Source organism: Calliphora vicina, chromosome 3, assembly GCF_958450345.1.
Source record: "Calliphora vicina chromosome 3, idCalVici1.1, whole genome shotgun sequence".
Lineage (NCBI taxonomy): Eukaryota > Metazoa > Arthropoda > Insecta > Diptera > Calliphoridae > Calliphora > Calliphora vicina.
This window is the reverse complement of record NC_088782.1, coordinates 19,024,804-19,096,829: the sequence shown is the minus strand read 5'-3', so window position 1 is coordinate 19,096,829 and position 72,026 is coordinate 19,024,804. Positions and strand designations below refer to the sequence as shown.

The 72,026-nt window shown below is 28.9% G+C and overlaps 5 protein-coding genes across 5 annotated transcripts; 4 read left to right on the top strand and 1 right to left on the bottom strand.

Annotated features, from left to right (window-relative positions):
* Positions 1-3,987: 3,987 nt before the first annotated feature.
* Positions 3,988-5,085, top strand: LOC135954962 (vesicle-associated membrane protein 2-like). The gene is made up of 3 exons (XM_065505221.1): positions 3,988-4,144; positions 4,208-4,467; positions 4,536-5,085. The coding sequence occupies exons 1-3, from the start codon at positions 4,083-4,085 to the stop codon at positions 4,562-4,564; spliced, it is 351 nt and encodes a 116-aa protein (XP_065361293.1). The 5' UTR covers positions 3,988-4,082; the 3' UTR covers positions 4,565-5,085.
* Positions 5,086-7,418: 2,333 nt separating this feature from the next.
* Positions 7,419-8,500, top strand: LOC135956007 (vesicle-associated membrane protein 2-like). The gene is made up of 2 exons (XM_065506467.1): positions 7,419-7,868; positions 7,934-8,500. Exons 1-2 carry the CDS (start codon positions 7,810-7,812, stop codon positions 8,208-8,210), a joined length of 336 nt encoding a protein of 111 aa, XP_065362539.1. The 5' UTR covers positions 7,419-7,809; the 3' UTR covers positions 8,211-8,500.
* Positions 8,501-8,670: 170 nt separating this feature from the next.
* On the bottom strand, positions 8,671-10,827 carry LOC135954855 (coiled-coil domain-containing protein 13). The gene is made up of 4 exons (XM_065505097.1): positions 10,310-10,827; positions 9,421-10,245; positions 8,979-9,352; positions 8,671-8,912 (listed from the first exon to the last, which is right to left on the bottom strand). The coding sequence occupies exons 1-4, from the start codon at positions 10,775-10,777 to the stop codon at positions 8,741-8,743; spliced, it is 1,839 nt and encodes a 612-aa protein (XP_065361169.1). The 5' UTR covers positions 10,778-10,827; the 3' UTR covers positions 8,671-8,740.
* A 295-nt stretch (positions 10,828-11,122) lies between these two features.
* zetaCOP (COPI coat complex subunit zeta) lies at positions 11,123-14,177 on the top strand. The gene is made up of 4 exons (XM_065505211.1): positions 11,123-11,262; positions 11,340-11,707; positions 13,343-13,433; positions 13,859-14,177. The coding sequence occupies exons 1-4, from the start codon at positions 11,245-11,247 to the stop codon at positions 13,904-13,906; spliced, it is 525 nt and encodes a 174-aa protein (XP_065361283.1). The 5' UTR covers positions 11,123-11,244; the 3' UTR covers positions 13,907-14,177.
* Positions 14,178-54,318: 40,141 nt separating this feature from the next.
* On the top strand, positions 54,319-68,298 carry Galphaf (G protein alpha subunit f). The gene is made up of 5 exons (XM_065504748.1): positions 54,319-54,632; positions 62,354-62,554; positions 62,648-62,816; positions 66,845-66,942; positions 67,103-68,298. Exons 1-5 carry the CDS (start codon positions 54,622-54,624, stop codon positions 67,794-67,796), a joined length of 1,173 nt encoding a protein of 390 aa, XP_065360820.1. The 5' UTR covers positions 54,319-54,621; the 3' UTR covers positions 67,797-68,298.
* Positions 68,299-72,026: the final 3,728 nt, after the last annotated feature.

Genomic DNA, 72,026 nt, shown 5'->3' with positions numbered 1-72,026 from the left:
GATATGAAACTTATTTGTATTGAATCTTATTTGAATACCAAAATTTTTAAAATATTTATGCTCGATAAAGCGATTTTCGGAAGTGGGTTTTATGTATGTATAAATATGGATCGATCCTCATAAAATGAAGTGACATGACTTTCGTATATATAAAACTAATTTGGAGTGAAATTTGTGTAGATATTTATATAAATTAAACATTTATGACCTCTAAAATCCTATTTATGGGGGAAATTTGTGTGGGAGCTAGGTGAAATAATGAAAATATTTCTACCATATTCAATAGGCTTCGTCTTTAGACAGAATTTTGTACAAATATCATCAAAAATGCGTTCTGTACTATGTGTACAAGGTTTACATGGGTAACCAGCCAGCTAGGAGGACATCGTTAATAACGCAAAGTGATTCTGAATCGATCAATATACATTATGGTGGGTGTTAGAATAATGTGGCCGTTACAAACGCATAATACCTTCCCCACTATGACGGTGTAGAGTGCAATTATTACTAATCAAAAAAAATAACTAAAATAAACAAAGTTTTAGATAAGACAATCACCCCTATCGCAAATCCATATTTCTCATGAAATATGTTTCCTTTTCCCTTTCTCGTTCATCAACTTTGTTCACGTCAAAAAATTCCCCATGTTGTGATATTTTTAGACGGAATTTTATAAACAATAAGCAGCTGTTACGAACAAAATCAACTATTGTTAATGAAAATTTTATGGGAATATTATTATATCTTTGTCCATTTATGTTGTACCGATTTTTCCAAACATTTTTTAGCAACTAAAAGTATTAATACAAAATTTCATTCCCCAAGAAAGATCCTTCTGGTTTGGCACTATCGCACTTATAATTCAGTCGATACAAAAAATTCAAATATTTGTCCCTAAATCCACTACATAAAGAAATTACCACAACTTTTACATTTGACAATATTTTTAAGCGAAATATTCAGGTTGTAATAAAAAACGATTTAGATGCAAAAATGATTTCAAAACGACAAAAGGTGTGATGTGTTTTGTCATATTAGTTTCAAATTCCAATTTGCTTCAAAAGGAATTTATCGAAATTAAATTTTCACATTAATTAAGATAATCAAATGGAGAGTTGTATATTTTATTGTTTTTTGCTATAAAAATTATACGGAATGAACAAAAAATTGAATATGAAATCAATCGAAATTCATCACAACTAAATCGTTTTTTGAAATTGATTTCAGTTTTGAAAACGATCGTTTTTCATCACATACCTGATTGATTATTTTATTTAGAATATGTCAGGATTTCAAAACATGTATTTAAATGGTAGAATCATAGAGAAACAACAAGAGCAGAAATTAAAAAAAACTCAAACTAAAAATTTACTTTGTTTTCACATAGTTTTTTTAACAAATACATTCTCACCACATACGGTTTTAACAACTGAGTTAGGTCTTTGACAGGAGAGTTTCCGATCTTTGTGTATTTATCTTATGGTATGAATCATAGGGAAACATAGAGCGGAAACTAGAAAAAAACTCAAACGAAAAAATTACTCAAAATAATCCCACATAGTTTTTTTTACTAACACATTCTCACCAATTTGAAAAAAAAAAATTGATTTTGCAAAATGTCAAAAATGTTATGTTTTGAGTTACAAAAAACATTTATTTTGATAGATATCCAACTCGCATACCATTAAGCGACCAAATAGGTCTTCATGGAAAATATCTAGGCATACTTTTGAGAAAAAAAGGGACCATTTTGTAAAAAAGTCAAAAAAGTTTTTGATTTCGGAAAAAAAAAAATTTATTTTAATTTTTTTTAAAGATTGAAGAAATAGCTATCTAAAATATTTGGGACACATTTTGCTAAGAACAATAGGTAATAAGTTACATGGATAAGAAAAACACCTGCTTGGCAAAAATGTCAAATATTGACCCCTCTAACTCAGATAGTTAGTTCTCCACCGATCTTGTGCCAATAGAACTAACCATGGATGTCTTCCCGATCGGAAGACATCGATTTCAAAAGTTGGTTCACTTGACATGAAATCACCCTATACATACATACATATTTCATAAAATCGTTCCCAACAAAACAAATTTGTTAGCTTCCAAAGGCTTTTTTATTCATAATGGAATTACTTTATGACAAAATTAATTCAACAAAGGTTGTTAAGATTTAATTATTAATTAAATTTTCAACATAAAATAAAATGTATTATCTTAACAATTCCATTAAAGCTTTCCTCATGAATTAATTCCTTAGTACTGCAAACGCTTTGACTTCATTCCTTTAAGAATTCATTATTTATATTGTAGAACTAATTTCTTGTTGAATCACTGAAATTTTATATAATTCAAACCCATTATAAAATATGAGCTTTTAAAATGTATTGAGTGATTCAATGTTTCTTCAATTCAAATCTATTACAAAAAGGCTTTAGAACAATTCATTTTTTTTTTTAAATTATTAAAAGCAATACCAAACTGAATGCAGAAAAAATATTTTTATTCAATTTGCATTAACTTTGAATTAACAAAAACTTAATCATTCAAAGCTTGGATGAATTCTGTTACGAATTAATTCAACGATGAATGAATTCTATTTAAATAAAAACCTTTGAATGAAGCTAAACATCCCAATTATGAATAAAAAATCCTCGGAATTTTTTCCCAATTTTCCTATTCAAATTCAATGGGAAAAAACTCCCGGGGAATTTTTTATTCATAATTGGGCTGAAAGAATTGATTTTCGGAATGGATTTAGGGACTGAATGCCTGACATTTTTTTAATTCCGAATTAAGATTTTAGTGAATTAAACTCAAATTGAATTAATTAATCTAAAACTAATCAGAATTGAATTAAAATAGATTTAAAGATTTGAATGGAAGAAAAAACTGAATCATTCAATCCAATGTATTAAGTTTTTTGTAATGAATTTGAATTGAAGAATATTTTAATGATTCTATAAATAATGAATTAAGAATATTAAATAATTCCTAATAAGTTTTTTAATGGAATGGTTAAGAGATAAATTTAATTTGATTTTGTAAATTGAATTAAGAATTAATTCGTTTGACAATTTGTTTGTACGACAAACTAGTTTCTATAAACAAATTTAAAGATTTGAAAATTATGACTTTGACTAAAAACTGTTTACGAAAAATACCCACTCATAGAAATTAGTTCGACTCACTATTCTTACGATAGAAAGGAACAGTCGGTCTTGGAAACGGTTTTAGTTTAACTTTTTCCATTGAGTAAAATTAAGTAATATTTATTTCAATTGGAAATGGTGTCTATCAGTTTGACTGGTTTTATCGCGTGGATTTAGTAAGTATATTAAATTGCATTGTATTTTCGATGCTGTTCAATTCTACACGATTGTTTACTTGTATGTTTGAGTGGGTTTAAAAAAGTTGGTTTTCACATTAAATTTAGTGTTGACAAGATATTTATTAGTGTCAGACGGTTATTTATTTTATTTGGAAATATGATATTCAAACATTTTTGTTTTAAACACAAGTAACTACAGCTCTTTAAGATTATGAAACTAAAATTAATAGATATAAGTATGGTAGAAATATGTTCGAAATATACTATAGGCCGTATTCATAAACAATATTTAAATTTAAACGTTTTAAAATCAAATTTTGCTTTAAAACATTGTTTAAATTTAATTTTTTTTATGAATATGGGGGTGTATGTATTTAAACATAAATATTTCGATTATTTTCCAGTTATGAAATTCAATTTTTTTATTATTCAAATAAAAGTTTCCAACTGAAACTGTTAGAATTAACGAATAGCATTTTATTATATGTAATTGGTATCAATTTATCCCAGCACTAATTTCTTTCTCTCAAATTGAGTTTTTTGTGGTTTACACAAACATCATGAATCATGAGAGCTTTTAGATATATTTTTATTTAAATTCTTTTTTTATAAACAAAATATACTTAAAATGGAATTTAGTTGAACGGAACATTAAACAATTGAAACATACAAGTAACAAACGCAAACGCTCTGTAAACATTTTAAATAAATTTATTTAAATTCTATAGAATTTTTGTTTAATTCCAAATAAAACATGAGTGATACAGCTGGAATCTATGAAAATGTTTATTATAAAAAAGTTAAATCCAATGAAAAGTAAGTTTGATGTTAATTTATAAACAATAAATTTTAATTTGTAAACAATGTAATTGTCGGCAGAGAACCATCAAAGGATTTACTGAAACAGACCCAGGTGCAAGTGGATGAATTGGTTGAAATCCTGCACGATAATGTTGGCAAGGCGTTGGATCGTGAAAATAAGCTGTCAGATTTAAATGAAATTTCGGAGAATCTTGAAAAGAGTGCTAGTGAATTTAAAACTCAGGCGGTTGTGGTCAAACGTAAAGAGTGGAGGAAGCATATGAAAACAAAATTAGTTTTTGCCGGTCTTGGTGCGATTTTATTACTAATTATAATACGTGAGTATGACATATATCTAAAAAATTTCTTATACAATTAACATTTAATTGTAATTTCTTTCTTACAGTTTTATTAGTACAAACATTTATGAAATAAGTTGGATAATTAAATGCATTGCAATGGAATGGAATTTATAAGTTATTTTTTTAATTAATAGGATGAAAAAATATGTAAATTAAAGGTTAGGCTATATGAGTTCACAAACCACACCGAAAAACTATTTTAAAATTTTTGTATGAAAATGATTTCAAATGATTGTTTTCCGGTCTTGTTTATGAATCAAGGCCCTTAGTTAGACCTGGTGCCAAATTATCGCATTCGTGATTATATTATCATAATCATAATAAAATCGAATCGAATGCCATAAACTCAAATAAAAAATTACGATAAATTTTACTCGATATCAAATTTGGTAATTCGGCACTGAAGTCTTTGCTAAATAGTAATTGTGGATCTAAATTTTGATATATATTTGTATGTATCAACTTGTATTTGTTTGGTTCTTCATTCCTCTAGATTAAAAAATATTTTTAATAGTTAGTAACTAAATAACATATCTTTAATTAAACTAAACTAATAAATTAATATAATAAATAAAATAAACTTTACAACACCAATGTATTATTTTCTTAAACATAAATTAAATATTTATACCTATACAAAATTTTGTTCCACTTTTTTTAACTTTTGTAATTGAAAGAAATAATTTTGAAGAATAAACATAATTTAAGCTTCCTTTTAAACAACTTATGCCGATTGCAGTTACTAAGTTAAACTTCATTTAACAAAACCTGTGGTTAAGCTAAAAACTACATTTGAACTACGAAGGAATTAAGCCTATGAATTAATTCGTAATGAATTCATTAAAGGAATGGTTAAGAGATAAACTTTAATTTGATTTTGAAAATAGAATTAAGAATTAATTCTTTCGAAACTTTGTTTACAGTTCCGCCGAAAAAAATTCCAAAATTCTAGTTCCTGTTCCAAATTGGAATATTTTCCTATGGAAATCGAATTCGAAATATACAAGAGGAATATAAATTATTTGAAAAATTACGAATATTTAATAAATATCACTTTTTAGAAAATATAACTGATTTTTTTATTTTGATTTTTTAAGAATTTTTAAATAAATGGCTGCTAAAGTTAAACATTTAAAAAATCTTTAATTTTTCTAAATAAAAAATACTGTAAATAATAGATATTTTACAATAATTTCATTCTACATACAGGAACTGACAATTACAATTGGCAACGTTTTTAGTTTTAACTTGTTTCTTCTAATAAAATTTAATATAAAATTTTTTCTAATTGGAAATGGTGTCAATCAGTTTGAATCGTTTTATCGCGTGGATTTAATAAATATGTGAAGTTTATTGTTTTTGTTTAATTCATGCTGCTCAATTCTACACAATTATTTTACTTATGAGTTTGAGTGGTTTTAATAACATTCAATTTAGTGTTAACGAGTTATGGATTAGTTAGAGGCGGTTATTTGCTTTATTCGGATATGAGGTATTAAAAAATATAACATAAGTTCTGATTAAAATTAAAAAAATATATAAAACAATGAAACTATAATACACTAGGACCGTGTCCGGTGTTTGAAATTCGAAATGGAAAGAATTTTGAAACATTTGTTTATATTGTGCATATCTGGAGTAAATAACCTATTAAACCATTTATCTTACATCAATATATGTACGTGGAAGATAATATACTTAAATAATATACCACAAAAAACTATTTATATATTTGAATATTATAAAATAAATTATAGAACATTTTTATTCGCAATTCATGCCTGATGAAAAACTCGAGGTCATTATTATTTATGGACGGTAAATAAGCTTTCGACAGTTTTGAGTCTCGCTTAAATTTAGGTTAAATTTAATTTGACTTAGGTTGTTTTTTTACATGAAGATCAAATACCAAGTTTTAATTAGATATATTTTCAAGTCTCTTAAATCTTGCTTACTGCAATAATCCAAATAAAACAACATTCATAGATTAAACTTAATTTGATCTTCAATCTGGCACAGACCTATAAGTACTAGAATATAAATATACTGCCGGAGTACCATTAATAACTCGGACAATAAGGCCAAGTGCTCAGTGCTTCCAGCTTTCTATATGAAGATCTAGATTGACTGATGTCTTTACTTATTATCAACTTGGGTTACCTTTTACATACCTGCAAAGAAATATTAAAGCTTAAAAAAGAACATTTTAACAAAAAATAAGTGCGCGACCTTTTGAATTTCCCGGCTCTTAACTGTAAGGGCTGAATTGCTTCTGTCAACAGGCATCTGTCAGTTGACTTCTGTCAAAATTTGAACAAGTCCTTTAGTTTCTGTGTTGACATGAAAAATATGAATTTCGTGTGTTCATTAAGCATTATTTTTTGCGGGAAAAACCTCGCTCAAATAAAGGCTAAGCTTGATAAATAATATGGGCACCAGCACCATTAATTTCAATGGTAATAAAGTGGTTTACAGAATTTCATTGTGGCCGTACAAGAACAGAAGATGTCGATCGTTCTGGACGCCCAGTTGAGGTCTTTACACCCGAAACAATTGAAAAAAATCACGATATGGTGTTGGCATATCGGAGATTGCAAGTGCGAGAGATTTTCACATGGCTCAGTGGTTTTAAATTGTGAGTGATCAATTGGGCATGAGAAAGCTTTCCGCAAGATGGCTGCCGCGTTTGCTCACAATCGGGTGCAAAGGCACGGACTTTTTTGAGCCATCCTCGTAGTATGAAATTATTGAGTGGCATCATACCAGTTTTTTCCATTACTAAAATTGAGTTTATGTGGTTTACGCCAATATCATGAATCATGAGAGATTGAACATATATTTCTAATTATTCTTTTTTATAAATAATGCATAAAATATCATTTAGTTAAACGAATCATTAAACATTTCGTTTAATACCAGAATCGGATGCACTCTGTCGCAAAGTCTCGAAAGAATTAATTCGTATCAAAAAATCAAATCATTCAAAAAAAAAAAAGAATTTATTTCAAATTAATTCAAATGATTAATTCCGAAATACTTCCAACATTTTGAATTCCATTATTATAAAATTAATTTGTTATTGAATCATTAAATTTTCCATCAATAAAATCTGCAACAACTTAGCATTAGAAAGATTTAAAAAATTTAATGAAAAACAAATATTTGTATTCAATTTGGGTTAAATTGCATTAACGAAAAAATTAAATAGTGGAACTTGGTAATAAATTCAACAATTAATTATTTTGGAATTAATCTTAAATTGAATTAACTAACACTTGTAAAAGAAAATTATTTGTAATTTTACTCCAATAAAAAAACATGACTGATACAAGTGCTATAAACGATGTTTATAATAAAACTGTGCAACCCAATATGCAGTAAGTTTAATTTTTTAAACAAAACTTTTATATTTAACTATAAAAAACCAATTATTTTTCTTCAGAGACCATTCCAAGGATTTACTGAAACAGACCCAGCTGCAAGTTGATGAATTGGTGGAAATATTACAAGACACTACTCAACAGGCAATGAATCGTGAAACTAAACTCTCACATTTAACTGAAATTTCCCGGGATATGGAAAATAATGCGGATATATTTAAAAATCATACGATTGACATTAAACGCAAAGAGTGGTGGAAGCATATGAAAACGAAATTAGTTTTTGCTGGACTTGCAGCATTGGTTTTAATTATTATAATATGTAGCATATTTCTATAAATTACTAAGCTAAGTGTTAATTTAATTGTAATATTTTCATACCGTTTTATTGTATTTGCAATTAGTATGAAACATTTGCAAGAATAAAAGGTACTATTTTTAGTTGTTAGTTACTATAAGCTTCACTGAACTGAGTATACGATATTGGCTTGATTTGTTTTTGGCCTCGAAGGATGAGCAGTTCATTTGGCTCGGAATTCATATGTTGCCAGAAATATGAGAAAAGCTAAAAATTTTAAAAAATAATTTTCAAGTCATCCACCCAATGCAATAAATAAAAACCAGCCTCTGATGGAAGTATAATTGTATAAATAAAGGAAATAGAATAGTTTTTTAATTTCGTCTTCTATTTTCTTAATTAAAAGTTTATGAATGAAAATATAACATATCTTCATATAATTTAAGGCAATGATAAGAAATCATTAACCTAGATTACATGCAATCAATGAAATTTCTCAGTCATAAACTCTCAGGTATATAATTTTAAAAAATTACTGCAAATTTTAAATTTTACTGAATTAAACTATCTATTAAAGATTCACACTAGTATTACTATGGCGATGAGCTAAAATAGTTTCCACTAAAATATTTTTCGAATTCGTAATAATTTCCTGAAAAGTTTTAATATCATGCTCCTTTTCCGCAGTAATATAATCAAGTTTTTCCTTAAGCATGGACATCTTCTCTGTGGCTAGTTCAAGACTAACAAAAGAAATATTAAGGATTTTTATAAAAGAATTTAATTTAAACTAATTCTTTAATATCTACCGATTATTTAAATCCTTAAGATCTTCCTCAGGCAATAAATCGTTTATATGTTTACTGGATGTAACTGTTACACCAGTATTCTCGAACGTAAAGGAACTTATTGAGGAGTTGCTACCCATAGAGCTTAAATTTGCCGTGTATTCTGCTATACGCTGTGAACGTTTCTTTTTTTCGCTTTGCATTTCCAATTCACGTTCCATATCGCGAACTTTTGCTTCCAGGCGAGAAATACGTACTTTTTGTTTTGACACTTGTTCCATTAAATTATCATTTTTATTACGTTCCTGAGTTACCCGCTCATTAAGTGTTTTGTTGTGATCTAATAAGGAGTTCTTTTCGGCTTCCAAAGTATCCAAAATGGTAATAAATTCTTCCTATTTTAACAAATTTTTTAATAAAATACCTTAGTTTGAAACGTTTGTTTTTCAAATTGCTCTTTTACCTTTTTAAATTCCCTACAAGAGAATAAAAAGTCACCACAAATGGCCTTTAAATCTTGTTCTAACTTTTTAACCAGTAAATTCAATTCTTCTATGGACTCATCTTTTTTTATTACACAATTTTCTAATTCCATTATCCTTTCCTCTAAAAGGTCCTTGTTAATTGCCATTTCTTTCATCTCTTTAAGTAACTTATCTTTGTCCTTAGACATTTCGTCTAAACGTTTTTCATAGTATGATTTCTGCTGATTTATTCTCTCATTCATAGTGGCCACATTAATATTATTAAATTCCGTTTGTTCCTTTAGCGTACTAGAATGCATTTTGAAATGTAAGATTTCATCATTTAAAGTTTTGTTGCGCACTTTTAAAGCTAAAATTTTAGAGCGTTGCTCCTCCATTTCCGATTTTAAATTGGCAATTTCTTTTTCTAACGTATCAACTTTGGCTCGATGCTGTATTTCAGTTTTTCTAACACTAGGACGTTCAATGGAGCCAAAACTAGCACTACAACATAGAGGAGAAGTAACAAATTCCAAGTTTCTACCATTATCTATTTCATGTTGATCCTTATTTTCTAATCTATCTTGCAATTCCTTGACCTTTTGCTGCAAATGTAAAATCTGTTGGGCACGTCCTCGCCAATTAGAGGAACTACCTTGCCCCACTAATAAATTTAAATTGAAATTCTCTCCTATTTCTTGTTGCAAACACTTTTGAGCCAATTTCAATTGTGAATTTAATTCCACATTTTTGTTGCGAGTTTCGAACAATTTTTGCTTTACGGCACTGAGTTTTGATTGCATTTCCTCAATGGAAGCTGAGGTCTAGTTGAAAAAATACTATTCTTAAATATTTCTAAATTTGTTTAAAGTTTTTCTCCAACATTACCTGTTTTTCACAATATTCCTTATTATGTTGCGATTTTTCTTGCAGATCTTTTTCCAATTTTTGCACTTGTTGATCTTTCCGGGCCAAACGATTTTTTGTTACCTCCAATTCTGCTCTTAATTGACGATTTTTCTTACTCAGCTCCAATAGCTTGGCACTGGCAATCGATGAATTACTTCTTAGTTCATCAATGGGCACAGAATTTAGTACCTCATTTAGGGAGTTCACCGATTTTCTTAGTTCCAATATTTCGTTATTTTTATCATTAATTGATTTTGTTAAAGATTCATTTTGTTCCTCAATTTCATTTAATTTCTTTTTTAGTTTTTTGCTTTCAGATTTTTTCTTTTCAGTTTTGATCACTTCACTGGATGAAACAGATTTCTGGGCTAAATCCCTGAACTCCTTAGATTTATCACTAAGTGTTTCTGTAGAAACTGCACGATCATGAGTAGCTATAATATCCATTTCTGATTATATTATTATTTTGGGTAGAAAATATATTTATTAAAATATACGTTGCTTTTTTTCTGAAATCAAATTTCGAAATTAGCAGTCAGAATGAGCTTTGTTTCATAAGCAGGCGTGTTTATTTACCATAAGAGGTGTGATCACTGAACACAATCATTTTTCGAAAACGAAGAATATTTACAAATTAATAAATTTAAATAAAATAGAATTTTTAAAAAAATGCTAAATTATTTATTTATATTTAAAACGATAATTAATATATACAAATCTTTATCTTTTATTTATACTTAATTCAATCATCTTTATTGAACTTCTGCGGCTAATTGACGCCGTTAAATTTATGCTCTTCATAAACATTGTACTCCTAATCAAAACAAACAGCTGTCAAACTACTGCAGCAGTTGACGTGTTCAACTGTCAAACATTAAAGAATTTCCAATAAAAAAATTATCAGCCACAACACCATGGACGGTTTTATGATGGTAAATATTTGTGAAATTATTCCAAAAAAAACTATAAAATACTAAAAATATTTATTCAATTATGTGGCAAACTGTAGGACATCATCAAGGGTATGTGTATAATGGACAATGATGGTAATCGCATATTGGCGAAATACTATGACAAGAACATCTTGGCCACCGTCAAAGAGCAAAAAGCCTTCGAAAAGAATCTCTTCAATAAAACTCATCGTTCCAATACGGAAATAATCATGTTGGATGGCCTCACATGTGTCTACAAATCGAATGTGGATCTTTTTTTCTATGTGATGGGTAATGCCTACGAGAATGAGTTGATTCTGTTGTCAGTGCTGAATTGTCTGTACGATTCCATCAGCTTGATACTGAAGAAAAATGTTGAGAAACGTTTGGTTTTAGATAATTTAGAGATTATTATGTTGGCATTCGATGAGATCTGTGATGGAGGGTAAGTTTGTGTTATATTTTTAAAAGAAGATGATGAAATTTGGGTAGTTATATGTTTATTCATAATCTTTATAATCTAAAGGTATAAGAATAGTTAGAAATTCATAGGTCTATGCTTAAATCTGCTTAGAAGCTCTATTCTATAAAAATTCCGGCCAAAGTTGGTATGTTAAGCCGGTTTCTGAAATAACCCAAAATTCTACTGAAACGTTTAAAAAAATTGTCATTTCTTTTATAACTGTTTAATTGGTTAATTATTTTAGTACATATTTAGTAATTTAAAGATTTATGCAAGTCAATGTGTTCTAAAATATTGAAAAATGTAATTTCAAAAACTAATTGAACAAATATCAAGAATGGTGTTATAAATGGAAATTACTCTTTTATAAGATTAACGATTGATGCATATCCATTTCGGCTTCAAAAGTTGAGCATTTACATTTGCCATTTCCCCTACAGTGTTTTTAATTAAATTTGTTTACACTACACCAAATTTTTACGAGTTTGTACGTTTAAATCATTGGTCGGCATATGAAGAACATGGATTTTAATAAGATGTTAAGCACTTTCTTCCTCTGTCATAATCTGAATTTCATAAAAACTCATCAAACTATTTTCAATTCAAAATAATCAATACTTAATTTTGAACCAGGCCTACGAGACCAAATAAGCTTAAATTTGTCATTTATGCATGCATCCGATAACATTGCATTATGTTCAAATTACGAAATCAAATTCGAACTTAAGATCGAAAAATATTTAAAGCTGTTAAAAATATATTTAGATCATTCATAAATAAACCTAATGACAGTTCAATAATTTTTCGAAAATTTGAAATTAACTTTGAAAATTCGAAATAATGACCGATTTAAAAAAAAAAAAAATTGTTAAAATATGTAATTGTAAATCACTAGAATTCTTAAACAAAAAATTTTAGTTTCATTTGACGCAATTTCGACATAAAATTAAAAAATTGTTAAAATATGTAATTGTAAATCACTAGAATTCTTAAACAAAAAATTTTAGTTTCATTTGACGCAATTTCGACATAAAATTTTGAAAAAATAAAATCAAAATTTTCGAACTAATTACCGAAAATTATTGATAACTGTTCACGTTATCTCTAAATAACTAGGATTCCTAATAAAATAAGTTTAGTTTCATTAGATGCCATTTTCATTTACCAATTTCGAACATAAAATTTTGAAAAAAAACTAATTTTCAATTCAAATATTTAAAATTCTCTAAAGAAAAAAATAAATAAAATCATAATAAATTTTTAAATTTATAAAAGGTTTATTAAATAAAATTCCCATATAAAATTCATTTTAAAAACATAAAACTTTTAAAAAAAACCTTTACTAAAGGGCACTAAAAAGTAGAAAATAAATTTCAAATTAAATCAAACTATTCATTCATTACATTATACAATCTATATGATATATTTATTTAAATTTGAATTTGTTATTACATAAACTATTATACAGAATTCATATCAAAAATTAGATTTTTCGCCACTATATATATAATTGTTCAGAGTTTTTTGTTCGCTACAATTAGCAATCATGTAGAGAATAAATTAAATTCTTCAACTATATCTCAATTATTTAACTTTCTAAATTTCATTTTTTTTCAGCATAATTTTGGATGCCGATCCTTCGTCTGTTGTCAAAAGAGTCGACTTGCGTAATGACGACATTCCCATTGCCGAACAGACTGTGGCCCAGGTAACTAACACTTTAAATGGACTCTTTTGGTAGTCATAAATTATGAATTAAGAAATATTTCTTTAAAAAAAATACTGTATTTGTCTTCGATTTCAAATAATGAAATGTGTGTTACTTAATTTTATTTAATTAAACTGATTTTAGTTTATTTAATTTAAACAAAATGAAAATTAAAACTCAATTGTTTAATTTATATTTAAGAAACTAATAACATATCTTAAAAGGCTTGTTTTATATATATTATAGAAGATATTTTAATATATTTCTTATATAAAATAAATGTATTTTTATTTGCACTTATTTATAGTTTTATTCACAAAGTATTGCATATTTTTTATATAAACAATTTTATTTTCTTATTACAATTTAAGGCTTGTAGAACAAACAGTATTAAACGCTTTTTTCTAATTGTATTCTTTTTCCAGGTCCTACAATCGGCCCGTGAACAGTTAAAATGGTCTATACTTAAGTGAAAAATTGTTATATTTAAACAAACAAAAAAACAAACAAGTATTTCTTTTAAGTTTTAAATTCAATCAATCCATTTTTATAGAGAAAAGCAAACAGAGAGTTGTATTTTTGTGTTTCTAGCAAAAGACAACCAGCACATACATTCGATTTTTTTTTATATAAATATAGAGAAAGAAAATAAAAAAATATTCATGTAATGAAATTATATTAAATAAAGTAAATGTGTATGTATAAAAATTACTATTTTAATAAATTATAATGTACTAACAAAAATGTTTTTTTAGCTTAAAATATTTAATACATAGTTGCAAATCTATTGTAAACGATGGATTTTTGGATCTGTTATAAATAAATATCTTCTCTTCATAAGAATATATTTATTTATAACCTTAAACCTTTTCTGATATTGTGTACATATATTCATTTTACTTTAAATGTACAATTTTAAATATAAATAACTAAATATCAAATAGAAATATAAACCGTTCATTCTCCTAATATAAATTGTAGTGGATCTAGCAATGTTGTTTATCCTTTATGTTATTTTAAACATGAATACAAACTAAAATTATATTTGTTTTGGTAAAATGCTAATAATTTTGAATATTTTGAACAAAATCATGGACAAGAGTTGTCCACACGAGTGTGGACGGGACAAATTCAAGTAATTGTTCACTGAGTGAACAAATTGAGTATGGACATTAAATATAAAGTAGTCTGTGCTGAATCTTATATACCCTTCACCAAAGTATACTTTAAAATAAATATTGAAACAAATTTTTGGTGAAAACAAATGTGTGATGTAAGAAATATTGGTGGAAAAAAACGTTGCTGAAAAAATTGAGGGAGTTGTGGTTTGCTTATATCTCAGCCATTGATGTATCAGTCAAGTTTGTAAGTTATTTGAAGTTTCGGAAAGTTGAATTCAAAGATGCAGAATATATCGATGGCTTAATATAGAAAGGTAGTATCTCAACTTTTAGTTACTTTACAGGAGAAGGAAAAAACTCAATAATATCAGAAAGTGAAATTGAAAAAAAAACTAAACATTTTTAATATAAACCAAAAAATATGCATTAAACTTTAAATGAGTTAGGGGTTTTTTATAATTACTGTAAATCAGTAATTCGTCAACATAGGAAACTGAATTTGTTAAGGGAGGTCTATTTAAGTTTTGTCGACCAGAATATGTAAAAAACCCGATTTTGAAAAAAAAACGAGATACGACATTTCTATATTAAGCCATCGATATGCACTTTATGGGTTTGCAAATGAATAATGTAGAAATTACAAACGTAATGACAAACTTATACATATATACCCTTACCACTCATGTTAAAGGGTATAATAAAATAACTTAATTATTAAATCACCCCTAATGCTCTCACCAATACTTTAATAAATTCAAATTTATTTTTAAACTAATTGATAGACAATTGATAATATTTGGTCACATGCATATTTACAGTACTTTTAAATCATTATTTGGATTACTATATTAAAAATCCTCCTGTTGTTAAACTGTTAATATTTTTATATTAACATATTAATTAGTGCAACAAACATTAAATAAATTTTATTCACGTTTTCTTTGTTGGAAAAAAATTAACAATGTTAGCTACAGAGACCCCTAAAATACAGAAACAATTCTGTTCAATTTTTTCGATTAAACGCTTATTTACAAAGATATTAAGGATTTTAGATTTTTGAGTTTTTTCATATAAAAAAATCCATTTTTGCCTAGAAATATGAGTGATCACAGATCGAGCTCCTTTTTTCGATTAAACGCTTATTTACAAAGATATTAAGGATTTTAGATTTTTGAGATTTTTCATATGAAAAATTAATTTTTGCTTAGAAATATGAATGATCATAGATCGAGCTCGTTTTTTCGATTAAACGCTTATTTACAAAGATATTAAGGATTTTAGATTTTTGAGTTTTTCATATGAAAAATTCATTTTTGCTTAGAAATATGAGTGATCACAGATCGAGCTCCTTTTTTCGAATAAACGCTTATTTACAAAGATATTAAGGAATTTAGATTTTTGAGTTTTTTCATATGAAAAATCGAGTTTTGGTTAGAAATATGAGTGATCACAGATCGATCTTCTTTTTTCGATTAAACGCTTATTTACAAAGATATTAAGGATTTTAGATTTTTGAGGTTTTGAGGGTTTTCATATGAAAAATCGAGTTTTGGTTAGAAATATGAGTGATCACCAGGGAAACCGGAAATATGCTCTAAAAAAAGCGTTTTAGGCGCTTTAAATATGCAGTAAAAACTTTAAAATATGCTCTTAAAATTTAAAAAATATGCTCTTAAAAAAACAAACTTTTACATAATTTTCAACCAAAAAAAATTTACTTAAATTTTCAAATAAAAATCGTTGTCTATTGGATCTGAAAAGATTTTTAAACGTAGAAAATGTTCTTTCGACATCAGCTGATGTTACAGGAGCAAATTTAAAAGACAATATTTCTTTAACACTTAGAACGGTTAAGTTTGAATTAGAACTAAAATTTGATATTTAGATGGAGCTATTATTAAAATAGTACTTATTTTATATTAAAACAAGTAAGAGAGCTATATTCGGCTGTGCCGAATCTTATATACCCTTCACCTAATTATACTTCAAAATAAAAAATTTAAATATTTTTAGGTGAACAAAAATTTTTTTTCAGTTTTTTCATTTTTTGGATAAAAAAATTTTTGGAATTGTTATTTTAAATTTGAAAAAAAAAAATTTTGTTTTTAAAATTTTTTTTTTGATGAAGAGGTATCTAATTTTCAATTTTGAATTTTAAACAAAGGAAGTAAAAACCTGTAACACAACAGCGAAAAATAAGTAAGACAAAATTTTTTTTTGTTAAACTCAAAATATGCAATTAAACAGTAAAATATGCTCTAAAAACGCAAAATATGACATAAATATGCTCTTAAAACAAATATATGCAAAAATATGTATTTAAGGGTAAAATATGCAAAAATATGCACTAACAAATCGATGCCAAAATTCTTAAATAGTTCTGAAACGTGTAAATATCTTATCCATGTGCTCATTAGACTCACCAGAAAAAACATGCATTTGCATATTTTGGTTTCCCTGGTGATCACAGATCGAGCTCCTTTTTTCGATTAAACGCTTATTTACAAAGATATTAAGGATTTTAGATTTTTGAGATTTTTCATATGAAAAATTAATTTTTGCTTAGAAATATGAATGATCATAGATCGAGCTCGTTTTTTCGATTAAACGCTTATTTACAAAGATATTAAGGATTTTAGATTTTTGAGTTTTTCATATGAAAAATTCATTTTTGCTTAGAAATATGAGTGATCACAGATCGATCTTCTTTTTTCGATTAAACGCTTATTTACGAAGATATTAAGGAATTTAGATTTTTGAGATTTTTCATATGAAGAATCGAGTTTTGGTTAGAAATATGAGTGATCACAGATCGAGATCCTTTTTTCGATTAAACGCTTATTTACAAAGATATTAAGGAATTTAGATTTTTGTGTTTTTTCATAAAAAAAATTAATTTTTCTTTAGAAATATGAGTGATCACAGATCGAGCTTTTTTTCGATTAAACGCTTATTTACAAAGATATTAATGTGCTGTTTTTCTATAGCGAACGAGTACTTTGAGTGGAAATTTAACATGTGTTTTGTTATTGTAACAAAAACAAAATACATGTAAAACGTCCACTCAAAACGCTCATTCGCCATAGAAAAACAGCACATAAGGATTTTCGATTTTTGAGTTTTTTCATATAAAAATTAATTTTTCTTTAGAAATATGAGTGATCACAGATCGAGCTCCTTTTTTCGATTAAACGCTTATTTACAAAGATATTAAGGATTTTAGATTTTTGTGTTTTTTCATATGAAAAATCGAGTTTTGGTTAGAAATATAAGTGATCACAGATCGATCTTCTTTTTTCGATTAAACGCTTATTTACAAAGATATTAAGGATTTTAGATTTTTGAGTTTTTGAGTTTTTTCATATGAAAAATCGAGTTTTGGTTAGAAATATGAGTGATCACAGATCGAGCTCCTTTTTTCGATTAAACGCTTATTTACAAAGATATTAAGGATTTTAGATTTTTGTGTTTTTTCATATAAAAAAATAATTTTTCTTTAGAAATATGAGTGATCACAGATCGAGCTCCTTTTTTCGATTAAACGATTATTTACAAAGATATTAAGGATTTTAGATTTTTGTGTTTTTTCATATGAAAAATTAATTTTTGCTTAGAAATATGAGTGAACACAGATCGAGTTAATTTTTTCGATTAAACGCTTATTTATAAAGATATTAAGGATTTTAGATTTTAAATTAATTTTTTCGATTAAACGCTTATTTATAAAGATATTAAGGATTTTAGATTTTTGAGTTTTTTCATATGAAAAATCGAGTTTTGGTTAGTGATCACCAGGGAAACCGGAAATATGCTCTAAAAAAAGCGTTTTAGGCGCTTTAAATATGCAGTAAAAACTTTAAAATATGCTCTTAAAATTTAAAAAATATGCTCTTAAAAAAACAAACTTTTACATCATTTTTAACCAAAAAAAATTTACTTAAATTTTCAAATAAAAATCGTTGTCTATTGGATCTGAAAACATTCTTAAACATAGAAAATATTCTTTCGACATCAACTGATGTTACAGGAGCAAATTTAAAAGACAATATTTCTTTAACATTTAGAACGGTTAAGTTTGAATTAGAACTAAAATTTGATATTTAGATGGAGCTATTATTAAAATAGTGCTTATTTTATATTAAAATAAGAGAGCTATATTCGGCTGTGCCGAATCTTATATACCCTTCATCTAATTATACTTCAAAATAAAAAATTTAAATATTTTTAGGTGAACAAAATTTTTTTTTCAGTTTTTTTCATTTTTTGGATAAAAAATTTTTCGAATTGTTTTTTAAATTTTTTTTTTTTTTTGGTGAAAAGCCATCTATTTTTCAATTTTGAATTTTAAACAAAGGAAGTAAAAACCTGTAACACAACAGCGAAAAATAAGTAAGACAAAATTTTTTTTGATAAACTCAAAATATGCTATTAAACAGTAAAATATGCTCTAAAAACGCAAAATATGACATAAATATGCTCTTAAAACAAATATATGCAAAAATAGGTATTTAAGGGTAAAATATGCAAAAATATGCACTAACAAATCGATGCCAAAATTCTTAAATAGTTCTGAAACGTGTAAATATCTTATCCATGTGCTCATTAGACTCACCAGAAAAAACATGCATTTGCATATTTTGGTTTCCCTGGTGATCACAGATCGATCTTCTTTTTTCGATTAAACGCTTATTTACAAAGATAATAAGGATTTTAGATTTTTGTGTTTTTTCATATAAAAAATTAATTTTTCTTTAGAAATATGAGTGATCACAGATCGAGCTCCTTTTTTCGATTAAACGCTTATTTACAAAGATATTAAGGATTTTAGATTTTTGAGTTTTTTCATATGAAAAATCGAGTTTTGGTTAGTGATCACAGATCGATCTTCTTTTTTCGATTAAACGCTTATTTACAAAGATAATAAGGATTTTAGATTTTTGAGTTTTTGAGTTTTTTCATATGAAAAATCGAGTTTTGGTTAGAAATATGAGTGATCACAGATTGAGTTCCTTTTTTCGATTAAGCGCTTATTTACAAAGATATTAAGGATTTTAGATTTTTGTGTTTTTTCATATAAAAAATTAATTTTTCTTTAGAAATATGAGTGATCACAGATCGATCTCCTTTTTTCGATTAAACGCTTATTTACAAAGATATTAAGGATTTTAGATTTTTGAGTTTTTTCATATGAAAAATCGAGTTTTGGTTAGTGATCACAGATCGATCTTCTTTTTTCGATTAAACGCTTATTTACAAAGATAATAAGGATTTTAGATTTTTGAGTTTTTTCATATGAAAAATCGAGTTTTGGTTAGAAATATGAGTGATCACAGATTGAGTTCCTTTTTTCGATTAAGCGCTTATTTACAAAGATATTAAGGATTTTAGATTTTTGAGTTTTTTCATATGAAAAATCGAGTTTTGGTTAGTGATCACAGATCGATCTTCTTTTTTCGATTAAACGCTTATTTACAAAGATAATAAGGATTTTAGATTTTTGAGTTTTTTCATATGAAAAATCGAGTTTTGGTTAGAAATATGAGTGATCACAGATCGAGCTCCTTTTTTCGATTAAACGCTTATTTACAAAGATATTAAGGATTTTAGATTTTTGTGTTTTTTTCATATAAAAAATTAATTTTTCTTTAGAAATATGAGTGATCACAGATTGAGTTCCTTTTTTCGATTAAGCGCTTATTTACAAAGATATTAAGGATTTTAGATTTTTGAGTTTTTTCATATGAAAAATCCATTTTTGCTTAGAAATATGAGTGATCACAGATCGAGCTCCTTTTTTCGATTAAACGCTTATTTGCAAAGATATTAAGGATTTTAGATTTTTGAGTTTTTTCATATGAAAAGTCGAGTTTTGCTTAGAAATATGAGTGATCACAGATCGAGCTCCTTTTTTCGATTAAACGCTTATTTACAAAGATATTAAGGATTTTAGATTTTTGAGGTTTTTCATATGAAAAATCCATTTTTGCTTAGAACTTTGAGTGATCACAGATCGAGCTCCTTTTTTCGATTAAACGCTTATTTACAAAGATATTAAGGATTTTAGATTTTTGAGTTTTTCATATGAAAAAGCGATGGCAGATGCATTATTAAATAACATTATTTTCAATATTTTTATAAGGGTTAATTACAAGTATTTCAAGTATATTTTTTTAATTATACATAGGTACCTACTATAAAACAAATACAAATATTTTACTTATAAATTATAAAATTATTTAACAACTGTTGTACCTATAAAAATATACGTTTTAAATTTTTAGTAATTGTATAGTAGAAAGCGGTGAGAGGTGGCGCTAATGTTTGTCAATGTTTAAGTTATTTATTACATCAATAAATTTTAATTAAATATAATGCAAACATTCCTGATTTCAAATTGACTTCAAAATTAGTCAGCTGTAGGCGACCGTAAATATTTAAGACTTCTAGACAGGCGTGTGATTCACACTACTCTTCATTTAAGCCCTATATCTTAGAGAAACATTTAAAGAAACTTTCCTTTACGAACTAGCAAGTTTCATAAATTTCAGTGTGTTTCTAAAGGCACTAAGAGATTAGAGTGTCATTAAACAATTATGGGACTTAGTAGTAATAAATCAATTTGATTGTTTGTCCGGCGTCTATATAGGAAAGTATAAACATTAAAGATAAGTATGAAAAAACAAAGTTCATCATGTTTTAAGCAAATACAAATTCAAAAACTAATGCTAATGGATGATGATTCAAGTCATTTAAAAGAAACGGCCTTTGCAGACAGAATAGAAATTTGGTGGTCTTTGGTAATAGTGTTTCAATAAGGAGTGGCAATTTTGGTAATTTCGAAATTGGAATATGTAGGGAAGTGTCCTAAGTAAAACTAAAATTATTTTTTTAAGAATCCTCATGGTTTAGTGATTATTTTAACAGCTTTCAAAAATTTTTGAACATAATATTGTATTGTCATCAGGTTTATGTATGATTTAAAAAAAAATTTCAAATTTGATTTTGAATTTTCGAACATAATATTGCAACAGGTACTGAATTCAGTTTTAAACATACAAACATTGCAAGTTTAATAAAAGCTTTTAATAATATTATCACTGAGTGAACAGAAGTTTGGGTTTTGAAAAGACATAGGACCTCTCACGTTCCAAATTTGTTAAAACTTGCTACACATGTTGTTTATGATCATACAAAATTTGAAGTTGCCTAAAAATTTTGTTTTGTCTGTTATTGAAGTTCAAAATAACACCTCTTTTCGACTAATTTAATTATTATTATTTTTTCATATTTATTTGCTTTCGATTTTATTGGCGACCATCAATTTTGATAAGACCCATTTAAAAGGGGTGTGATGAAATAATCGTCTAAAAACTTTAAATATTGCGATTTTCACAACAAATAAAATATAAATTTTGTCAAGTCACTGATGAATCTAATTTTTTTTTATTTTGGCAAATAGCGAACAAAGTTCGACGAAATATACCGGTGGAACAGTGTTATTAAGTTTTTAGCCGACGACAAATTTGACCAATTATGACAATTGGTCTCAGTATTACAGAGTAGTAGTGAGACATTGGAAGAATCAGCTAGTTTCATCCCAGCAGTTCTAGAAGACTGTCCCGAACTAGTGATTTACCTATAATTTAGGGTGGGAACTAGTTACTTCAATAGCCACGTGACTAGTTATGTTGACCCTTTATGATTACAATGGGACTGTCTAATAGCTGGTCCAAAGATTGGATTCACATACTGGTTACATAGCGTTAGTTACCTTACTTGCTTTGTAACTGGTTACTTGATCAGCTACGTAACTAGTTATTTTAACACTTGCTTGTCCTAAGCAGGGGGTCAATTGACCCTTTTTGATTACAATAAGACTGTCTGATAGCTGATCAAAAGTAGTCAACGCTTCTGGTGGGTAAAAAAAGTTCAGTATAAAAAAAAGTTTGAAGTGACTTCACCATAGGTTACTAAGAGACACTAAAGTGACTATTGACTTCATGCTATATTACATGGGATAGCAGTATACTTAAGCAAAAATAATAATAAACTGTATAAGAATTATATCAACACAATTTGAATTACTCACAAAACGTTTAAAGTGACTACAATCTAGATTACTTAGAGACACTTAAGGGACAATTGTCTTCACTCTAGATTACCTGTGATGTATAAAGTAACCAATTGTCTTCTTTCTGCACTACAAAGAGCACATACGTGTCAAATGACCGAAATATATAAATTGGAGTCAGCGAAGTGATAAGACATTTGTGACAATTACTGTCTTTAAGGGATACATTGACTAATTGCTTAACCCTCTAACCAGCAAGAGTGCCTCAAGGAATGCATTACAAAACACCAATTATCTCAAAAACTAATTATAATTTTTTTTTTGTTAAATTTAACTGTGACTTTAGTTACAGATTTGTTAACATTTCCCTCGAAGGTCGAAATGCATTCTGACTTTTAGTTTTTGTTCTGTCAGCTGTTTTTTGTGAGTGATGTCATAATTTTAAATTTTATTCAAAGTTGATAATGAACTACTTAAAATTGTGATTTGACGCGAACTGGAGAAAGCTAATCCTCCTGCATAAATATCTGGATAACATCTCACATTCCTTTGATTTTGTCATTTCTCCTGGTTTAATTTAACTGGGACTTCTTTTTTTGCTGCTGTATGCTGTGTGGGATACCCTGGCTTTTTGGTTACGTACCTTGCCATTAATCGGAGAATTCAAAAAAAAAAAGTGATGTCATAATTTTAGCAAGTGAAATTTTGTGTGTAATTTTTATTTTTTTTCTTAAATCAAAGTTTTACTAACTTTTAGTCGCCCGATCTATTCGAAATATTTTTTATTAGTTCTTTTTCATTAGTTTTTCAATAAAATCATATCATAATTATTGATTTTTACACCTAAACCGACCATAATGCCCTGAGCCACTCTTCATCTTATTGCACCTGGTTCCTAAACTTAATTTGCAAATTAGTTTCTGATGGCTGTTCTGAGTTCATAATTACCTTAAAAAAACTATTTTTTGGTTTTTAAAGTTTGCGGGTTAGAGGGTTAACTGCTGGGATATTCAGTTTAGATGAGTTATCAGAGTTTCTCTTCGCTGAGATTTAAATTGTTGTATCGATGAACTGCTTTTTTAGAAGCATAATAAAATTTTTAACCAGGATATGTGCTTTGGAAGCTTACAGAAGACATGATTATTGTATGGTGAGTTTTCGCATGGAAGCAATGGTTTGTGTGTGGTTTGTTCTGTTTAAATCTTTGCTTTTGTTTTCTCGCTTAGAAGCCAGCAGTGATTGTACCTATCATTTAGGGTCACAACTGTGAGTAGTTATTATAACATGGGCTTATCCTAGGCTATCGAGAAATAGAGCTGGATCTATGATCACTCATATTTCTGACTAAAAATCATCTACAATTTTGTAAATCAGATAAAGATCGAGTTGTGCCCAATTAAAATGAATTCAGGTTTATAAAATGATCAGTATAGGTTCAAAAATTTGTAATACCAATGAAAAAGTAATAAAACATTCTAAATATTATTCTGGGAAATGTCTAATTTAAACATTAAGGGCACTGCTGTAGTATAAAACGTTCTAACCTGAAGTGCAACAAACCTTTCGGAGTTTCTTTTTCATGATTGATATTTAATAAATATTGAGAATTGTAATAAATAAAAACAATTCTTTTGAATTGCTGCCTAAATATTTGCACGTTTAACTTATTCCTAAGATAAAAATCGTTCTATTTTAAGATTCTTTCTTCTTTTTATTTTCTTTTTCTATTAAACACAACATTTTCATCATTCCTTGTTGTACTAACGCTTCCATCTTCGAAAAATTAATTGAAACAGAAAAATGCAAAAAAAAAGCAATAAAATTGAAAACTTAACGACAAAGAAATACATGCCGGCTACATTGATGTTATCGCTATCATTAAAGTAGTAAGTGATTTTAATTGTGATCTTATCAATTAATATTTTATATGTTTGTACCACAATGTTTTCTTACTTCAGCTTCTACTCCTCCTCCTCATTTAGAGCTGCTAATTGATAAATAGCAAATGGAAATGAATAGCAAAAAAAGCCCTCTAAACTGGGTACATTTAAATTACATTAAGACATTTCGAAATTGATAAAATGTTTTATTTGTTTAACATTTTTTTTTTTTTTAATTTTTTCAATCAGGAATTTTGTTTAAGATACCACAAATATTGAAACTAAATATACTGTATTAGTCAAATAAAGAAATAATTTATGATATCATTAAAACAATCCATCATTTTGTTTTTGTTTGTATTTATGATAATTATTTAATTGACATACATATTGTAGGAGTTTATTCTAAATCGTATTGAGAATTAAATTGTTTATGGTTATGTGTGTATTCTAAATTTGATTGGACTTTGAAATGTTGTTGAGTTATTGAAAAATATTTCCAAAAATAAAGAAATTTATTTAAAAGTTAAGACCATAGATAAATTCTCATGGATCAGAAACTCTCCTGTCAAAGACCTAACTCAGTTGTAAAAATCCTTAGTGGTGGGAATGTATTAGTAGAAAAATTACTCAAAATCTTCACACATATGAGTATTGTTTTTGTTTTCACACAGTTTTTTTCACCCCTTAGGATTTTGACAACTGAGTTAGGTCTTTGACAGAAAAGTTTCCCATCTATGAGTATTTATCTATGATTAAGTCTTATAATGACAGTTAGTAGTTGAAATTGGATACATTTCTTCAAAAATTATCTTTTTTTATTAATTCTAAAATTCAAAATGTACGTACACAATTTCGTGTCACTGTATTTGCATTCATTAGTTGAAAAACACGCGAAAACTATGATTAAAACTCAAAACATTATTTTTTTTTATTATTTTATCATGTCACGTTTATTAAATTAAATCATAATTAAATTTAAAAGAAACATTGTAGGTATTTTGTCATATTACTTTCATTTTATAATTAATCATGGCAACTGTCTTCGAAATACATATGTGACAGTGACAATGTGTCTTCTATTTAATTTTAATTGTAGAAATTTGTATGTCACATTCTATAGATTAAATATTCTCTAAAAAACATTTTAAAATTTGTAAACAATTGATGAAATAAATATGTAGGCGCTTGATTTAGCTACGTGACATTGAAATGTTAAAAAAACAAATAGTTTGAAATCTAATTGTTATTTTGAAGTGTTTAAAAAGGGTTTTGTTACAAAAAAAATATACAAGATCACAAGTACATAATAATCAGAGATAAAGGTACTTTTAAAAATAAAAAAATGTAAGTACCTACCTGGTTTTTATCTCTTTTTTGGCCTTGACTTTTTTTGAGTTTTTTTTTATTAAAATTGAAAACACAATTTTGTTATGTTAAATATCAGTAATCGAAATTTTTATTATTTTTATAATTTGCATTTTATCGAGTTACAATATTACAAAATTTAAAGCACTTTTGACTACCGTAAGTATTTTGTCTCGATCACTCATATTTGTGACTTAAGTCGTCAATAAAATTTAAAAATAAACGTTTAATTGAGAAAAAAATGCTCGGTTTTTGATCACTTGTAAATCTTAAAACGTTTTATTTATAAATGTAGCTCTCTCTATCTGCGATCACTTATATGTATTTCTGAACCAAAATCAATATTTTATATTAAAACATTTAATGTTTTTTGTCATCAATAATTTTGAAAATAGGATTTTAATTGAGAAAAGTAGCTCAATATGTGATCACTCATATTTCTCACCAAAACTCGAGCTTTTTTTATAAAAAACTCAAAACATTTTAAATCCCAAAATGGAGTTTTGTCCAAAATATTCGTGTTTAAAATATTTTTAGGTAAACAAAATTTTTTTTTTTTTTTCAAAATTGTTTTTGAATTAATTGTTGCTAGAAAGATAGCGAACAATGGCCAATACTTTGAATACATTTATATTTTGCAAATGTTTCAAAATTAAAGCTAACAATTTGAAAAAATCCCTTATACATGAAATAATCTTCTTTTTATATATAAATAGGCCACACTTTTTTTTGTGGTACACTTTTAAGTGTATTATTGTCTACCAATATTGATGGAACATATATGGTTTAAAACAGAGCTAGGCATTTCCTATGCACGCGTGCTTTTCGGTCATTACTACATTTACAGCAACGTACACACAAGTATTAAAAACTCATTCAGTCGCGTTCATTTAAAATTTTTCTCTTTTCTAATTTTTCGCTCTTGCAACAACTGACCAATCGCATGTGTCGCCGGGCTCTGGTTTAAAAGGTTATGAGGTAGCAGATGAACTGGCCAGTTATGGCTTAGATCTGAACCATGGTATTAGGGATCGGGGAGTAAGAAATCCTATTTGTTACTACAGCAGGTTAATATTTGAATGATCACGTGACGCCACCAACCAATCCTGGAATAGTATTTAGGGATTTTGGGATTGTCAAGTGTCCAAGGAGTTTTGGCCAAAACTGGATGCAAAGGCAACTAATTGTTATGGATAGGTGTAGTCTGAGAATTCTAGTAGGAGTGATAACCGGTCTCTGCTCAATTGGACCCTTTATATTTAAATGGTATAATATTACGCAGGATTTTTGTAGGGTGTTTGGGGATGTAGAGCACATTATGTGGAACTGCCAGAGACTACAGAATCATAAATTTAAATGGCTTGGTAACAGATTTCTTAATGAACTTGAGAGTGTTGCTGGCTTTAAATTTGGCAAAATAATAGGTTGGCGATATTTAAATCTGTAATCACTTTTCCCTCTTTACGCAGATTTTGAATTTTCTTTTTGTTTCTCCTTTTGCTATCTCTAAGACACTACCTTTCTTTTCTCTATGTCTTTTTTAGGAATGGCATACATTTTCTTTTTATCTGAAGCTAAAGAAAAAATTGTGCACAAATATCTAGAAAATCCGACTTTGTCGGGTTATAAGATAGCCAAAATCTGATTTTCGGCAGATATCAGATTAAAAATTTTACGTCTCGGTAGCTCGAGGTTGTGAGGCCTTTAAATATGAATGAATTGAACAAAAATATTAATTTTGCAGGCAAACAGCAGCTTCGGTTTGAAGAGTCAAGCTTTTCAGACATGTTTTTAAAGAATTTTCAGAATTATATATAAAAAGAGAGTTTGGAAAAGCGATTGCTGTCATTTATAAGACATCACACATCTGTTACAAAGTTTTAGCCAAGTTGTCATTACTCAATGACAAGTTGTCATTACTCAAATACAACTATGAAGTTATATCACTTCATTCCACATTTTTCATTTACGACCCCATAAAGTATATATATTCTGGATCGTTATAGATAGCGGAATCGATATAGCCATGTCCGTCTGTCCGTCTGTGTGTTGAAATCAACTTTCCGAAGCCCCCAAATCACTTACATACACGATTCATACATCATCTTCGAAATTCTTCCGGCTCGGTCGCTATTTAAAATCGAGAAAGTCGGTCCACAAATGGCTGAGATATAAGGAAAAAACTTGGACAACCTCGATTTTTGACCTATATCTGGATTACTAAGTCATTAATATAGACAATATGGATATCTAATGATAGATATTTCAAAGACCTTTGCAACGACGTATATAAGACCATAGTAAGTTGGACCTACAATGGGTCAAAATCGAAAAAAAATATTTTTTAACCCGAATTTTTTTTTGTCATAAATTCTTTTTCCAAAAAAATTAATTAAAGAAATTTAAAAAAAAAAATTTTGAAAAAACTTTTTTTAAAGAAAATTAAAAAAAAAATTTTTTTTAAAATTTTAAAACGTTAAAAAAAATTTTGATTTTGTTTAAATAAAAATATTTAAAAAAAAAATTTTTTTAAGTATAATTTGGTGAAGAGTATATAAGATTCGGCACAGCCGAATATAGCTCTCTTACTTGTTTTAATATGTATTCGTATATCTCATTGAAGGCAAGTACTTACAACCGTAGCTTATGACACGGCAACAGAACTACCAAATAAGCAGTTACATTCTTGGACTACTTCAAAGTAATACAGACAGTATGCAGCAGGCATTGAAAAGTATGTTATTCACTAATTGCAAGCTAGTAACAAGTTTTTATTGGGAAAGTATTTCGGAATTTCAATAAGTTTTAATATAAGTATCTTTTAGAAACAAAGAAAAATAATACACACCCTACTTTAGCTAATATTTACTCGTATTTAGCAAATTGAGAACCTTTATGAGTAAATCATGGGGGTTCTAATGTTTCTGAATAAATTACCAACGTGATAGTGTTATTTATTCCCCCCAAAATCTAACAGTGGCAAACACAATATCATAAACTTATTAAGTTAATGGCTGTTAATGGCAGTCAACAAATCAGCAACAATGATTATATACGACAACATGATTAAAAATTATACAAAAAAACAAATCATATTTATTTGCTAAAGACCTGGCAACTGAACTCTTTATTTTTTTTTCTTCAAATTTTATTTAAACAAACAGAAAATAAAAGAGGTATGTCAGTTTATGGCCATGGAAGATTTTCAAAAAACAAAATAAAAAGTCAATATAGAGAAACAATTAAACGTAAAAACAAGTAATTTGGGACATAAAATATATTGCAATAAAACTGATTTGTGTTCCATTTAAATATGAAAAGCAAAAGTCAAGTGTGTAAATTAAAAAAAATATTCGCACTTGTCTAATTAATCTTCTAGGAATTTGTTAAAGTTCTACAAAATTGTTTTGTTCGAAACTCATAAAAAAATTATATTCATGTATGGGGGGAGTATTTAGCAAATTCTTGAAAATATTTCACGCTGATGTTTTATTGTTTTCAAATGTGACAAATAAAAATATCACTTTAAATTTATTAATTTGTTTGCCATGGTTGTTGGGTATTCTCAATAATTTATGTTTATTTTATTCGATTCGTTTAACACGAAATTTAAATCACTTGTTTTGAATACCTTTAAGGAATTTTAATGGTTTATTATCTCCACCAACAATTCTCAAGTGTTATTTCCGATTATAATTTACACAAAATTTTCAAAAAAATTTTTTTAGAAATAATGTTTCAATTAAAATTATAAGACGAGTATTTCTATTAAAATCTGAATAAATTCTAGGAAAATTTACTTTTAATAAAATTTCAGTCTAAAATTTGTTGGGTCTCTGGCCACTTAATCAATATCTTTCTTTAGATTATCAACTCAATGCATATGAAAATGAGTGATAACAGCTAGAAATATTATTCTCACTAAATAATAGGGTAACATTTCAGAGAAATAGTACATATTTGTTTATATTTTTATTGTTATTATTATTATTTTGTTTTCAATTAAGGAATGTGAATAACAAATATTAGTTTAGATTTCCTTGTAATAATTATTTAATCAACATAAGTTATTAAATATCTATATGTAGTTCACACGAGAGATAAATAATAAAACAGGCCTGATTATTATCAAAAGAGCTGAAGGGAAGCATTGAAATGAATCCCAACATTGATTAATGAAACAATGTTTAGATACAACACACAGTGGATAAGTTATGGACGATTTTTTAACCCAAAGTCTCCACGTAGCAATTTTTATTGCTAAGCACTAGCAATAACGTCGGCAGCACAACAGCAGAGCGATTGCTGATTGCTTTAGGTGGAGAAAACGTTCGTCACAAATACAAAATTTTCAACACGAGAAGTTCTATGAAAAACTGAGGTGTATTTTGCTTATATTTTGTGTTGAATGATTTTTTTTCACTAATTTCTTTGTTTTTTTAACTTTGGTACTTAAATAAATTAAATATGTATGAATTCATCGCACCGAATCATAGAAAGAAGAAATTTTATATTAATGACAACTGAACTGACAGCTTATTGCTTAGTAATAATTACTCAGGCAATTAGTAGAGCAATCATTGCGCAATGGATTGCTACATATGGCAATTTGCCGTCTACATTCGCAAATTTCATTGATGCAATCAAATTTGACAATTGCAGCAATAAATATTGCTACGTGGAGACCTAGGGTAATGTAAATTTATATTTTATATGACGATCAATCAATCAGTGATCACAGATTGAGATAATTTTTTCGTTTAAACACATATTTACAAAGTTATTGTTCAAAAATATCACAGATCGATCGAGTTTTCTTAATTAAATACAAAGTTATTGGATATTTAAAATGTTTAGTATGAAAATCGATTTTTGTTTCGATGTATGAGAGATCAAAGATCGAGCTCCATTTTCAATTAAATGCTCTTTTACAAAGTCGTCGCCACTTTTAAATTTTTATACCCTACACCACCATAGTGGGGAGGCTATAATGCGTTTGTGCAGATGTTTGTAACGCCCAAAAATATTAGTCTAACAACCACCTTAATACCGATCGACTTAGAATCACGTTCGGTCGATTTACATGGCCGGCCGGCTGTCCATGTAAACCTTGTGCTCAGAGTACAGGTCGCAATTCTGAAGATATTTCGATCAAATTTGGTATATATATTCGGCCCAAGGACCAAGCCTATTGAAACTGGCTGAAATCGGTTCATTATTTCACCTAGTCCCCATACAAATGTCCTTCCGAAATTGGACTTTATCGGTCATAAATGTTTAATTTATATATGTATCTCCACAAATTCCGCTCCAAATAAGTTTTATATATACAAAATCATGTCACCAAATTTTGTTATGATCGGTCCATAATTAGTCATAGCTCCCATATAGACCCGCTTCCGAAAATCACTTTAACGTGCATAAATCGCAGTTAACTTTAATATAGACATAAATTACACGACCTAATTTCATGGTGATCGGTTCATAATTGGTCATAGCTCCATCCATATAAGGCCCACTTCCGAATATCACTCAAAAATATAAATTATTGAAATTTTTAAAGAAAAATTTTTTTGCTCTTTTACTTAATCGGGCTTGACCGACAATACTTTCTTACTTGTTTCATATACATATATGATCGATATTTGAGTGATCAAAGATCGAGCTACATTTTTCTATTAATCGCTTATTTAAAAAGTCATTGACTATATAAGATTGTTTGAGTCAGATGTGAGAGTGATCAGAGATAAAGCTCCCTGTTTTTTCGAAAGGTTTTCGCAAGATCGATTTTTGGCCAGAAATGTGTTTGATCACAGATATTGGTACTTTTCTCACCAAATATCGACATTAACGATATATGATTTTTTTGAGATTTTCATTTAAATAAAAATGCAAGATTTTTTCAAATGTTTAGCATTTATTTTTAAACATTTGTTAAACATAAATTTATTCAAAGTATTGGCCAATGTTAGCTAACGAATCAAGCTAATTTCGGATACTTTGTTCCAAAGTGAAGCGTATACCAGAGAGAGCGTTCTTCTTCGACCAAAACTAATAGTAGTCGGACGGGGAATGCGGGTGAGGGAAAACTTCCCAACCACTTCTTTTTAAATAGCTTTTAACAGGTATTGCAACATGTGGCCGAGCGTTGTCATGTCTTGTCGCATATTCTGGGCGTTTTTTGGATAATTTTCGCTTCAAACAAATCAGTTGCATTCGTTACTGGTTCCCTGTAATAGTCTGGTCAGATTTCAGAAGCTCATAATTGCTAGCATACTTTTGCATTTCTAGCACAGAGCATTACCTTAGCGCCATGAATATTTGACTTTGGTGTCGATTTAGCTGGTTGGCCGGGCTCACATGGATGCATTTTTCATGGCTTTTATAGCATTCAAGCATCATTTCGGACATGCAAAATCGACTTTCAAGGTCTCTCGGCTTTAATTCGTATCCTGCTGCTCGCGAATATTTTTAAATTGCTGCATGAGTAGCTTCCAATGATTTTGCAAGCTCTTGTTGAGTTTGACAACAATCTTCATGGAGTAAAGCCTCTAATTATTGATCTTCAAACTTCTGAACCGAACAAACCATCTCTCGCACATTGTAACCGATGGTACACATTTCCCATAAGTTTTGATGAGCAATTGGTGTGCTTCAACGGCACTTTTTTTCAAATTAAAGAAGTAAAGCAAAACTTCCCGCATATGACGCTTTGTTGGCACAAAAAAATCGAAATTTTCGAAGCCAGAAAATTCCCTTCAAAATAACATATAAGATATTAAAGACAAAAACCGGGTTCAAAAGTTATTGAAGTAATTTCGAATCGTTAGAGATGTTTTGTTTTTGTTTTAATTTCTTAAACTAACCAATTTTTTTCCTTTACAATCCGTCATATTTAAATAAAAACAATCTTTGGATGATGTTATAATAAATACTATTTAATATCGTACGTGACATACCGCATGCGACAGATTTTTCTCTTATAGTAATACAATGTATGTTCTGTAAATATACATATGTATACAAAAACTAAAATATATATATATTCGGTTTCAAAAAACAAGGTGATAATAGATAAAACCAATCAGAGTCAAACTCATTTCATACTACATACTAATTGGCCGCTTAGTTTTCGCCGCCATATTAGCCTAATACATTCTAATTAAATTAATTAAAAAAATTAAGATAAATTGTCAGTTTAAACTGTTATTTTTGCTCATAAAAAGTTGTAATATGCTCTAAATACCTTCACATATTAAAATTTTATTTTTTCCTATGCAAAGCATCTTTTAAGGGTTTGTGTTTTTCCAATCGTGGTTTACATACTCATGGAATTGCCCATATACTATATTAGCCTATAAAGGAGACAATTTATTTTAATATTTATTAATTGAAAATACCACATTTATGTTTTATTTATAAAAAAAGATTTAATGAGACTTAAGTTTAAACAGAAATAAGCTCCTATAAACACGATTATGGTCTTGTAAATGTGAATAACCCAAGTAAAGTACTTAATAATTTAAAAGAAAAACAAATATAAAACTTTAAATGAAAATTCCCCTGAATATTGAAATTAACCCAATGTATATAGGTTGCTAAAGACTTGAAAAAGAAACAGATAAATATAAATCTATATAAAAATCACGCTGAATGTCAAAAACCCAATGTTAAAGAAACTCTCTTGAATACAGTTGAGTATGTAGTTCAATAATCTCTTAGTAAATCATTTTAGTATTATTATTTTTTTCTTTTGCAAATTGTCATCATATATTTTTATTATTACTACCCCAATTTTACTTTCTACTAAAAAAACGTGATGGAATATTTTTTTCTCTCCACAACATCCATAAAAAATAATAAAGCTGAATAAAAACAAAAAAATAAAAAAAACAAATTGAAAATGTTGATTTTTTGCAAAGACAAATAATTTAGAGTTGAGCATATCGGTCATAAATGAGGAAAAAATATTTTATTCTGCTATCATTATTTATACATTGTCTGGAAATCCATCGTAAAACAAATAATTAATATAATCGAATTTTTGTTATTTTTTTATGATGATTTATATACATTTTTTATGCGAAAGTTGCAGTGATTCCAAAGAGTGGATTGTTGGCTGATGTGACCACATGATCGTTCGGAGTTATTTCGTTAGCTTACAGTATTTGATTTCGGTAACGGTATTTTCGAAAATTTCGAATATTATAAAAACAAAGCGTCATATGCGGGAAGTTTTACTTTTTTACTTCTTTAATATTAAAAAAGTGCCGGTGAAGTACACCGATTAATCACCAAAGCTTATGGTAAATGTGTTCCATAGGTTTCAATGTGCGAGAGGTGGTTTGTGCGGTTCAGAGGTGCTGATTTTGATACGGAAGACAAAGATCGCCCATGGCAGCCAAAAAAAAGTTTGAAGACCATGAATTGGAGGCATTACTACATGAAGATTGTTGTCAAACTTAACAAGAGCTTGCAAAATCATTGGGAACTACTCAATCAGCAATTTTAAAATGTTTGCAAGCAGCAGGGTTCATCCAAAAGCAGGGAAATTGAGTACCATACGAATTGAAGCTGAGAGACCTTGAAAGACGATTTTGTATGTCGGAAATACTGCTTGAACGCTATAAAAGAAAATCATTTTTGCACCGAATCATTACATGCGATGAAAAATGGATGCATTACGATAAACCGAAGCGAAGATGTCGTATATGAAGCACGGCCAACCAGTCGAATCAATACTAAAGCCAAATATCCATTACGCTAAGGTAATGCTCAGTATTTGGTGGGTCCGGAAGGGTTTTATTTATTATGAGCTGATAAAATCTGGCCAGGGATCCTGTACCGAACGCAACTGATGCGTTTGAAGCGACAGACATGAATATTCCATCATGTCAATGCTCGGCCACATGTCGCAATATCTGTTAAAAAGTATTTAAAATTAAATGTTTGGGAAGTTTTGCCTCATCCGCTTTATAGTTCAGACCTTGTACCGTCCGACTACTATTTGCTTCGATCGATGCAGAACGCTCTCTGGGATACGCTTCACTTTGAAACAGAGTATCCGATGTTGGCTTGATTCGTTCTTGGCCTCAAAAGATGAGCATTTCATTTGGCTCGGAATCCATATGTTGCCAGAAATATAGGAAAATATCATAACTATCAATGGCCAATATTTTAATAAATATGATTGTACAAATGTTTCAAAATAAAAGCTAAAAATTTTAAAAATCCCGCCTCTCAAATCAAGAATTTATATCTTTAGAATCTGCAAAAATAAAAGTATAAATTAAATTAATAAAAAAATGAAATTGTCAACAAAACCCCGGTGGTGACAAAAACAACTTAAACAGCCACAATAATGAGAAGTTAACGACATTTTTATTGGATTGGGAGGGATTCCTCCAATAAAAACAGCAAACAAACAAACGAAAAAGTTCACTTCTGATAAAAACAATCATAAACTAGAGATCATCAACAAGTTGTAAAAAATAATCAATCAAAATAAAAGAGAAAATAAAAGAAAATTAATCATAATCGAATCGATGATTAAAAACAAAAAAACATAATCATATAAATAATAAAAAAATAAAAATATTCTGAGTTAGTTACTAAAAACTAATTACTCAGCACTCACCACTTAGATATCTGTTTGCAATAGTCAGTGGGTTACAAAATAAACCCCATTCCGAAGATGTTTTCGTAAAAGCTTAAACATTTCATAATGAGAGACATGCAAACGTCCATGAACCAAAAATGAAGCAATAAAATATTGAAAAAAGAGTAAATGCATTATTATTTTGATTTCAATTGATAAATTATATATTTATTTATTTGTTATATTTTGTTATCTTTAGTGTTCTTGTAGTATGTATTTAATAACAATTATTAGACAACAAAACATATATTAAATAAAAGTTAATATATTTATTTATTTATTTTATATGATGATAGACTGACTATTTTATATAGGACATGTTGCGTGCAAACTTATTAGGGTGGTTTTGATATTCTGTCGATATTCAGTTATTAACTCAAGAACTTATTGGCTCCCAAATATTTTATAAGCTAAGTTCCACCAATGTCTTGAAATTATTCTAGATCTGAAAGATTATTAATTAATGGGGTTTGGTAACACCACACAAAAATATATGAATTTCTCCAACAGTTTCCTGAAACCATTGCTGAAAAAACTATCGACACTAACTCTAAACCTCCTTAATTGCACTAAAATTCACATGTCTAATTAATTAATACCACTTCAAAATGGAGTTGGGCACGTTATTATTGTCATCAAAGTAAATGTTCGATCATTAATGTTGAAAGGACTCAAGCACTAAGACTTTCCAGTCCAGTTCAGTTTTTGGGGCACACGTTATCAATTTGTATAATTAATCTTATGATAGCGAAATTCTAATAAACAACAAATAATAGTTAAAGTAAAGTCTGACAAACTCGATTATTTGACACCCTAAATCAGGTAAAGTGAATTAGTGATGGAATTTGTGATACCTTCAAGTTATGTATTGGTTCCTAATCGAGAACATTTTTCAGGGAAATTTTTTACGAAAACTTTCGGGAATTTATTTTTAAAGTTACAGTATTATTTCTGCACAGATAAAACAGATTCGTTATGATTTGTTGCCAATCGAATGATTTGATTATATCCTTCGATTTTTTTGATACTAGAAACAGAAAAACAAATTTTTACTTAAAACAGGAAAATTAAATTTTCTATTAGATCGAAACATTGGAGGTGGAGTTTCAACTTATCCATTGATTGGTATTGTTTTTTTATAGTGCATTTACACCGAAGCGAAATCTAGCGGATTTCAATTGAAATCTTTGTCAAAATCTATACTGTTTACACAGCTGTTTTCTGACATTTATCAAGATTTCAGGCTATTAATATCAAAAACAAAAAAACCCGCAGTTTTTTTGTAGGTACGTTTGCTGGAAATAAGTTAATTTTTAGTATTACAATTTGTATTTTCATATGTATAAAATTTTTCGCACAAAACAACCATAATTTTTCGCAAATATGAACAGAGTACTAAGCTTATCTGTCAAATTTTACTTGTAGTCTGCTTTTACACACAGCAAGTTTACTTGAAGCAAGCCTCTTCGATTCTCTTTTAAACTTGCTCGACTGTTTACACACAGCAAGTCTGTGTTCAATTTTGTATGTCAAAACCTAATAGACGCCATAGTGAAAATGAGAAAACAAAAGAGAATTGAAGAGACTTGCCAGTACAAGCAAGTGTGTACCCCTCTTCTTTCTTCTTGCCTCTCTCTCCTATAAACTCTACACTTGCGCAAGAAAACTGTGTAAGTCCCCTTTTATAATGCAGAAATTGAAAGGCGTCTGCCTTTTCTCATTCTCTTTGAACTAACCTAAACCCATAGCTGCCTGATTTGACGATTTTTGGTTTCAAAAATAGCAATTTGACAATTTGATGATTTCTTTCTCGAAAATGACGATTTTCTGCATTATGAAAATATGGTACTATTTTATGAAATAGGTAAAGAATTTTCTCATTTTGCTGGTGAATATTTAGATTTTGAATTTTGTCAATTAAATTTTTAGATTTTAAACCAATAAAATAAATTAATTACTGAAATAAAACGGAAAAATTCTAATGGAACTTTTTCTATTTTGACAAAATTTATTCAGAATATAATGACATTACCCCATTCAATTGAAGCCGCCAAGCTCGAATTTATGCTTTAATCTCAGGCATTATTACCTTCCGAATTGACCACCTACAGCGTGGTGCTATATTTTAATGAAATTATCTTTAAAAAGTAATGTCAGAGATTGTTCTTTCGGGTTATAATAAAGATTTAGACATTAAATTCTATTTTATGTGTTTTATTTAAAAAAACTTCTGAATGAAATCTTATATTATAATTAAATTGAGCTTTACTTTTTTATTTTAGTGATCCTTTATTTATGAACTTCAATTTTAAGAAATTTTTTTGATAAATGTGATGTTTTTGTTCACTTTTTAAGTAGAAATTTAAAATTCCTGTTAGAAATCTTGACCTTTTTAATTTTCCGATTTTTTTTGACGATTTTTAAAATTCAAAATGAGGAAAAAAGGATTTTTTTCTTTTTTATCGGGATATTGACGATTTTTTCCCAAATTCATCTGGCAGCCCTGCCTAAACCTGTGTAAAACACACTCTTCCTCTTCAACCCCTCGCCATCAAACTTCGTATGTCTGCCTTTCAATTTCTGCATTTTAAAAGGGGTCTAAAAGCAGTCTACAGTGCTGTATTTTTTAGTCCATTATTAAGAAATTCAAGGTTGCATCACTTGGTACTAAGTAGATTTGAGGAGATTTTCCCAAAACTAGATTTGGTTCGAAATCTCATATGTACTAGTTTTCAATTCGGTGTAAATGCCCTATTATACGAAAACATTATTTTAGGGGAGTGCAATTGGCATATTTCAGTGCATGGATCGGCAGTCACAGCCACCAGTGGCCGAACGCAATCGGAAACTCGTTAAAATTAACGAAAGGGAACAAATTGGAGATTGTGCATCAAAAAGAAAATTCGTTTTATGCAACATTAATACAGGGTATAGATGAGTGATATTTTCATACTTGTGATTTAATCAACTGTTACTGAATATAGCAAGTAACATGGGATCGCTCATCTCTAGTACAGGGTGGCTGATGAATGTTGTTACATTGCCGCATCTTATCAAAAAGTTGTTCATTACAAGAAACTATCGGTTGGATTAAACTCAAGAGATCTTGGGGGGTCAACGGAATGTGGAGTTTCTGGATGTCAGCTTGTTGGCCTGGCTATGATGAAGCCACAGAGTTGATAGGGATTATATTTCGGCGTAACATCATTAAGTAATGGTGTCCATAGATCGTAACAGTAAGACCATTTTCTTCGCAAAATTAAGGCCCGAAAATGCAGCTTAATGAAACACACCACACAGTTACGAGAGGTGGATGTAACTCCGTATCATGGATTATCTGTGGGTTAAGGTCACTGATAAGCTCCTTGTCGATACTAGGATCAACTTGTATGCATCCGAACTGAGGAATCTCTATGATACGGTCATCTTGTGACTGTCCCAGACTTGGCGAAATTTTTACAGAGCCTCATTATAGCTCATCTGCTCGGAGGAGTGCCGCCAATCGTGAGCCTAAACTATCTTTGGACGAAAATTACAGACTTCAATACGTGATAACGGTGCACAATCCACACTCCACTGAGTGAGTGGGGTGTTTCGAGTGAACCCCCAAAAACAGAACTGGTTATTTTGACTTGGAGGCACTTTAGACCACCTAGACTGACTGGAATTAGTCTTCAGATCAAGGATAATGTATTGTATGTATTGCCAAAAAAAGAGGCGCGATGATGGATGAGGATGCGATTGATCCCTTTTCTGGAATTTCACTTGTTAAATGCATGATGGTTGTACAGCAGGAACTATATGAGACTGCACAAAACAGGTGGACCAATGAACCATCCTGTGCTATAGCGAGGTAGATTTGGCCCGTGTATTATGCCGGCAGGACGAATCTACCTATGGAATTCTTTCGTCATAATGAAGAAGAGCAGAAGATAGTGTCTTATCTATTCTGTCAAAGGTCGGCTCTGCCAAACTTGAGGGAACTTATCCTCGGAATCCCATTCCTATTGTGTTTGGATGAGCTATCAAGGACGAATCTAAGACGAATTCACTCCTTCATCAGAGAATCTGGTTGGTTCACCTCGGAGACAACGGAAGTATTATAAATACCCTGCTGTATACCCATTGGGTATCATAATGGTGTCAGTTTTGAGTAAGCTGAGATTAAGTAGTTATATCATGACTACATATTAATAAAATTAGTACTATATCCAACCTAAGGCTTTGAGTTATCTAAAAAGGTCACATAGTCTAGGTTTCATCGTCTCAGATATTCGCCTGTGTCTTATTTCATGATAAAGACGACTTTGTCATCCTTTCCAATCTCCCGGCATTTGATGACCCTTCAATGACCCATTAACATTACCACAATCAAAATTATCTTTCGGTTTCTACATTCGTGACCCCTCAAAATTGCCACCAGCATCAACATGATCTTTCGGCTTATAATCAATAATTGTATAGTGCATTTCTGATTGTACTCGGTCCACTTTCTTCTGGTAACTCTACAAGTATTGATTATACGTCATATATTATCAGCTCTCTAATGATCGCATTCATAATAGTGCTGGCAATCTAGCTATCCTACCCATATGCATTTTACGCCATCAGCTCTCTGGCAAAAGTATCTGAAGATTCCACTTATAATAATCCCAATCGGTATTGCCATAGAAACCTTATATATATTTAAAGTGCGGATTAGACACGAATTAGCTTTGGCTAATTCGTGTCAGGATGTCATCAAAGTAAATCAATCTTTAATCCCCAATAACTCGGCTAGAAAGACACTTGATTTATCTTTAGGATGGTACGGTGGATTTCATACCCCAGAGTTCCTTAGAAAACACTCCAGAGCCTGTACCACAGTTCATCTTAGACTCATCATTATTTAAGTAGTTATATAATTTCCGGAAATTTAACTTTGAAAAACCTTCCAAATGCTGCAGCTGTAAGATTGGTTCAAAAATGAAGCCAGCAAGCTTAAGTATCTTGTATAACAAAACGTCCTTGAATCTCATTGTACTGCTTGTGGAAATAGCCATTAAATGTAAGTCTTATGGAATTAGCTTTCATATAGTGTTCATGGAATTTGAAGGACTAGTACGTAAATATCCTATGATCCCGTTTGGTATACCAACATGTGGGTGTGACACAATTTGTTAGCGTGTAGGGTATTTTTTTGAACATCTCACAATCATGCACCATACACGTGTGTATGTATACCAGTATTATTTATTCGAAGATAAATGTCAACTAAATATGCTGACATCTCCTACCCTAAATCAAAATTGTGTCATATGTTCTTAGGGCTTAAATAATAAACAAGTTCTAACTAACCTACAGCCCGATGGTAAGAGTAGTACATTCATATTATTGTATATAAATAGTAATCATTATTATTGATAAACCACATGTTTCTTTCCTAGATATTTTACGCAGTCATTCATTCTCAACTACTAGTGACTATTGCATGAAATAAAAATGCGTAATTTTCAACAAATGCACTCACTCACTCAGTCACTCACTTGATTCTAAATTTTAGAGTTTAGTCATTCAAGTAGATTGTTTTCGCTAGAATCAAGTGCCATAATCTAACGATATAAAAGTTAATCGTTTTTTTAAGTTGAATAACATTTGGATATTTACATTATTTTGTAAACATTAAATGGCCTTCTTTTTGTCGAATGTATTCTGTTGTGTGCTGAATAATTTAAAGGGGGCTTTAACTTAGACAATTGTCGTTATTTTGATCTAAATAGAGATTCATGTTAAATTAACAATTGTACGTCGCAATAAGGGATATTTGATGAGTAAGTTACAAAATATCACAAATTTTATGGTCAATGAAGGAATTCCAGCAGCAATTTGTTGGTTTTCAGTATCAAATCAAAATTTTATGAACAAAGTATTCATTGGCGAACAATTTTCATCTTGATACTAACATTATGAGATTAAAGTTCACTAATGTAATTTAAAAAATTTCCTTAATATGGAAACTATGAATTTGAAAGAGGTTTTGGTAAAATCACATTAAGATTCTTAGCAATTTCAAAACGGTTCTTCCTTGGACCAAAACAGAAAAATATTGTAAATTTCCTTTTCATTTTATACAACAACATAGACAGACTAATAATGGATTTGAATATCTGGATGTCGGACCATTCATTACATAGTAGCTGAATTCAAAACTGGGAAATTCGTTTGGAAGATCATGAAAACCGCCCATATCTTAACGAGATGACTGAGTGATTTCACAGCAAGATTGTTTGGTTTAGGGAAATGGCAGGAGGAACTTTTCAGAATAGGCACTTCTTTCCTCATCTAAATATATGGGGGATTTCATGTCAAGTGAACCAACTTTTGAAATCGATGTCTTCCGATCGGGATGAAATTTGCACCAAGGTTAGCTCTATTGGATAGTAACTCAGACACAATTTTTCAACAACATCGGTCGAGAACTCTCTGAGTTATAGGGGGTAAAATTTTAACAATTTGGTCAAACAGGGGTTTTTTCTTATCCATGTAACTTATTACCTATTGTTCTTAGCAAAATGTGTTCCAAATAGTATAGATAGCTATTTCTTCGATCTTTCGAAAAAAAATATTTAAAAAAAAAAATAAAAAATTTTTAATATTTTTTTTCCGAAATCAAAAACTTTTTTGACTTTTTTTTAAAATACGCTATTTTTTTTTATTTTTTTTTTTCTTAAAATAAAGTTTAGATATTTTCCTTGAACACCTACTTGGTCGCTTAGTGGGATGCGAGTGGGATATCTATCAAAATAAATATTTTGTAACTCAAAACATAAAATTTTTGACTTTTTTTGCAAAATCAAAAACTTTGTTGACTTTTTTTTTCAAAATGGACCCTTTTTTAATCTTTTTTTTTAGGTCAAACAAAAGCTTAGATATTATCCTTGAAGACCCTTTTGGTCGCTTAGTGGGATGCGAGTGGGATATCTATCAAAATAAATATTTTTTAACTCAAGACTTACAATTTTTGACTTTTTTTTTTGCAAATACGATTTTTTTTTCCAAATGGGCCCTTTTTTTAAAATTTTTTTTGTAGTCAAAAGAAAGCTTAGGTCCATTCCTTTAAGATATTTTTAGTCCCTTAGTGGGATGCGAGTAGGATATCTATCAAAATAAATATTTTGTAACGCAAGACATACAATTTTTTAATTTTTTTTTTGCAAAATCAAAATTTTTTTCCAATATGGGCCCTTTTTTAATTTTTTTTTTTGCTCAAAAGAAAGCCTAGGTCCATTCCTTTAAGATATTTTTAGTCCCTTAGTGGGATGCGAGTGGGATATCTATCAAAATAAATATTTTGTAACGCAAGACATACAATTTTTTAATTTTTTTTTGCAAAATCGAAATTTTTTTCTACAAAAAAAATTTTAAAAAAAGGGCCCATTTGGAAAAAAAAATCGTATTTGCAAAAAAAAAAGTCAAAAATTGTAAGTCTTGAGTTAAAAAATATTTATTTTGATAGATATCCCACTCGCATCCCACTAAGCGACCAAAAGGGTCTTCAAGGATAATATCTAAGCTTTTGTTTGACCTAAAAAAAAAGATTAAAAAAGGGTCCATTTTGAAAAAAAAAAGTCAACAAAGTTTTTGATTTTGCAAAAAAAGTCAAAAATTTTATGTTTTGAGTTACAAAATATTTATTTTGATAGATATCCCACTCGCATCCCACTAAGCGACCAAGTAGGTGTTCAAGGAAAATATCTAAACTTTATTTTAAGAAAAAAAAAAAATAAAAAAAAATAGCGTATTTTAAAAAAAAGTCAAAAAAGTTTTTGATTTCGGAAAAAAAATATTAAAAATTTTTTATTTTTTTTTTTAAATATTTTTTTTCGAAAGATCGAAGAAATAGCTATCTATACTATTTGGAACACATTTTGCTAAGAACAATAGGTAATAAGTTACATGGATAAGAAAAAACCCCTGTTTGACCAAATTGTCAAAATTTTACCCCCTATAACTCAGAGAGTTCTCGACCGATGTTGTTGAAAAATTGTGTCTGAGTTACTATCCAATAGAGCTAACCTTGGTGCAAATTTCATCCCGATCGGAAGACATCGATTTCAAAAGTTGGTTCACTTGACATGAAATCCCCCATATACTTATGATGATGAATATATGTAGGATGATCTATCCAAAGTTTTCCAAAACTAGACTGTATGGCCTTATTAGATACCTCAACGTAACATGTTGGATGTAGTACTCATTTGATTAGTATCTAAATGGTGCTCCAATGAGGGCTGTTCGATATTGAGAGTCTGTGGCGGCCATGTTGTTTTGACGTTGCCAGTGGAATCTGCTGTTTATTATTCATTCCCTAATGTCAAATTACATTGGCAAGTTTCACAATTGATCAGCATGTCCAAATGATAAATCTATATTATCAAGATTAGAGTTCGTTAGATCGAATGATTCTGACTTAGTGAACGAATTTTACAGTTTGGTTGCTTCAACCAAAATACTTCTTAACAACTGACAGTGAAAGCTACAATAAACATTTAGTAAATTTATTCCCCGTGGAGGTGACGTGAATTAGCCGTCATTAGCTTGTGATTAAGCTGATGATAAGCCGAAATTGAACGATGCTCTCAAAGTCAACATAACCCAGACCATCGCTCAAATTGTGACGGATCTTTGCTGCCGAATCATTGAAAATTCTTCAAAGAACCTTTAGAATTCGTCAAAGAACCTTTCGAAATTCACACTCAATGGTAAACGTTTTATTAATGATTTAATACCTCAATATCGTGGAGTGGTGTCGTAGTCATATCGATCTCCCACGTAAAGAAACTGATAATTTGCGATGCCTAGGTGCCATCTATGCAGTACTGTCTGTGATAACTGGGGAAAGTGTCATTGGCCGGCTGTGAAACGACTGTAAATACATAGCTTTCTGTGAGATGAGATGAAAACGTAGAGGTGAACATTGAACTATACGAGTATCCGGCGAGAAAACGAAAAATCTTCGCATGATCGACAGTATTTGATGATCTGTCTGTAATAATGGAAACTGAATTGAATGGGTTGGTTTAACGATTTGGGTTTTTTGTTGATATGCTATCCTTGTAATCATATTGAACAAATGGAAATGGATCTGACAATCTTCCTGACTTTACCTAACCAAATGTTGAGGAGGGAGGGAATGTAGGCGTAGTATACCAGAACTTGGATATTAACTAAAAGTATATTCGTGTTAATGATTTAAATTGTGCAGTCTTTCATTGGATTCAAATTCAACGCAATTTTTATACAGATTTGTAACATGAATCAATTAGTATATCGAGCCCTTAGCGCCAATTATCATAAGCGACATTTTTAAAATTTTTGTTTTATTGCAAAAATTAAAATTTTATGGACCGACTGATGTTTTAGCGTTCCCAGAATATCAAAATTGTTAATAACATCAAAAAAGATTTTATCGTAAGTCAATGTTTATATTTTACAATAAACAAATTTTATCGTAAGCGACACACAGTGGTATAGAAAAAAAAGAGGGAAATAAATCTGTAACTTCTAAATGGTTAGATTGGTTTAAATGCAATTTCACATGCGCAAGGAAGAAGTGTTGTCGAGTTTAAGTTTTGAACATGGACCTCATGGGCCCACCAGGGGCGCTAGCAAGGGCCCTCAAAGTAGAACACCTCAGGTTTGTTACATTTTTTAAACTATATTATTTCTTGGTTTGAATTTCGATTTCAAAAAAATTAAACATATATATTCTTCTCATCGAGCACTACAAAAAAACTATCAATTATCTACACTAACTATCAATATATTCGCATTTGAAAATTAAATTGTCAACATTTTTACAAACCCTACTCCAGTTTTTTGATAACAGCGTATCCAAATATTTCCCGATTTTCTCCAGTTTTCCTTTATTGGACTAACAACACATGTATGTGTCAAATGGAAAAAGAACTGTTTAAAAATAATGACTAAGTCCAAAGTTATATGCATTTGAATTTTAAAAAGGTGATTTTTCTCTAATTTTTTTTGGAAAAAAGAACTTTTTTTCTTTTTAAGTTATCGCAAAAAATTTCTAAGAGGATGTATAAGGAATTTCTACTTTCTGAAAGCTAAGTTTTCATAAAATATTTTAAAGGACATCAAATTTCAAAATTGTTGTTACCGAGGGGACCAGGTCCTTTCAAAAACACCTATTTTTTATGTAAAATAAAAATTTAGGGCAAAAATTCTCAAATCGCTAATCCGATATCAAAATATAGTAACCGATTATAGGTGGCTTAATATGTTTCTAATTATTTTGTAAAGGGTCCCGATAACCCCGACCCTGGTATGGATATTATAGTTAAAAAACAAAAAATTAGCATTTTTGGAATTTTTCAACACTTTTTCAAAATTTTCGATTTTTGAATTGATCGATAATTATTTTATTATTTGTCCTTAAAGAACTTTATTATTTATCTCAAAGAATTATACAAAGGTTTCGAAATTATTTAAGGACCAAAAAATTAAATAATTATCGATTAATTCAACAGTTTTTACACTCTCCCGAAAAATATTAAAATTCCATTTAAGTTGTTTTGTCAAAAGTCCACAGATATGTTTTTCCTATGGAAAAATTGTACTCTTTGCATTACAAATTCTCCACTCCCCGTATTTTGTTCAATAAAATGTATTTGTTTTCAAACTTGAAAATATGACTCAAGAGAAACAGATTTTACAATAATGAGAATGTCTCATCGGAAACGGAAGCGTATTTTGAAGAGTTTAACAAATCATGCTTTTTCAATGGTATCGAAAATTGTTGATAATACAGAATAATAGCACATATCGTTATGAAAATTAAAATTTTATTACAAAACGCTAGAATTAATAAAACTACAATGTTTGCGTGCTAATACCAATAAGCATTCACAGATTTTGATTCTGAAATCTAGATCGCGAATCACTACGTGATATCAATGCGCGGTACAAAAAAACAAATAAATAAATAAGAATGTAAAAAATTTTACTTAATAATACATATTTTGATATATTTAAATAAGTAATAGTTTGAAATTCGGATCGCGAATCATAGATCACGCGATAAATATTGAACGGTTAGAATACTTTGTGATATCAACTCACGATACGTTCGATTTATAATCTACGAAGCACAAAAATAATGTAAATGATGACGCGATTGAACATGTAGCATCCATCAATCCATTTAAATGGATCGCGATCCAAATATCACAATATAAAACTGTGACATGTCATTTATTTAAACACTCGACATAGTGCAAATTCATGCTCAAATAATAACATTTTTTTTTCGAAAGGGGAGAGAGTTTCGCCAACTGGCATTCAACACGAGACCCTTAAATTAATTAATAAAAAGTAGTTTAGTTTTTAACTCTTATTTCTGATGACGTTAATGAGATTGTTAACAAGTATAAATTTGTTTGTACTATATTTTAAAACAATTACATACAAAATTTCAAAAATGCATTTTCTACTTGTATAAATACTTAAAAACGATTTGTATCTTAAATCCTACCAATTGTAAAAATTCTTATGAAAAACAAAAACAATAAAAATACTCGTGTATTTATCAATACAATTATTTTGTATTTGTTGGAGAGAGACAAAAAATCAATTATCAAAGTATGAAATTGTTTGTAGCCGTATAACAGTTTATCAATTGAATTTATAAATTTTATAAATGTATTTGCTGTATTTTTATAAGTATTTATTAATTATAACAGTTTGAAAGTGTGAAATGCATGTGTTCATTGAACGAGTCTTATTATTGGTAAGATAAGAATTTGTTGTCTCGTACTTTCAAGTTTATACATATTTTTTTAAGTCCAATTTAAACGTACAAATAATTTCACTTGATCCCACATACGCTGGTGGAGCTTTAGCATTTCTTTATACATATGTATGTACGAGTAAATGTGCATGTGTCTGTCTATTCGATATAAATATTCATTATTAATTATTTAATTAATCGGAGAGCTTAGAATGATAACAAGAAAATGAGAAGTATTTTATTCGGCTGTGACGAATCTTATGGGGATGAGTAAACCATTGATCGATTACTGTCTGGTGAAACAATGATAAACAGTTATTTGGTTAGTTAGCAATTTTTATAATTTAGTATAGGCTCCCAAATAATTAATATACTTCTTTCAATGGTCGTCAAACTATTAACTGATCTTGAGGCTGACTGTTTGATTGTATATAATGGATTCTTGTCTCATCTCTTAAGCTGGAGGTCCACACCACGCGTTTTACGCTTTCTCGCATTCTACGCGGCTGTCAAAAAAGTACAATCAATATATTTGTACGCTGCAAGTTACAAGTACAAAAGCGTAGAATGCCATGACGCGTAGAATGCTTAAAGTAGATCTACTTTCTACTTTTATAAGCGTCACAAGCGGCGCACGAACATGTCAGCTGATTTTGACAATTTATATTCTTTTTTTAATGTGTATTTTTCAATTTTAATAAATTAAAACAAGTTTAATGGTGAAAAAATAAATAAAAGCTGCAGAAAACGCGAAGTTTTTTTTAATAATAAAACAAAAAATTGACGCTTAAAAAGCATCGCATGTAACTTGAAGCGTAGAATGCGAAGAAGGTATGAAATGCACGCAACGCTTTGACGCGAAAACGCGTGGTGTGGACCTCCAGCTTTACTGCAAGACGGTAGAAAATATAAATCTTTCTCCTTAAAAATGTTTTCTTTATCGGCCAATTATTTAATAACACGATTTTTTCACACAGAAAATTTTCTCATTCTCAAGCGCTCATGTCTTTAATAAAATATAAGTTCTGTCGATATCTGTTGATGTCAAAAATCTCATATACTTAAACTTTTCTTCAACAACAATCTGCTTAATTATACTCTTCACCTTCGTGAGAGGGGTATATATAAGTTTATCATTCCGTTTGTAATTTCCACAATATAGTTTTCCGACCCTATAAAGTATATATATTCAGGATCCTTCTGTCTGTTTGTTGAAATCAATTTTCTGAAGACCCCAGATATCTTCGGGATCCAAATCTTCAATAATTCTGTCAGACATGTTTTCGAGAAGTTTCCTATTTAAAATCAGCAAAATCGGTCCACAAATGGTAGAGATATGAGGAAAAATCAGGACAACCTCGTTTTTTGACCTATATCTAGTTTACTAATGCCCAGTTTTTGACTTGTTATTTAAATACGTATTTAGTTAATTTTAACTTAAAATTAAGTTGTATTTAAATACAGTTTGAGTTTTTCAGTGCTACATAATTTGTCTTATTTAAATAAGATAAAAGTATGGTAGCACTACTAAATATCAAAAATTTATCGATAGTTTTGCTTAAAACAGCTGTTCAACCAAAACAAAAATTGATACATTTTGCCCAATAAGAAATAAAAGTTTATTAAACAATAAAATTATTGGTAGGAAAATGCACAAAAGAAGCTTCAATTGCCCCGCATCGGAATTGTAGTTTTTGCAAGACGCTTTTTTTAGCAAGACGCTTTTTTTAGCAAGACGCTGTTGTTTGTTTTTTTTTTTACTACAATAGAGTGAAAAAAAACCAAACAACAAAAGTCAGCTGTCAAAAACATATGGTAGTTTATGAAACTTAAATAGAATTTAAATGACCAACGTCGGCCATTTAAGTATCATTTAAAAAAGCACTGAGAAACTCATTTTCGCATTTAAATAGAACTTAAATATAATTCATATTTAAATACGAAGTCAAAAACTGGCTCTAAGTCATTAATATAGACAATATGAATATCTAATGATAGATATTTCAAAGACCTTTGTAACGATGTATATAAGGCTATAGTAAGTTGGACCTACAATGGGTCAAAATCGGGAAAAATATTTTTAGCCCGATTTTGTTTTCACCAAAAAAAAAAATTTTAAAAACAAAAAAATTAAAAAAAACAACTTTGGAAAAAAAAATTTTGTTTACCTAAAAATATTTAAAATTTGTAATTTGAAGTATAATTTGGAGAAGGGTATATAAGATTCCGCACATCCGAATATAGCTCTCTTACTTGTTTTTACGGTTTGACAGACATTATTAATAAGAGATTTTCTAAAAAGGACGGGTTGATGTTAACAGCCTATAACGTTCATGTTGTTTTGGTGGCGTCTGCCAAATCGTTTGTTTATTAATCAGTTACTGATACCAATCATCCTGGAAATCCACACGATTGAGAAGCAGTTCTAAATTATCCAACTTTATTATCAAAATGAGTGTTCGTTAATATAAAGATGACCCCAATTTTGGCCGAAAAATCAGCATTAACAACGAGCCACATTTTTGAGACGACGTCACACGAGGTTCAGATTGTTGAAAATTTTGGGTCGGTGACATGACCAGTTATGTCGCCGACCCACCTTCTTCGCAACACAGACAACACCATGATGGACATTTTGCATTTACAAAAAAAAGCCCGATGTCTCTCTCACTGAAACGAAAATCCGATATAACGTACAACCAAATTTTTAGCATTATCTGCCTCATATAAGGAAAGTTTAAAAAATGTACTCAATATAACGAATGTTATAAATATACACAATTGAATGTGCTATATTCGGCTATGCCAAATCTTATATACCCTTCACCAGCTTATACTTTAAGATAAAAATTCAAAATTTTTTATTTTTTAAAAAAAAATTTGTTGGTGAAACTTTATGCAAAAAAAAATTGTTGATGAAAAAACTTGGATTAAAAAATATTTTTCCCGATTTTGACCCATTGTAGGTTCGACTTACTATGGCGTTATATACGCTTTTGCAATATCTATCATTAGATATTCATATTGTCTAGATCTAAAATTGTTAAAAAAAAATCGAGGTGGTTTTATCCTTATATCTCAGCCATTTGTGGACCGATTTTCTCGATTTTAATAGCGAACCGGGTCTGTAGCTGATATATTCATGTATGAATCATATATGTAAGCTATTTGGGGGCTACGGAAAGTTGATTTCAACATACAGACATATATATCGAGTCCACTATCTATAAAAATGTGGAACAAAGAGATTAAATATATCCCTCTTGGAAAGGCAAAGAAATGCCACTCGTTTCATAACAAAGTTTTGTTGTAAATTCATTAAAATAATAGATATTTATTAAAATATCAAATGTTTTAGTGGTAGAATTATTTTTAGAACCAAAATACCTCTCAACGAAGTCTTTATTAATCATTGGTAATTCCCCAAAGTCAACCTCCCGAAAAACAATTAATAAAAACTAAAAAATTTGGACGATAGTAATGTCACATCGCTTAAAATTTATTCAAAAAATAAATCTCGATATAACGAATTTTTCGATTTAACGAATGGGCCTGACAACATATCGTGCGTTATACTGGTATTTGTCTGTACTATATAAGGGTATGGTTATCGCTTTCGTAGATGACGTTAATTGACTAGCAAGATCCTGTGTTTTGATCCAGCTAGACTTTTTCTTGAGATGTTTTCTATAGTCACATGGAGTAATCGAACGATGCCTTCAAAGAAATTGTTTAAATTTAGTCGGTTATATACTACAGTTTTCAATATTTAATCTATTAAAAAGTTTTGGTGTGTTACAAACGATATGAAGAATCTTTATGCATATAAATTTATCATGTTTCAGTTGGTTATAAAAAGAAATCTAAACGACTTATGTCAATTAGTTTTTAATAAATGAATGATTGTTTTGATCACTTTTTAAATCACTAATTATAAACGTATAGAAAATGTAATTGAGACTGTCAGTAAGTTCTTTGAACATTAAATTAATTTTAATTTGTCATGCGTAGTTTCTGCAAAAGGGAATTCCCCTATGAAAATATTTTTGAAACAACGTATTTAAAATCGATTATTGTAAAGCTTAGATTTAAAATTGTGAAGTATTAAATATATTCAATAGTTAATATGAAAACTAAATAAAGACAGAACTGTCCATCAATACTGCATGCTTTATTTAAATATAAATATCGCGGTCAATATATATTAGCAGCGCCCAAAGAATACCATTCTCATTCAGGATGCTGTAGGGAATAAAATTATTAAATACATTTATAGATAAATATTACTCTATACGAATCATGTTTTTCCTTTAATATTTCCCGATTATGGAACTTTCGAGACCAATTTGACAAAAAATTTACTGATTTATTAATTCTTTACTCTACTTTAAACACTCCCACGTCGTTGAAGCAACTCGTAGACTTCCCCAAAATTTTGTATTAGTGCAGATAAGTATTTATACATATGTATGTACAATGTACATTGTACATATTTAGAATTTTATATCTGCTGTTTGTTTATTTACAGTACGAACATGAAATAGATAATAGTGTTTGCTAATAAAACCTGTCACGTTTTCAAAATTTTGTTTGCAATAAATGTCTCTTTAAAAGTTTTTAAATGCGGATTTTGGCATCAAACACTTCCGAGGCCCGTGTGAAAAAGTAAACAATTGTGTACTTAAGTATTAAAAGAGAATAGTTCTTCAATACTTTCAAATAGAGCATAATGAAGAGGATTGTTTGATATGTTGGTTGCGTATAAGTATGATATTTAAAACATGAGGTATTTAAATTACATTTATTTTAAAATTAGAAGAACATTTTTTAATTCTGATTAATTGTTGAACAGAACCTAACTGATAGGCTCAAATCAGCAAGTGAAGTAATTTTGGAAAATTGTTGTCTTTCTCAAAACCTAGTTGCCACTTTATAAATGCGGAGCTTTTTACAAATGTTTAGCTTTTATTTTGAAACATTTGTACAAATATTGGCCACTGTTAGCAATGACCTTTTTGCATCTTTCTGGCAACATATGAATTCCGCGGCAAAAGAACTGTTCATCTTTGGAGACAAAGAACGAATCAAGCCAACTTCGCATGCTCTGTTCTGAAGTGAAGCGTATCCCAGAGAGAGCGTTCTGCATCGATCAAAACAAATAGTAGTCGGGCGGGGCAAGGTATAAGGTGAGTCAATACCTCCCAACCACTTCTTTCTAAATAGTTTTTAACAGGTATTGCAACAAGTGGCCGAAAGTTATCACAATGGAGTATTACGGTCTGGGCATTTTTCGACCAATGCCCGCTTCAAACGAATCAGTTGAGTACGTTACAGGTTACCTTTCATGGTCTGGCCAGATTTCAGCAGCTCAAAATAGTTAGGACTCTTTTGGTCGCACCAAATACAGAGCATTACCTTAGCGCCATGGATATTTGGCTTTGGTGTGGATTCTGCTGGTTGGCCGGGCTTGACATACGATCTCTTACGCTTCGGGTTATCGTAATAGATCGCATTTCGAACTTGCTAAATTATTTTTCAAGGTCTCTCAGCTTCAATTCTCATGGTTCCCAATTTCCCTGCTTTTGGATGAATCCTGATGCTCGCAAATGTTTTGAAATTGCTGCTTGAGTAGCTGCCAATTATTTTGCAAGTCCTTGTTGAGTCTGACAACAATCTTCATGGAGTATTGTCTCCAATTCTTGGTCTTCAACCTTTTTTGGCTGACCTAGGCGATCTTTGTCTTCCCTGTCAACATCACGCATTCTGAACCGCACAAACCATCTCCCGCACGTTGAAAACGATGGAACACATTCACCATAAGCTTTGGTGAGCAATCGATGTGCTTCAGCGGCAATTTTTTTAAAATTAAAGAAGTAAAGCAAAACTTCCCTTCGACATTGTTTACACTATAACAAGGCGAATTTATACAAGGTGGTGGTAGTTCTACAAAAACAACAAATGGTCTTAACAAATATCAAAAAAACAGAAATTAAAAATTAAACAAATAAGTATTAAAACTAAATATAGTGTAGATAATTGAATAGAGATTTAGGAAAAATATAAATATTTTGTTAATTAGCTTAGAATATGTAGATATTGAAGTATAAAAACAAGCTTTGACAGGTGTTAGAACCAAACAAGCGAAAAAAGAGTAATCAGCTGATTGACTGACTCCACCTTGTATAAATTCGCCTTGCACTATAATGTTCAATTAGGAGAATAAATGACATATATGTACCCTTCAAAATGACATATACATAAGTTATTAAAATCAAAAACCGCATTCAGAAGATACCCCATCTGTTGTGAATCCCGCATTTTTTAGTTATAAACCCAGTTTTGGTGGTGAAGGATAAGAAAAGGTTCCATGCAAGTAGTAAATCAAATAAATTCCCATAAACACCAGAATTTCATATCTTCCAACCCTGATATAATGTGATAAAACGATAAAGCCCACAAAAAATAATGAAACAAATTCACACCAACAAATTATAGTCTACTAAGTTCTCTCCTCTCACAGTGCGAAAAACCGAATCAAGTTAACAAAAAACAAAAATTGCCTGCCTGGCCGAATGTGTTCTTAATCTTATCAGAAATTGTTGTTAAAATGAAATTGTTTTTGTTTTTGCCACATTCGTTATGACTATTCTGTTATATTAATATAATTGATCGGGTCGACTGAAAGTCTTTTATATTCATTTTTCGCCAACCACATTCATTTATAAGTAAACGTTGAACCGATAAAACGTTTCAGTTGCGGATCATATCAAATAGTAACAAGACGTACGGAAGAAAAACGTAGATAAATACAAGAAGTGATAAATAAATTTGTTCTTTAAAAGAAAAACAGAACTTTGGAAAAGAAAAATAAATGTATTTAAAAAGAAAATAATAAACATAAAGACAGACACAAAAATTAATCATCAGATAAAGAAAATAATTATAAACATTAAAAAAAAGCTTTTTATTGAAAAAAAAGTAGAAAAATAATAAATAAATAAACAAATGCTTGCATGCTTTAAAAAGTAGCTGTGAGTAAAGGATTAAAAAGAGTACAACTTCCGTTTGAAAAAAAAGTACCATTATTTGAGTACCCAAGTTAAATAAACAATTTAAGTGTTTTTAAAGTGTATTTTACAAAAACTAAATAATAATAATACGGAAAATCCTCTAATATTTTCAAGACAATTAAACTATCAATCATAATTAAAAAGAAGAAAAGAAAAAAACTTTTAATTTAAACAAAGACATTTTAAATTTGTGGATCGTTTGAAATAAACTTGCTTAAAAATACTGTCCAAAATGAAATTAAAGTGAGTAAACATTTTTAATAATATTTATGATAAATAAAATTAAATTTATATGAATTATTGGTGTTTTAATTTTAAAAATATAACAGTTACTAGTGTCAAATTTTCATAATATAACAGTTACCAGTAGTCACTATTAAGACAAATATGCAACACTTTTTGATAGAATTTATTAAAAAAAGGCGCTATAATATTGAGTCTAAATAAATAATATAATTTCTTAACAAGGAAAATACCTTTCAACATATCTCATTTCAAAACAGATTTCCTGTTATTTGAAATGTTTGTAAATAAATTACAAAGTTTTGCACAAGGCCGATAATTACTTGGATTACTTACTTATACTACCTCTATGCTTATCTGTAATATTTTTCTACATGTATTTTGTTTGATATATGGCCCACATTTAATACCAGAATTTAATGAAACAAAGAAAATCGTAATATTGTACAATTTGTATGTGAGTATATACATACGATCTGTGTTACCAAGTTCATTATTAGGTGTTACCAAGTTATAAACATTCATCTATTTTCAATTATTTTCATTGTTGGCACAAGTTCTTCGTAATTAATTTATGACTTACATGATTATTTTAGCATACATTTGTTAAAAATTGATTGAGGTGTGTACTTTGTACGTGTATGTATGTCTGTCTGTCTACTTATTTATAATTTTTGTTTTATCTAATACATATTTTTGGCATGCTATTGATGTAATAAAACAAAACAAAATTTACAAAATAAAACTTAAAGTTATTTATAACAACTACTTATTTATAGTATTTTCTATTGTTGTTTAATAATAGCAATAATAAAGAACATTGTAAAAATAATCATAAAGATTTGTAAGGTGTATTTAGAAGATAATTTTAAACTGTAATATTTACCCCCTAGCTAAATATTTGGCTAAAATTTTTAATTCGACTTTGCAATGGCTGATAATTATTTATATGTACCCTTATTATATGATTCAGATTGATTGTATTTGAATCTTTGAAATATTTATTTTTACACTTTGAAAATTTTCCCTATTAAAAGATCTTTAATTCTATCTTGCAAAGGAGAGGATACATGCAGCTAGACAATCTTAATAAAAGTCGTGATCTCCATTCATTAACGCACATTTAGGAAATTCCAATATTTTAAATTGAACAATTTGGAAAGAAGGTCCACAATATTATTATAAATGTAGAGAACTAACTTTCTTTCCATATCTCTCTGACTTAACTTTCAAATGTAGAACTCTACTTCTCTTTTTGGCTTAATTATTTCCTCTTGATGGCGTTCCTTGTCATAAAAACTTTCTCTCTCTCTAAATAAAACACTTCTTCCAATTCAAATTCATTCAAAACACTTTTCACTCTGAGTAACTTTCACTCAGTGACTGATCTCCACAACTGAATGATTACTGTCCCAAAATGTTCGTCTTTTATACTCGTGTGCCTGTTCCGTCCTGTGTCCATTTGTCTTAAACCCAACCTATTAACAAATCTACTGTCAAACACTGTATTCTATCCTGATCCTACATAAATAATATAGCAAATAACTGTTGTTAGAAAAAATATACATCTTAATAAATTAAATCTGCTGGGCAGAATAAATTTAAACCTAAAAACATGTGTAAGCCATAATTACATATTTAACTGGTGGATATAAAAAGTATTAAAGTTGATTGCCAAATAATTTTTGCTCCAAATATCCAAAGATTTGTATGTTCTTAGAACTCAAACTTTGTTGGAGGCGTATTCAAGAGCTAGCATTAGTGCAGAATGCCTCGTGTTTGGCATTGCAGTTAATGTTTACTCTAATGATAAACTCAACTGACTACGACTTGCTGTACCTATTTGTATTCACACATTCTAGAAACTACATGAATTATCCTACGGACAAAACTAGAAGGTTCCACAGCTTTCGGCAGCCTTAATGTTCGTGTTAGCAGCTTTGACAGTTAATATTGGCAGTATTGTGCCGCCAAGTTTTTACTTATGACAATGTATACAAAAGCTGTTGGATGGGTTTCCACATCCATGTTAAAATCGTTAAAATCAAATTGATTTCATAACAATTTGCTAGTTAGTTATTTCAAATTGACAGTTCTGCTTTGCTCTAATGGCACGAAGAGACAAGCGTTTCTTAGTCGAATACATTTTGTTTGATTTGAGTTGGACCCATACTGTCGACTGCAGTTTCGTTACGATTTCACATGCATAGACATCAATTTAAAGTTTAAACACCTCAAAAAACAACTAGTTTCAGCTGAACTGGATGGCTGCCGCTTCTTGGGCGAATAACTATTGTTGGACTGTTGGTGTGACCCGTTGGGAAGTATCGTGGTGTTTGTGGTTAATTACTGATTTCAAAGACATCCAAATGTCTATGGTTTCATATTATTATTAGAGAGGCTCCATGTTTCGCCTCCAATATGATATTTTGTGCAACCCTTTATTACAACATACCCAGGTTTCTTATGAAGTCCTTTTTCTATTTGCTGATAAATCAAAAACTTTCACCGGTGTCATTAAAGCCCTACAGAGCCACTTCGTTCTGCACAAATCAAAAATAGAGCACTTACACTCGAAAAATCTGCATTCTTTCGACTCAAATTTGCCCAAAATAAATAGATGGTATTTAAGACGACATTGATACATAAAGACTAGACAAGACAACGGTATATCACCTGGGGTTTTCATTTCAAGTGACACAACTTTTAAAACCGATGTCTTCAGAATTTGCACCAAGATTAGTCCTATTGGATAGTAGCTTAGACACAATTTTTCAACAAGATCGGTCAAGAACTCTCTGAGTTAGAGTGAGTAAAAATTGGACATACTCCAGTTGAAGTTTAATTGACAGTGAGGACCATCGATATAACGATTTTATTTAACTCACATGTTTAAACTCTTTCAAAACACACGATATTTTAATATATGTATAACATTCTATATATACATACCAATACATATTTAACATGCCTTCAAATTACTAATAAAAATTAAACCATATATTAAAATGTTAAATAATTTATTAAAACTGTCATAAAATAGTCGAAAACATAATAAATATTATTAGTATTTTTGCAAAAATTCCAACTAAAACCGGACAGCCTATAAGTGACCAACTAATTAAAAATTTTTCTGACATGATAAAAACTTATAAAAAGTCACTCATTAATAGATAGAAATTATGTTCTAATGGACATATGTATACTTTGTCATATAAATAATTAATATAAAATTAAAAACTAATTACTAACAACAATGACTAAGTCCAAACCTAAAGATAACAAATGATATATTAAGTTCATCATACTACAATAATATTGTTTTAAAATTGAAATTATAATTTTTAATATGACTCATAAATGACATGCATTTGCAGTTAGCTCAAAAGTGTAGGTCAGGTAAAAGTTACAAAATTTTCTGCAAAATTTTGGTAAATATTTTGATAAGCATTTTCAGTTTGCAATTTTATTAGCAGGCTCGAGTCCCATGACTTGTATGTTATGTTTATTTGTATTGTTTTTTATAATTTTGTATAGAAAAAAATGTTTAATTTTCGTTGATTAGTTTATCAAGTATTAACACGATAATAACAACAATAATTTTACCGATGCCACTGCTTTGATAAGAAATCAAGTCGATTATATATTCCAACTGAGGCGCCCGTTAAGACGGACGTACGTTGATTTATAATTTAAGTAAATTAATGTTTTTTTCTTTAAGAAACTTTTTTAATGTGAATAAGAAATTACTAATTACAAAAATAAGAAAGAAATTCATTCATCAATTAATCTAAAATATTCATTGAAATTGTTTTTATATTGTATATATGATTTTCTTATCTGAACAATAAGTTATTTATGTTGCTATTTAGATATTGAACATTCCTAGATTATGCCCATTGACCAATCAACCTATAAACCAAGTGTAACAGGCAAACAGTTATGCCTCCTACCTAGTTGGACTTTATATTTTAAGATAAAAATTGGTGAAAAAAGTTCAACAAAAATTTAAGATTTTCTAAATTATTTCTTTGTTGAGTTAAATAAAAATTTCCATTCTAGTCAGTTGTTAAAACCGGAAATTTATAACATTTTAAAAAATTATCTATTCAGATTTTGATTGTTAAGATATCAGAGCATATAATGCACGAAAAACGTAACACTTTAAATTGGTTTGTAAACGTGAATAAAATATATTTATTTTATAGATAATAACAATCACACTTGACCACCACCATCAACAAACAAGATAGCAATTTTATTTCAAATGATTTTAAACTATAATGCAAAGCAGCATATACAAAATACGTTATTATCATTAAACATTGAGTGTTGGTTTATAGGCTATACTCACAGTAGTGGTCACAAATTAAGGGAAAAATATTGAAATTTACCTAAACAATATATTAATGGGAATTCAGTTTATAATTTCAAACTTTGATCGTTAGCTAATCTTTATGAATAAAGTACATATTGAACATTTTAAAAAATATTTACATTTTATTAAATTTATTATACAAATATTTTTATAAAAACATATTTTTTAATAATATTTAAATAAAGACTTACCTTATTTTTTAATATGTTTTTCATTTCAAATCATATTTAATTTATTAAACAATGAAAATATAGTTCATGACATTTTAAAAAACACTATTGATTAGCACTTATTTACTATTATTTGCATAAATATACCATATTTATTGTTTATATATTTATTTTATACAATACGCTAGACTTATTTATTTACTCTTATTTATTTACTAGAAGTAACCAACTTAATTTGTTATTTATACAAAATTTACATAAAAAAACAAAAATATAATTCTTCTACATATTTTCCTTTCAAATATTTGATTTTCACCGATTTATTAGCAACACTTCTGGTTTATTTACATTTTTCACTATACCCCCTCCCTCACATTCTCACTAGAACAACAAACATCGAACATAGAAAATAAACAAACAATACGATTAACTAATCGGCAATTGTACGACAAAACACTTGACCGACATTTGCAACAACAACAAGAACCAACGAATGCGTGTACAAAAATACAAATGCAACAAGCACGAAAGGAACGCCATTAAACTTGATTGGCATTTGTAACAACAACAAGAAGAAACAACGAATGCGCAGACATAAACAAATGCAACAAACACGAAAGGAACGCCATTAAAACTTTTTTGACATGTGTAATAGGAATTTTTACTTTTAATGCATTAATTTTCCTTAAACTAAACCTCGAATAATATTTAATTACAGTATTATGCAATTTTTTTATTAAATTTAAAGCACTTTTAATAAGGATTTTGTATGAACTTTCAATAAAAAAAATACCATATTAACGAAGCAAATCAAAGCACTAACGACGCAACTTCGAAGCCATGCGTCGCAAACTGAAACACAAACGATGCAAATCGAAGCACTAACGACGCAACTTCGAAGCCATGCGACGCAAACAAAACCGACGCAACTTCATGTAATAAATGTATCCAAATCCTGTTTATTTTCTGAAAATTAATTTTGGCACTATTCGTCTCATTTTGTCATGTTCTAAATAAACATAAATTTGGCACTACATATGAATTTAAATATCACATAACAGGTGCCAAATCAGTAATCTCAGGTGCCAAATCAGCACCATAAATTAGATGCAAATAATTGATTACTTTACGGTGCGTAGTGGTTCACTGATTGGATCTTAAAGTGTTGTTAATATGAAGCTATAAACATTAATTGTTTACAATTTTAGCATTTAAAGAAAACAATTTTTATACCTATTTTTTTATTTTATATTATTTTTGGCAAATGGCTTACTTAAAACACTTATTTTAATTCAAAAATGTAAAAAACAGGCCACATTTTGTTTATATGTTCATACATATGTATGTATGTGCTTGTTTATTATTTTAACTTTTCAACATCAAAATAATACAGTTAATTTAATTATTTTCCTTTGAAAAATATGTTTCTTTATTTTAATTGTTTTCACCAAAATACTTTTATTTACATTTTGCACTTTATACTTTATACTAACACCTACGCAGAAACACGCATTTAAGAACGAAAAAAATAAATAAATGATGATCAATTAACAATTTACAAAAAATATTGACAACAACAAACAATAAGTAAGAAATATGAGAACAAAATGGAGGTCATTAAACTTTTAACTTTTTGTTGTAAACGTTTAATTTCTGACACGCAATGAAAGCATATGGAACTATTTAAATTTTAATAAATTTGTGAGTTTAAAAATATATTTTATTTTGTATTATAAATATTTATTTAATTAAATTAATGCTAAAAACATTTGATATACATAGTTTTTATAAAGACACAGTCAAAAATACACACTTTACAGGCAGCCATATTGAGAAATACCGTTATTTAATGTAAACAAAACAAAAGACAAGGTTGTTGAATTTACTACTTGCATGCTTACAGTTGCTTAAAATAGTAGTAACTACATTGAAGAGAAGAACTTGTCTTTCTATTTATTAAATAAATAGAATTAACAAATTTTATCAAATTCTTAAAAATTTCTAACGCACAAACTTTAAAAATAAACTATTATTTAATAATATGTTTTCTCACATATAAATATTTTTGAAAAAAAACACCTTTTCTTAGATAATAGACATAAAAAAAATCGGCAAAAAAGTACCTTAAACATATATTTTTTACCAAAGATAATATTTTTTTTATGATAGTTATTCGAACAGAATATAATTAGAAAAAGTCTATGTGATAAAATGATAAAATATTGAGATATAACTTCTTAGAATTTTCTAAAAAAAAAATGTTTACATACCGACAGCAATATCTATTTATAATTACTAATAATTACCAATTCAGCAAATAAGGAATTTAATAATACATATTTGAAATAATAAAACACATGAAATCAAATTTTTGCAATTTTATTATTATTACAAGGTTATTTTTAGCTAAAATATTTTTATGGTTTGTTTGTTTCTATTATTAAATTATATTTTTGAGTAAGCTTCTGAGGAGCATAAAATAAATAATTATTTATTTGAATAAATTAAATTCTGCTGTGTTAAATAAATATAACGAAAAATGTTCACAGCTATGATTAGAATCTGTGAAATTGTTAGATTTCGAAGACTTAAAATATCTTTGGAATTTCATAATAGGCACGAGTTATAAAGGTCTAATCATAAATGGCTTAAGTGGCTTAATAAAAAGAGCAAATAGTATAAGTAAACATATGAACATTTAAAGGGGTACTCCAATAATTAGTGTAAAACTATAACAAAATAAAAAATAATAAATATTTCCCTTGAAAATATATATTTTCTCTAATTTTTAAGCAAAATTTATTTTATTAAATAGTGATTATTGTCAAAGTTTTCGGATAAATTTTGTTTGATATTCAAAAATCTTATAAGCTGAACCCATCGACACCACTTTTTATAAATAAATTCGATTTGAAATCTAGTCATACTTGACAGTCTAAAGCAGTGTTCGGCAAAAAGAGGACATGGATAATAATATAATTATAATATGTACGTTTTTTTCACTGTTGTAATCAGATAACCAAGCCGCCACTGTTATAAATTGATTAATAATGACTTTTTTCAATTATTTTAGAATTTTAAAGATTTATATAATTTAACATAATTTTAAGGTTCTTTAATATGTTTTTTGAAATGTTATTATATAAATCTATAAATTTTTCTTAATATTTTAGAATGCTACGGTGTTTGAGGCACTCTAAAACTCATCCAGACGATCTGAAGGCCTCTTCCAAAGAAGTAGAACGTAAATGCAGTGAAATTCATAAAAATTTTCGTGAAGCGGTCAAAATTTTACTACTTGGCACCGCCGAATCGGGCAAAACTACAATAATTAAACAAATGCGTATTTTACACATCAATGGCTTTTCAGATGAGTAAGTATTTAAGTAGTTTTTAAAAGTAAATTAAATTTACTTTAATTTTTTCTTAAAGTACTAATTTGTTTTGTAAATTTTTCAAACTTTTAGTGAACGCCGCGATAAAATTCCCGAAATCTATCAGAATATCCATGAATCTATATACCAACTAGTCCAATATATGACAATATTGGGTCTGGAGTATCAAAGCTGTGCCAGCAAACACAGTGCGTCCTATATTTTAACAATGGGCGAAACGGCGCCCGAATATATGAATGAGGTAAGTTGTATTCTAAAATAGTAAATATTACAAAAAACAAATAAAATGTAATGAAATAAAACAAGTAGTATGGAAATTTTTTGTTTAAACAATTCTACTCTATTAATTTTGTTGAAGTATCTATCTGCGTATTTTCAATTAGTTCATGTGTTAAGCAAATGTTAGTTGTAGTATATTTTTGTTTTCAATGGGTTTCTCTTTGCTCTCTATTGTTTTTAATTTTTTATTAATATTTATTTTATTTAATTTTTCCGTTTAGAATTGTTTTGTACTTAATTTATTTGCAAAACGTATTAAAATTATAAATAATGGGTTGGTTGCGTTTTCCTTACTGTGCCAAAACTGCATAAACATGTAGGGTTTGTGTATGCACTAACTTAGTAAAGACAATACCGTTATACATATGTATAAACGTGAGCACTCTCTCTCTCTCACTCTTGAATAAACTGCAAGATTAAATCAAAATGGTGGCTTAAACTAGTGCTGCCCATTTAATGCTTACTTTAAAACGCCAATTAGTTATTTTGACAGCTGGTATTTTGTTTATTTAAATTAGGTATAAAACAAATTAAAAATAATATTAAAATAATGAATATAAATAGAATTAAAATAAATATTTATTATTATATGTGTACAAAGCCAAAATATCAAAACTTTCCATAAACTAAGCATAACTTTTTATTAAAAATAATTTTAAATAAATTCTAAAACAATCTTTATTAACTAAATATAAATGATTTTAATGCTTTTTAAAAGAAAAATCAACCACCTTTAAATTGGTTTTATAGTATGTATCTTTGACAGTAGCCCAATGATACAAATAACACTGTTTTCTTTTTTATCCACAAGTGTTTCTTTCTTTATTATGTTTTGCTTATTAAACACAAAATACACAAAAAATTAACACACACAAAAAGAATAATATCAACAAACACCAGAAAAACTTGTGTTTAAACAAAATTAAAAAGTAAACATTGTATTTAAAGTATTAAATTAAAACCACAGAAAAATTGACACTTGCCTGCCTCATTTGCGTCATTTATAATAATCAATTTTAGAAAATCTTAATTTCAAACACTTTAAATTCCATTATAAAGATCTAATAAAAAAAATAAGCTACTTAAAAATATTAAATTAAAATTCCTATAAGCCAACCGGCCCACAAATCGAGACCCCTTTCATTTAAAGGGATAATTATAAAGTATACCAAACTAGTTTATCATTTGTACACCTGTCATAAGCTTTTGCGATTAGCTAGATGTCCAAGACAATATGATAAATATATACCTACATTATTTTTAATTAGATAATGAAAATAATACTTTTATATTGTATATAATAATTTAAATGTACTTGCTATGTGTAAAGATAAAAATAAATAAAACTGATGTTTTTTACCGCTTTAACATCATGTTTGACATTCGTCTGATGAAACAGCTTAAAATGATTAAATCAGTGAAACTAGAGTGACCTCTATTTGTTTCAAGTGGTCTTTAAGGTTTAATGAACTACATATGTATATTGTTGTTTATCATGTTATGTTCTAAATATCTACTGGGATGTTATTATTTTAAGTGCAATTTTTTAATCGTTGTTTATTTAGTGATTAACTAATCGCTAGACATATTTAAGGGTAAAGTACTCAATTTTGTACTTTCTTTCTATATTATGGTCCTCAAAACTCTTTAACATTTCCATTCAGATTACGGAAAAAGTCTTTGGTAAGACATTCATTATCTGTAAAGATCTAGGATAGGTGTGTTTGAGTTGGTTCCGAGACACTGCTTGAAGGGTCGGGCAGTATTTATTAATGGATCATAGTTGGAGCGGATATCTGAGATGAAAATATATGCCCAAAATTCAGGATAGGGATGTTTGGCTTAGTTCCGAGATGCCTTAAGAAGGGTTTATTCATGAATACATAGATCTTGCAGATTAATGACGAATGCTGATTCAGACGGTCTTAAAATCCTCGGAATTGGAGGAGGATAGGTGAATATATACATTAACAGCCAGGCAGCACTAAAAGCTTTAAAGAGCCATAGAGTAAAATCCAAATTAGAGAGTCAGTATCACCGAGTGGTGGTAACATTGTAGACTTGTTTGTCCTGCAAAATAGTTCTTCTTCCAAACTCAGGTGTTCTAAACTCTGGTGAATGTCGAACTCCATGTTAGCATATTTAAGTTATCTCAAGACATCGTTACTAATGGATTTTATGACTCATTGCTCTTGAACATGGATATTGGACGTTATGAAAAACCTCCATAAATAACTCCGCACATAATACCGGACTGTTTGAAATTTCACGTTCTATATTGTTCTTGAGTTTCTCTAACCTTGCTGGCTTGTCTTAATGTCTTAAAAATAAATCCAATAGAGTTAAATCGCATGAGCAAAGTAACCATATGACCGGACCAGATCTGTGTCATGTTACACAATGACATGTTGGAACCACATTTAATTTATGTCAAGTCTATCCAATTCTGTCCAAAAATAATCTTCAAAATATGGAACAACATGGAATTCAATGGACACTATTTAGTTCATACAACTCTCCCAGGATTGATACTTCTCAGATATTACCCAATAATAGTTACAGAGACTTATTTAGCTTATTGATAAACTTTTAGCCAAAAATGATATTTGTACTAGTTCAGGTTCTAGTTTAGGTTCTAGTTTAGGTTTTAGTATAGGTTCTAGTTCAGGTTTTAGTTTTGGTTCTAGTTCAGGTTCTAGTTCAGGTACTAGTTTAGGTTTTAGTTTTGGTTCTAGTTCTGGTTCTAGATCAGGTTTTAGTTCAGGTTCTAGTTCAGGTCCTAGTTCAGGTTTTAGTTTAGGTTCTAGTTCAGGTTTTAGTTTTGGTTCTAGTTCTAGTTCAGGTTCTAGTTCATGTTGTAGTACAGGTTCTAGTTCAGGATCTAGTTCTAGTTCAGGTTCCAGTTCAGGCTTTAGTTCAGGTTCTAGTTCAGCTTCTAGTTCGAGTTCAGGTTCTAGATTAGGTTCAAGTTTTAGCTTTGGTTCTAGCACAGTTCTAGTTCTGGTTATAGTTCAGGATCTAGTTCAGGTTCAAGTTCCAGTTCAGGCTTTAGTTCAGGTTCTAGTTTAGGTTTTAGTTTAGGTTCTAGTTCAGGTTTTAGTTTTGGTTCTAGTTCAGATTCTAGTTCAGGTTCTAGTTCATGTTATAGTTCAGGTTCTAGTTCAGGTTCAGGTTCAGGTTCCAGTTCAGGTTCTAGTTCGAGTTCAGGTTCTAGTTCAGGTTCAAGTTCCAGTTCAGGCTTTATTAGTTCAGGTTCTAGTTCAGGTTCCAGTTCAGTTCTAGTTCAGGTTTTAGTTTTGGTTCTAGTTCAGGTAACATTTGACTTACGTAACATTTGAAACGTAAGGAATCCTGATCAGAAAAAAAAGCTACCTGATCATCCATAAGAGTATCTTTGTATTAAAACACAAAAATTGTTAAGCCGCTTTTGGAAAACCTATTTATCAAAGTAAATCAAATGTGACCTTATATAAAGAATTGCTTAATCCAGAAAACATAGAAATTCCCACCACCATAAAATAGATTTCAATCAATACAATTTTTTTATAATATCTCTCATAAATTTCCTTATTTATAACATGTAATGGGCAAATCGTATAGCAAAATTGAAAAAAAAAACCTACTGAAAATATAATTTTTTAATAAATCTTTTTTTCAAACCACTACCACCTACAAGATAAAAAACCCACTAAAAATTATAGGAATTACAAGCCAACATTAATAATAATAGAATCACAATTGACTCATTTTGATATATAACTTAAATAAATCGTCAACGATATTGGCGTTATGGTATATGACAAGTGATAAGATTATAATGCGACACTGTCGTACGTTCATAGCAGAAAGATTCGTTGTTGTTTTATTTACTATTTGTTTGGGGAAAATACGTTTATTATTTAACTCATTGTAGTTGATTATATACTTATATATTTCATTTAGAATGTTTAAAACAATATTAATTATAAAATATATTTTTTATATTTGCAGGAATATTGTGATCATGTCATGACATTGTGGAATGATGTGGGTATACGCACATGTTTTGAACGCTCGAATGAATTTCCCTTATCCGACAGTACTAAATAGTAAGTATCTGGTTCTTGCACTACAAATAGTACAGACACATTTCAGGGTTGCATTTCTAGCTCTTATAAATGCAACCTTGTCAATTGTTTTGCACTCACTCTCTTTCTCTTTAAATTCCACAAAATATTAATTTATATTGGTTTTTAACTTTCCTTACAGTTTTTTGGATAACTTTGATCGCATCTCAGACTTTCACTATATACCTTCCACCGAGGACATTTTACACAGTCGCAAAATAACCACTGGTATCCACAATATATCCTTCCGTGTGGAAATTCCCAAAAACATGGGTGGCGGTGAGCAAATCTTTCACATGTACGATGTGGGCGGTCAGCGTGATCAACGCAACAAATGGATACAAGTATTCGAGGGTATACAGGCTGTACTATTTCTAATCTCCTGCAGTGATTTCGATCAAAACCTAAGAGAAGATCCTACACAGAATCGTTTGCAAGAGGCTTTAAATCTCTTTCGAGGAGTTTGGCAAAATCGCTTCTTGGCCTCAGCCGGCCTCATTGTGTTCCTCAACAAACAGGACATAATGGAGCGTAAAATAAGAGCGGGCAAACATATTGTTGATTATTTTCCCGAATTTCAAGAATTCCGCAATAGTCCCCAGGCGGAGAGTTATTTCGATGAGTGTGATTGGACGAAAAAGTTTATTAAACAAAAACTTATTGACATTACACAGGAGCCGGTGAAACGGCCTTCACGTAATCACATGCATAACTCGAAACGAGAGTGTTATTATCATTTTACCGTGGCCACCGATACCAGTTGCATACGAAAGGTATTCAATGATGTCCATCAAATGATATTACACGAGAATATGTCCTCTATGGATCTGTTTTGATATGGCCGAATGAAGAATATATTGTACATAGAATTAGAAATTTTGTAATTTTAATACAAACTAACAAGGACTGTGATTTTTTTTCAATTAAGTTGTAGTTTTAAGACAAAAAAGAACTTAATGTAAGAAAAAAATATTTAATAAGTCTCCATTTCATTAGCAAATAAATACATTGTATGTATATAAATATTACGTTTAAGTATGCATTAAGTTAGCAGGTTTGGATCTCCTAACTAGAGATTTCTCCTCTATCTGAAATTAGTATCTCTAGTGCAAAACCTCATTTCAAAGATATTTGAAATATTTTGATGTGAGCCCACGCCTGCTACCTGTAAAAGTATTGTAGTTTATACATACATATATCAATAAGTATTTAAGAACTATTGTAAATATTTAAGAATAGTTACATAATTAGTTTACATTTTGTACATAAATTTTGAATATATTTGATAACTAACAATCACATTTGTAATAAATAAAAAATGCACATGAAACTATGAAACATTTATTTTTTTTAATAGAGATTTCAATTATTGAGTAGTAAGATCAAATTGTTATAGTCAAAGCTCGTTCGATTTACATTATAAAAACTTAAGAAATTTTAGAATAGTAACAAGATATAGTACCAATATCTGAGAAGCTTGATGCTAATCACTCTTAAATCGTTAATTACTCTGTAAATAAGAGTTTAATCAAGAAAAGAAGGTCAGTTGATCTGTGATCACTCATATTTCTAACCAAAACTCGATTTTTCATATGAAAAAACTCCAAAATCTAAAATCCTTAATATCTTTGTAAATAAGCGTTTAATCGAAAAAAGGAGCTCGATCTGTGATCACTCACATTTCTAAGCAAAAATGGATTTTTCATATGAAAAAACTCAAAAATCTAAATTCCTTAATATCTTTGTAAATAAGCGTTTAATCGAAAAAAGGAGGTTGATCTGTGATCACTAAAATTTCTAACCAAAAATCGATTTTTCATTTGAAAAAACTCAAAAATCTAAAATCCTTAATATCTTTGTAAATAAGCGTTTAATCGAAAAAAGGAGCTCGATCTGTGATCACTCATATTTCTAACCAAAAATCGATTTTTCACATGAAAAAACTCCAAAATCTAAAATCCTTAATATCGTAAATAAGCGTTTAATCGAGAAAAGGAGGTTGATCTGTGATCACTAAAATTTCTAACCAAAAATCGATTTTTCATATGAAAAAACTCCAAAATCTAAAATCCTTAATATCTTTGTAAATAAGCGTTTAATCGAAAAAAGAAGATCGATCTGTGCTCACTCATATTTCTAAGCAAAAATTAATTTTTCATATGAAAAAACTCAAAAATCTAAAATCCTTTGTAAATAAGCGTTTAATTGAGAAAAGGAGTTCGATCTGTGATCACTCATATTTCTAAGCAAAAATTAATTTTTCATATGAAAAAACTCCAAAATCTAAATCCTTAATATCTTTGTAAATAATCGTTTAATCGAGAAATGGAGGTTGATCTGTGATCATTAAAATTTCTAACCAAAAATAGATTTTTCATGTGAAAAAACTCAAAACTCAAAAATCTAAAATCCTTAATATCTTTGTAAATAATCGTTTAATCGAGAAAAGGAGGTCGATCTGTGATCACTAAAATTTCTAACTAAAAATCGATTTTTCATATGAAAAAACTCCAAAATCTAAAATCCTTAATATCTTTGTAAATAAGCGTTTAATCGAGAAAAGGAGGTCGATCTGTGATCACTCATATTTCTAACCAAAACTCGAATTTTCATATGAAAAAACTCAAAAATCTAAAATCCTTAATATCTTTGTAAACAAGCGTTTAATCGAAAAAAGAAGATCGATCTGTGATCACTCATATTTCTAAGAAAAAATTAATTTTTCATATGAAAAATGTAAAATCCTTAATATCTTTGTAAATAAGCGTTTAATCGAGAAAAGGAGGTTGATCTGTGATCACTCATATTTCTAACCAAAAATCGATTTTTCACATGAAAAACTCAAAAATCTGAAATCCTTAATAACTTTATAAATAAGCGTTTAATAGAAAAAAAGGAGGTCGATATGTGATCACTCATATTTCTAACCAAAAACCGATTTTTCACATGAAAAACTCCAAAATCTAAAATCCTTAATATCTTTGTAAATAAGCGTTTAATTGAGAAAAGGAGCTCGATCTGTGATCACTAAAATTTCTAACCAAAAATCGATTTTTCATATGAAAAAACTCCAAAATCTAAAATCCTTAATATCTTTGTAAATAAGCGTTTAATCGAAAAAAGTAGCTCGATCTGTGATCACTCATATTTCTAAGCAAAAATGAATTTTTCATATGAAAAAACTCAAAAATCCTTAATATCTTTGTAAATAAGCGTTTAATCGAAAAAAGAAGATCGATCTGTGATCACTAAAATTTCTAACCAAAAATCGATTTTTCATATGAAAAAACTCAAAAATCTAAAATCCTTAATATCTTTGTAAATAAGCGTTTAATCGAGAAAAGGAGGTTGATCTGTGATCACTCATATTTCTAACCAAAACTCGAATTTTCATATGAAAAACCTCAAAAATCTAAAATCCTTAATATCTTTGTAAATAAGCGTTTAATCGAAAAAAGAAGCTCGATCTGTGATCACTCATATTTCTAACCAAAACTCGATTTTTCATATGAAAAAACTCAAAAATCTAAAATCCTTAATATCTTTGTAAATAAGCGTTTAATCGAGAAAAGGAGGTTGATCTGTGATCACTAAAATTTCTAACCAAAAATCGATTTTTCATATGAAAAAATCCAAAATCTAAAATCCTTAATATCTTTGTAAACAAGCGTTTAATCGAAAAAAGGAGGTTGATCTGTGATCACTCATATTTCTAAGAAAAAATTAATTTTTCATATGAAAAAACTCAAATATATAAAATCTTTAATATCTTTGTAAATAAGCGTTTAATCGAGAAAAGGAGGTCGATCTGTGATCACTAAAATTTCTAACCACAAATCGATTTTTCATATGAAAAAACCCAAAAATCTAAAATCCTTAATATCTTTGTAAATAAGCGTTTAATCGAAAAAAGGAGCTTGATATGTGATCACTCATATTTCTAAGAAAAAATTAATTTTTCATATGAAAAAACTCAAATATATAAAATCTTTAATATCTTTGTAAATAAGCGTTTAATCGAGAAAAGGAGGTCGATCTGTGATCACTAAAATTTCTAACCAAAAATCGATTTTTCATATGAAAAAACTCCAAAATCTAAAATCCTTAATATCTTTGTAAATAAGCGTTTAATCGAAAAAAGTAGCTCGATCTGTGATCACTCATATTTCTAAGCAAAAATGAATTTTTCATATGAAAAAACTCAAAAATCCTTAATATCTTTGTAAATAAGCGTTTAATCGAAAAAAGAAGATCGATCTGTGATCACTAAAATTTCTAACCAAAAATCGATTTTTCATATGAAAAAACTCAAAAATCTAAAATCCTTAATATCTTTGTAAATAAGCGTTTAATCGAGAAAAGGAGGTTGATCTGTGATCACTCATATTTCTAACCAAAACTCGAATTTTCATATGAAAAACCTCAAAAATCTAAAATCCTTAATATCTTTGTAAATAAGCGTTTAATCGAAAAAAGAAGCTCGATCTGTGATCACTCATATTTCTAACCAAAACTCGATTTTTCATATGAAAAAACTCAAAAATCTAAAATCCTTAATATCTTTGTAAATAAGAGTTTAATCGAGAAAAGGAGGTTGATCTGTGATCACTAAAATTTCTAACCAAAAATCGATTTTTCATATGAAAAAATCCAAAATCTAAAATCCTTAATATCTTTGTAAACAAGCGTTTAATCGAAAAAAGGAGGTTGATCTGTGATCACTCATATTTCTAAGAAAAAATTAATTTTTCATATGAAAAAACTCAAATATATAAAATCTTTAATATCTTTGTAAATAAGCGTTTAATCGAGAAAAGGAGGTCGATCTGTGATCACTAAAATTTCTAACCACAAATCGATTTTTCATATGAAAAAACCCAAAAATCTAAAATCCTTAATATCTTTGTAAATAAGCGTTTAATCGAAAAAAGGAGCTTGATATGTGATCACTCATATTTCTAAGAAAAAATTAATTTTTCATATGAAAAAACTCAAATATATAAAATCTTTAATATCTTTGTAAATAAGCGTTTAATCGAGAAAAGGAGGTCGATCTGTGATCACTA

Excerpts from the sequence above, each read along its gene's own strand:
- zetaCOP (XM_065505211.1), top strand. Across the intron at positions 11,708-13,342 it reads GATGAGATCTGTGATGGAGG|CATAATTTTGGATGCCGATC; the intron begins GTAAGTTTGTGT and ends ATTTTTTTTCAG. Across the intron at positions 13,434-13,858 it reads CCGAACAGACTGTGGCCCAG|GTCCTACAATCGGCCCGTGA; the intron begins GTAACTAACACT and ends TTCTTTTTCCAG.
- Galphaf (XM_065504748.1), top strand. Across the intron at positions 62,817-66,844 it reads CGCCCGAATATATGAATGAG|GAATATTGTGATCATGTCAT; the intron begins GTAAGTTGTATT and ends TTATATTTGCAG. Across the intron at positions 66,943-67,102 it reads TTATCCGACAGTACTAAATA|TTTTTTGGATAACTTTGATC; the intron begins GTAAGTATCTGG and ends CTTTCCTTACAG.
- LOC135954855 (XM_065505097.1), bottom strand. The coding sequence starts at position 10,777 with ATGGATATTATAGCTACTCATGATCGTGCAGTTTCTACAGAAACACTT. Across the intron at positions 10,246-10,309 it reads AGGAATATTGTGAAAAACAG|ACCTCAGCTTCCATTGAGGA; the intron begins GTAATGTTGGAG and ends TTTTTCAACTAG. Across the intron at positions 9,353-9,420 it reads CTTGTAGGGAATTTAAAAAG|GAAGAATTTATTACCATTTT; the intron begins GTAAAAGAGCAA and ends TTGTTAAAATAG.
- LOC135954962 (XM_065505221.1), top strand. The coding sequence starts at position 4,083 with ATGAGTGATACAGCTGGAATCTATGAAAATGTTTATTATAAAAAAGTT. Across the intron at positions 4,145-4,207 it reads AAAGTTAAATCCAATGAAAA|AGAACCATCAAAGGATTTAC; the intron begins GTAAGTTTGATG and ends AATTGTCGGCAG. Across the intron at positions 4,468-4,535 it reads TTTATTACTAATTATAATAC|TTTTATTAGTACAAACATTT; the intron begins GTGAGTATGACA and ends TCTTTCTTACAG.
- LOC135956007 (XM_065506467.1), top strand. The coding sequence starts at position 7,810 with ATGACTGATACAAGTGCTATAAACGATGTTTATAATAAAACTGTGCAA. Across the intron at positions 7,869-7,933 it reads ACTGTGCAACCCAATATGCA|AGACCATTCCAAGGATTTAC; the intron begins GTAAGTTTAATT and ends ATTTTTCTTCAG.